This window comes from Sapajus apella, unplaced genomic scaffold (genome assembly GCF_009761245.1).
Source record: "Sapajus apella isolate SASKATOON/1434 unplaced genomic scaffold, GSC_monkey_1.0 scaffold54, whole genome shotgun sequence".
Classification (NCBI taxonomy): domain Eukaryota; kingdom Metazoa; phylum Chordata; class Mammalia; order Primates; family Cebidae; genus Sapajus; species Sapajus apella.
Genome location: NW_022436994.1, coordinates 13,275,192 through 13,347,280, shown reverse-complemented (window position 1 = coordinate 13,347,280; position 72,089 = coordinate 13,275,192). Strand labels below are relative to the sequence as shown.

General features: G+C 39.2%; 1 long non-coding RNA gene across 1 annotated transcript; it reads left to right on the top strand.

The window, feature by feature from the left end:
- The first annotated feature begins 33,320 nt into the window (after positions 1-33,320).
- LOC116527449 lies at positions 33,321-46,743 on the top strand. Its single transcript, XR_004258544.1, has 3 exons — positions 33,321-33,682; positions 36,796-36,800; positions 46,732-46,743. It is a non-coding gene; the product is annotated as an uncharacterized LOC116527449 (long non-coding RNA).
- Positions 46,744-72,089: the final 25,346 nt, after the last annotated feature.

Genomic DNA, 72,089 nt, shown 5'->3' with positions numbered 1-72,089 from the left:
TGTGTTTTAAAGGCTTTATAGATATGAAACTTGCTGGTCCCACATGGCTCAATGCTGCATTCATGAGTAGGATTCATACTCCAGATAATGGACCTAAAGAGTCTGAGAATGAAGGCCAGGTTCAGGCTGGACAGACTGTGCAGATCTTCAGCCTCTCCTCATAACTATTCACCATGGATTCTCAATTGACAAAGAAGTCGAGTAGGAAAATGCACACTCTTGCCTCCATACTCTAACTCTGGACTATTCATTTTCAAACTCGTTTCCCAAGATTAGGATAGCCTCCTTGCATTTGCTTCTGTGCATGGGAGATTTCCTGATATAGTGAGCCCTTCTAATTGATGGAATTCTTGAGGTGCAATAGGCCTAAAAAATAATTGCTCATCTTGATTATAGTATGAGTGATCTTTAGGAGGTCAGGATGTCAATCTCACTCCTCTTCCTTCTTGATCTAGTGGTACTGGTACTAGTGTATGTGTTTGATAAGGAATATGAAGAGATTCAGAAAAAAGGTACATATTTCCATTTCAGACAGCAATAAGGGAAAATAAAAAACCCACCACAGAGGCTCTTACATTGCAATCTAAAAGTTTTCTCAGGCATGGGATACAATTGAATTTCTTCTTCTTATCCCAGAATAACAATACTCGGGTTAAAAGTTTCATGAATTACTGCTTTCATAAGATGCTTAAGTCGTTGCTCTGTATAGACACACCATGCCATTTGCTGAACATGAATGGCCCTGAATGTTTCTTTCTTTTATTTATTGCATTTTAGGTTTTGGGGTACATGCGAAGAACATGCAAGATTGTTGCATAGGTACACGGATGGCAGTGTGATTTGCTGCCTTCCTCCTCATCACCTATATCTGGCATTTCTCCCCATGCTATCTCTCTCCAACTCCCCACCCCGCAAATGTTTCCTTCAGCATCTCAGTTAACTAGGCTCTGTTGCTCAGACTGGAGTACAGTGGTGTGAGCTTCACTCACTGCAACTTCTGCCTTCCAGGTTCAAATTATTCTCATGCCTCAACTTCCCAAGTAGCTGGGACTACAGGCGCACACCACCACTGCCCAGCTAAGTTTTGTATTTTTAGTAGAGACAGGGTTTCACCATGTTGACCAGGCTGGTCTTGAACTTTTGACCTCAATTGATCCACCAACCTTGGCCTCCCAAAGTGCTGGGATTGCGGAAATGAGCCATCATGCCCAGAATGACCTGAACTTTTAAACAAGGTGGACAGTATGCAGGACAGGCTTACGTGGTGGGATTAGTGGACCAGAAGCAACTCCACTAGACATGTTTCCCCCAACACCCATTCAAAAATATGTCTTCCAGTATCACTTTAGGAGGTTAAAGTATTACAGGCAAAGGAATGCAAATACTTTGCACTAATACATTTATTCCACACACTAGAGAATACAAGTACAAAAGAGGAGAGATTTGGAGGAATGGGAACTGGAATAGGCAAATTTGATCAGGAGGAAAGGGAAAGAGAGAGCACGTCCAAGAGCAGCAGATCCAAGGGCACATTGCCTTGGAAGACTCTGGAAGCCACAGGCAGGATGAACCCAGACTGACATGTTGGTGTCAAGATGGAGGGGCAGGCACTAGAAAGAGCTCAAACACTACTGAGATCACAGAATTTACTCACCTCAATTTTTCACAAGAAGCAGCTCTTTTTTCTCATTCATTACGACCTTAGGGTTAGAAGCACAGGACAGGAAAGTCGCTTCTTTGCAACGTGAACAATTTTTGCCTCCCTACTCTCCATTTTCACCTCTTTCTCCCTTTGTTCTGATTACTCCCATTCTTACCTGTCTTTTTTCCCATCTTTTGAACATCTTTCCTTCTCTCTCCTTCTCTGCGGTAAAAATCTTTTTCCTCCTCTCCTTTTATTTTCCTACCTCTCCTCCTCCTCTTTCTTCTCTCCTTTCTTCATCTCCTCATCCTTTTTTTTCTCTCTCTCTCCACACACAGACATGCACACAGAGTTATAGATTCATGTTGTACAAATGTAAATACCAAAACCTGTGTCCAACCTTCAGAAAAAAATAGGACTTGCTCAGTCATTAGGAAGATAACTATTGGTAATTCGCACCATGATTTCACCCCCACAAGCAATCTTGAATCAATCTCTAGGTGGGGCAGATCTTTAATAACTAGCTGCCACTTCTTGTCCCTTGAAACAGAGGGAAAGAAATGAAAGGGTGTTCAAATGCCACTCTGGGCTGTGGCAGAGTTCTCAAGCATATTGGCTCTATGTCACATGCCCCCAGTTCTAAGGGGGAAAACCTAAAGTAAATAAAATAGAATGCAGAGCAGAGTCTAGACTCTTCATTCCAGCCCCAGACACTTTGTTCCAGCCCCAGTCACTGGAGCTGAGCAGCAAGGGTCTTGCTGATGTGGTTACAGAGGAAGTTCCATTAGGGAAGGAGCAGGGAGAGTGTGATGGTGTGATGGGGGACTGTTCTGCTCTAGCATCAGGCTGGGTCTTGGACTTTGCTTCTTGCCCTTTCTTAGAGAAGAAAACTTACTTGACCTTCAGGTGGTGATGGATGGTTGGTCCCTGGCCATTTTAGTCCAGTGGCCTTCACAAGATAGGTGCCCTCACCTCTACCTTGTTAAATAGGGTGATTCCATTCTCATGTTCCCTTCACTTTCTTCTAACAGGCTGAAAACACTTTACCACATTTCTCCCTGTGCCTCCTCCTTTTCTCTTTCTTTGCAGATTAACCACATGACGGTCTGTTCAACTCCAATTGGCTTCTTTGGCTCCTGACCATATAGATTGGGGGAACAGTGTTTTCCTGCTTTGCATCCCATCATCCACACCCCTTCCTCCCGCCTAGAGCTTTGCACGAGTACTCACCATGAAACAGGAATCTCAGCTTGCAAAGACGAAACTGGGATATTGAACGAAAAGAAATTAATGTCAAACTGCCACAGGGGAATGCCTTTCTTTCCACCCCTCTTACTTCTTTGTGAACCCACAACAGTTAGGATCTCTACAGCATCTCTTGGTATGAGATGTGGCAACATGTGTTAACATGCATTCACCCTGACAAGCCTGGATTTATGTTCTTAGATTTTACAAAAAACTTCTGGCTGTTCCTGATAGAAGCTTTGAAATGTACTCCTGATGAACATTATTGTATTCTTTTCTTGGAGAGGGTCAAGAAAATTATAGCTTCCATTTTGGGAGGACAGTTGAAGAATCACTATCTCTAGAGGTAGAAAAATGAACTTTCTTTTCCTATCTAGGATTGCCTCTTCACGTAGCCAAATGTGCTTGCAATGGCATTGACACAGGCCACAGGGAAGGACAGAAATGCAGTGACTCACAAGTCCACATGTGCAATGGGAGAGGTCTGAGGCCGCAGCAGACTGAAGCCTCCATTCTCAGAAACACGACAGAGCCAAAGTAGCCAGTGACTTGGGCTCCCACCTCCAAGACCATGTTTCCCATACGCTGAGTGCCAAAAGTCTTATCTCATTCTCTAGCTTTACTTTCCGGAGTCCGGGAAAACCAGTGAAAGGATGTAAGCCCAGCATGCAGGCCAGAGGTGGTGCTCAAGGCTTGCTAAGTGAATCGTTAGCTGAACTCACTGACAAACCACGGAGAGATGACAACGATCCAAACTCGACGTTTTATGCAACTACTCTCACACAACCTGGGTGACATGAGGTGAAATGAGTAGCTTGGTGGGTCTCTGTGTGGGTGCATTTCTGGGGGAAGGTTTATTAGCTTGGCAAAAAAAAGCTCTCAGATCTAGAATAGGCCCAGATGGGGGGAGAATTGTCAGAGTTATTACCTTTAATTTCCTGAACAAAGTGGAAGTAGATTTACAAGACGCATCCATGTAAAATAAGAACTCTTTATCTATATATAAAATAAGATTAATTAGATAAAATAAGAACTTTCCCCATATATATATATATTTATGTTTCTCTATCACATGCCCCCATATATGTGACTCTATCTCTCTCCCTACATATATAATACATGATATATATTATAAGCTTATAGGAACATCTCTTATAAGCTTGTAAAACATTTTCAAATATTTGAGCATGTATACATACATGCTTGCTGTCTCTCTCTCTCTGTGTATATATATATATGAAAAGAGCAAGAGAGAGAGAGCATCTCTTATAAGCTTATAAACTCTGGCTTACCAAACATTCTGAAAAATGTTAGAAAATGAGTGAAACGTATTTTCAATTAAATTTCAGATTCTTGGACAAATAAGAAGCATGAGAGATGTCTAGAATTATATATATGACTCCAGTAGTAGTTTAAAAATTGTATTAGTAGGAAAACGTGCATTTACATAAAAACCTACTCTGTAAGCAAATTAAACAAAAAATGTAGTCCCACAAAATGAGAAGGTATAGTACTGAATTGAACAGATAACTTCTTTTGGTTTTTGTTTGTTGAAACATTTTCAAATATTGGAGCAGAAGCAGGAAAGAAGTACATCTTCATGTTTGTCCATTAAGCCATGATTGAAACTCTTCCCGATCAGCACAATTAGAAGTGCTCTCTGCATGTTGTTTGCTATCTTAGTCCCCTGTGCTTACCTGACCAGAACAGCTGTCACACATTGAGCTATCGTTACCGGGGTACTGGTGCTTCTCTTCTATTAAAGTAGAATGTAATTGTGGGTATTGTAGTCACTATTGTATCTGCAGTTGTTATCATAGCGCCTCCTCTATAGGAGATACATAACAAATATCTGCTGAATCAATATCCTCTCACCCACCAGATTACAAGTTCTATGAGACAGAAATTGGTCATATTTATTTTATTACTCATAGTGTGTGTAATAGCCTTCAAGGATGGTCACCATCAATTCCTCCCTCCCTATATGCACATGTTCCTCTTCCTTTCAAGAGATGCACTTTAATTCTCCTTCCCTTGACACTGAGCTAGTCTTTTTTTTTCTTTATTTATTCTAAACAAACAAACAAACAAAAACGGGATACATGTGCAGAATGTGCATGTTTGTTACTTAGGTATGATTGTGCCATGGTAGTTTGCTGTACCTATCGACCCATCCTTTAAGTTCCCTCCCCTTACCCCCCACCCATCAACAGTCCCTGGTGTGTGTTGTTCCCCTCTCTGTGTCCATGTGTTCTTATTGTTCAGCTCCCACTTATGAGTGAGAACATGGGGTGTTTGGTTTTCTGTTCCTGTGTTAGTTTTCTGAGGATGATGGCTTCCAGCTTCATCCACATCCCTGCAAAGGACATGATCTCGTTCCTTTTTATGGCTGCATAGTATTCCATGACACTGAGCTAGTCTTGTGACTTGCTTTGTTTTTGTTTGTTTGTTTTAAGAGGTGAGCTCTTTTTCTGTCATCCAGGAGTGCAGTGGCACAAACATAGCACACTGGTGTCTCAAACTCCTGGGCTTAAGCGATCTTCTACCTTGCCTTCCTGAGTAGTTGGGACTACAGGCATGCACCACCATGCAGAGCTAATTTTTATATTTTTTGTAGAAGTGGGGGTCTCACTATGTTGGCCAGCACAGCCTCAAACTCTTGGCCTCAAGTGATCCTCTCACCTCATCCTCCAAAATGCTGGGATTACAGGTGTGAGCCACTGAGCCTGGCCATGACTTGCTTTTTTTTTTAAAAAAAAACTTTTTACTTTAATTTTAGATTTACAAAAAAATGCCAAAAATGGTACATAGAATTCCCATGTACATTCATCTAGTTTCTATAACCAATGTAACATTATGTAAGCTGGAAAATTAACATTGATGTAATACTGTTAGCTAACCTATAAACACTATTCAAATTTTATCAGTTGTCTCACTTGGGTAGGCAGAATTCTAAGATGGTCCCCAAGATTCTCGGCCACTGATGTAAACACACTCTCTCCCAGTTAACCAATCAAACACTAAATAAGTGCTGCTATGGAAGGAATTTGTAGATATAATGAAGGTCCAAAATCAGTTGATCTTAATATAGAGAGACTAGGTGGGACTGAGCTAATCACATGAGTCCTTTAAGCCTGGGTCTAGAGGTCAAACTCAGTAGGCATCAGATTTGAAACACAAAGGCGATTTGACATGTGAAAAGCCCCCATGCCTGGAAGTAGTCACATGGCAAGGAATGCAGGTGGCCTCTAGGAGCTGAGAGAGGACCCAACTGACAGCCAGCAAGAAAACAGGGACCTCAGTCCTACAACCACAAGGGGCTGAATTCTGCCAACCACCTGAATGAATTTGAATGTGAATCCATTTTCAGAGCTTCAGACAAGAACACAGCCAAGCCAGCTTGATTTCAGTCTTGTGATACCCTCTGTAGAGATATACCGTGCTGAAATACTGACCTAAGGAACTGAAATCTTGTAAATGGCTGCTGTTTGAAGCCTCCAAGCTGGAAGTAATTTGCTATGCAGTGATAGAAAATGAATATATCCACTAATGTCACTTCTTTTTTCTCATCCAGGATCAATTCCAGTATCTCACATCACATTTAGTTGTAATTTTTTCCTAGTCTTCTCCAATCTGGGTCAGTCTCCAATCTTTCTTTGTTTTGTGACCTTCAGTGTATTGTGCAGTTATTTTGTAGAATGTCCATTAATATGGTTTTGTGTGAAATGCATCATTATTAGATCAAGATTATGCATTTTTGGCAAGAAATTTCAGAGGTGATTTTGGATTCTTACAGTATATCATAACAGGAGGTACAGGATGTTAAGATATTGTATATCTGGTCATTTTAACCTTGATCATATAGTAAAGGTGGCATGTTCCAAGTTCCCTTCATAAGTCCTGGGTTTGTTTTTGTTTGTTTGTTTCTGTAATTAGTAAGTATATTGTGGGGAAATATTCTGAGACTGTATTAGTCCACTTTGGCCACTGTAACAAATTAGCACACACGTAGTCATGTAAAACAATAGAACTTAATTCTCCCACAAATCTGGAGGTCAGAAGTCTTTGGATTTGATTCTGATCAATATCACTGAACGGAAAGAAAAGTGTTAGAGGGCTGTGCTCTCTGTGGAGGCTCTAGAAATGAATTCCGTTCCTCACATAGTCCAGCATCTCAAGCTGTATTCCTTGCATTCCTTGGCCCATAGCCATTTATCCACCTTCACAGACAGTGGTGTAACATCTTCTCTCTCTCACTCTGCTTTCTTCCTCCTCCTTTACATGATCTTCTGTGTGTCATCAAATCTCCTTCTGCTTGTCTCTTGTAAGGAAACTTGTGGTTCTATTCAAGGCCCACCCACACAATCCAAAATAACCCCTCCATCTCAAGATCTTTAACTTAATCACATCCATGAAGTCTTTGCCATGTAAGGTAACATTTATAGGTTTCAGGGATTAGATAGAATGTGTTATCTTTTGAGGAGGCATTTTCTAGCCTACTGTAGAAAATATGCACATATTCTCTTTTTCATTATAGTTTTGCCCACTAATTTCAGCATATGTCAGTGATTCTTGCCTTAAACAATTATTTTGGTATTCTACTTCTATTTTTTCTGTTTTTAGATTTATTAACTGTCATTCTAGTGTAAGAGTTGCCCATTCTCCATTCGATTATTTATTCAATCACTTATTTTTATCAATATGGACCAGTTGATATTCATTTTATTTTGTGGATTATAATTTATTGTAGTCATTATTTTGTTGCTTAAATTGCCACAGATCTGGCCATTGGGAGCTTCTTTAGCATGACTTGAATGTCCCTTCAACACGCTCCTACCTTTTCATGAACACTTTCTTACCTTCTGTCAATACAAGATGTTTGGGATCATGTTGTACTTTTCCTGCTATAGCTCTGGAATTAATCATTTCTCCAAAAAGCCCTTGTTCCTTTTGTTAGAAAATGGTATTTAGAAACCGAGATCTGAATGCTAGATGTGTTCATTGTTACTGGAATATCATTATGACTAGGTTTCCTTTATAGACGAAGGGGGAATTCCTACATACACACACACACACAGTCACACATTTATATTTGTTTCTGTATCTATCCTGCACATATTTTTAAAACCACATGCCAATTCTAAGCTATGTGTTTAAGAGGTCTGCCATCTTCCTTTTTTGCTCTTGGAAATCAACTAGCATTCTAGATGTCTGAACATCATCCTCTGAAGAAGCCCAAGCTAGTTATATGGAGAAAGAGGGGGCTATTTGGAGGAGCACCAGTATACCAGACATGTGAGTGAAGCTTTCTTGAATATCCAGCTCATCTCAGAAACCAAGGGAATACAACTGAATGAGTGACCCCAGCCAGTGCCACATGGAGTAGAACTGCCCAGCTGAATCTTGCCCAAATTTCTGACCCACCTAAATTGACATCGTTTTAATCCACTAAATTTTAGATAGTTTGTTATATAGCAATACATAATTAATTGTTAACTCAGAGAAGAGTTTAACTTCTTGAGTGGTTTCTGCAGTAGGCCACCTTTATGGTGCCCCCCTTCCCCCCGACAGTGAACCTTACCCCCTGGTATTCACATCTTTTAATGATCTCCACTCTTTGTCAAACCTAGTCTGGAGGAGGCATTATGAAGGGGCGGTGTTTGCTGTATGTTAACCTCTTTGGAGGAGCTCGATAGGAATTACAGCAGTAATGGTAGAGTAGGTGGTAAAGGATATGGAACACAAACACTAATGAGAAACTTCTGCAATGACCTCCCAGAATAACCTCCATGTTCTAGACCAGTGGTTCTCTGGAGACATTCTTGGTTCTCATAACTGGGGGCACCATGGAGGGGGATTGGATTGCTAGTGGCATCCAGGGAGTAGAGGCTGGGGATACTGGGTACTGATAAACATCCAGCAATGCACAGCACAGCCCCACAGCAAAAACTGAGCCTAAAATGCTAGTAATGCTGCTGCAGAGAAACACTATTCTCAAGGAAGCTAATTCTTGATGTGGGAGAGCAGGTACCTGACCATCCTGTTTAGTCATATTTTTTTTACATTATATAAGTTTAAGGGAAAATACAGGTGGGCTCATTAAAATGTGATTGATCCACAGATAAAACTTACCAAAATTGTTTTTTGATGAAAAATTCTTGTTCTGACTTCTTGTGAAATTCTTATTTTGGCTTCTTTCAGTGAGTATGTTTCAAATGTGGAGGGAGCAAAACATTCTATCTAAAGAAGTTTCCTCATTAATTGTTCTTCAAATTTGCAGTTACATTAGGGAAATGAGTCCAGTTACAGGAACGATCTTTGTTTTTAATATAATTAGAGAACTGTAAGTTGTCTAAGTGACACTGACCAGGCTGAATACCCCTTCTTGGTCACAGATTACTCTGATGAGTCAGGAGCTCTGAAGACATAATTTCTAAAATCCATATTTTGAGTTCTGCCATTCTTATTTCTTTCATACTGTGGATACACAGAGAATGGCGTAAGTGTAAAGAAAACAGATGGACAGTTTTGAACAGTGAAGCTTAAAGGAGAAAGACACTTTAAATGAAGGCTTAACTGTACCCCTTTTGGGTATCTGGTAACTCAGAACTGTAGGGAAGTTGAGTGTTTACAAATTTAAGAAATATCAAGTGAGAGAATTCATACCTTCCTTGGCACACCTTCCTAACCGTTAGATGTATACACTCTACAGATGTCTGCCCTGGAGAAAAACTGAGGTGGATTAAGGCTAAAGCATTGAGCGTGAAAGGCATCTGAGGTCAGGGCTTGCTGACTGGGTCAGAGCTGTGCAGCCACAGCAGAACCTGGCTGATCTCTTGATCAGAACATAACAGTAACCTATACTACCCCACTGAAAACCTGCAGCTCTAGAAGTCATAGGGTCTTTTTTACAACATGGAACTTTAGAGAGGGTTTTGAGGACATGAAAAAGGATAAATACATGTGCAAAATAATAATCAACATTTGCAGTTCTGTCCAATTGTTTTAACAAGGTTAGAATGAGGACCAAAAAACTCACCAACAAGCTTCCCATTGGAAAAAATTACTTTGCCAAAGGAAATGATATTTTAAAGAATTGAATGGAAAAAAATATTTAAAGGTCATAAGATAGAATTTGAGCCTACATGATGACTTTTTCTTGGCCCTAATTATCAACTCTATAGACCTAAGCAAGTTACACCTAGAAGATATGCAATGGGAAGGGCATCTGGCAACCAGACTTCTGCACTGGTTTGTTGATTTTATTGCGCTATCAGAACGTGGCCAGGTTCCCGGGCCCACCCATTTCATGTCCACATTCTTTTCTATGTCCACAGCCACCATTTTAACCTACGCCCTTCTTGCTTCCTCCTTCTCACACTTCAGTCATTCCTGCCCTTTCTTCCAAATCCAATTTTAAAAGTCAGCGGTCTAGTAAACCTTTAAAAAATTAGTTCCAGTTTATTCTGGTTGTAACTGATTACTTCTTTACTCGGCTCAATACTTTATGCCTGACTTTATACTGCCATGAACAGCATTGTTGAAGATTTTGTGTTTGTTAAGCTTTGGGTACAGAGGATTAGGCAGGTACTGAAGATCAAGGAACTTAAAACCAAGGTGGGGAGGCAAGACACATAAACTTGATGCATGATAACTCATCCTATCACCTAAGAAATGCCAGTGCTGTTGGAGTTCAGAGATGGGAATGGCTCTGTAAACTGCTGTGCTTAGGAAAATAATTTTGTAGGAAATGAGCCTTCATCTTCAAATAAAAACAAGACTCATATAAGTAGAGGCACAGAGAGTATTACATGCAGATGTGAGCGGGCTATGGAGGCAGGAACATCACTGGCATATTTGGAAATAGAAATCTTAAGTAAACAAATTTAGTCAAAGGAGCCATTTGGGTAGTGAAAGAGGGCCACTATATGGAAATAGATTGGAAGACTGAAAAGAAGCAGATTTCAGATGATAGCGGGGACCTTGAAAGTCAAGAGGGTAATTTTTCTGCAGGCACTGATAGTATTATAGGTTTTCCACCAAGAAAATGACATGTCCAAAGCTATACCATGTGAAGATGGCCCTGACAGTTGTGTATAGAGAGGACCAAAATTAAGCCAAAAGAACCAACTGTCATAATCTGTCTTTGAGACAGTAGGGGCCTAGATGAGAAGTAATAGTCTTGTATGTTCCTTTATACATTTTTTTCTATGTATCTATGTTGTGTTAAGTTAACGGATTATAAATGTATGGTAAGCCAGACCCATTTTCTTTTCAGTTTTATATCATATCTCTTCTTGCCTATACAGTGCTCTGAATTAAGTGACTGCTGGTGATTAACTATTGCTGTTATTATCACCCTGTAAATTTTTATCAGGCTTAGCTTCTCCAAATGAGTTATAGATAGGTAGAACTGATATAGGCATGTAAGAATTTGTGATGTAGAATATATTCTTTGTATAACATTTTCTCTAAGGCCAAGGGTGCAGAGCCACTTTGGTAGATCAATGCTGTTCAACTGGGAATCCTAAAAGTTGTGTTGGAAGACGGTGCAGGAGCCTGAGAAGCCACTACCACACTTAGTGCTCTAGAAACCTACCTCCTCATCAGGCCTCAAGATCCATCCTTTTCTGGAAGAATGTATATTTATATAAGGTCACAGTAGTGGTTACGGTTAGTACATGGAAGAAATGGAGCCAAATCTGAAAAACTCAGGCCATCTGTCTGCCTGCTCCATGGAAAGTATCAGTCCCTATTACAGATTTAGGCAGAGCCCGTATACCACTCTGCCAAACAGCACTGCACTTAATTATGGGATTCTCCCTGGTCAAGTTAGTCATGGCCAATTAAAATGGCGGTAGCAATTTCCTTGCGTTCTGAGTTCTAGATGGTGTTTTCCACTATTAACCCTTTACTGCTCACATGTTTTGTTTCTGAGATAGACTGGAAATGTCTTAAGGGTAGAGTTTGTGTCTTACACGTCTTCTGTATCCTGCTTAGCACCTGGCACAACACAGGAAATAAGTTAGTGCTCAGGAAATAGTCGTTGAATTGGACTGTTGAGAAAACTCATTTTCTCAGAAACCTTTTTCTCAGAAATTAATTTTTCCCAGAAATTAATTTTTCCATGGGGAAGATGTGCTTCTGGTTTTAGTCAGAAAGGCCTGTGGACATACTAGTGAAGTTTCATATTGTTTAAAGTTTAAAAGGTGGCAGAGTAAAACAGTGTAAATGAAACAGAACCCAGTTTTTCAGTCCTACCCATGGCATCAACGAGGCCATATCTTCCATTCCAGGCCAATTCCTATAACTAATCATTTTTCCTTCTCCTCCCCAGCACAGTTGGGATCCCTGAATCCTTCTTACATATCGCTTTAGACAGCCACTAGAAATCAATCTGAAGTGACACAACAAATAAAATGTGTTTGTCATTTCAAGACCTTTGCGGCAATAACCAGTTACATCTTTAGAAAAGCTTCCTGTAAATCTACAAATGCATTCATAATGTAGACTCTAATGCTAATAAAAACTAACCTTTACAGTATCTGTAAGTAATCTTCCCCTTCATCCATCTCTCCTGCAAAGATGAGCCTGTGCTAGGCTTGGTGATCCTGGTCTCCCTGTAGTGATTATTTTAGAATGAGCACAGGATGCGGGAAGTCTCCTGGAAAGCTTCTGGGAAAGTTTGCCTCACCCTTTCTTACTGAACATGAACAAGAAATAATGCTACAGGTGGTCATAATGCTGTCCATGGGCTGCCATTATGTGACCAAAATAGAGAGCAGCATTGGGATGAAAGCAATGACATGAATAGCGTAGAAGAGAGGAAAAGAACCTGGATTTTGGGGCAACCCATTGAATTGTCAATCATTTTGTGCTGAAGCCTGCTTTTCTGGATTCCAAGTTATATGAAACATACATTTATTTATTGTTTTCGCTATTTTGAATTGCAGGTTTCTCTTTTTTTTAATTGCAGGCATAAAACCTCCAGGCAGAGGAATAGCCCAACTTTGTTGAGATCATCTCAATCCTCATAAACACTCCGTAAGGTTGACACTGTCTTCATCTCTACTTCAGGTGGGCAGATTGAAAATTAGTTTGCTTAAGTAACATTCTTAAGGTCATGGAACCCATGCGTGCCGGAGCTTTCATTGAACACGTAGGTAATCAGACTCTAGAACATACACTCTTAAAACATTATTCTTAAACTCACACTCTTACAGCTGTTTGTCAATTTATTCCATGGAAATAACAGAAGTATCATTCTAGAAAATATACAGGTTGGGCATATTGATGTTCTAGAAAATTATTTAAATACTTCAAAGGAAAGAGTATCCTGTGTGTATGCCAAGTTGAAGATATAACTTAGGTGCAAATGCCACCCATGGCTTAGAAGTCTGTGCATGAGAAGTGTTTCATTTGCCTTCTTTCCTTCTAGCAGGTTGGAAAGAAAGGAAAGCTTCACCATCATAAATCAGAGGCTCTCCAAATTTGTCCTAGGTTGTCTCAGGCCCATGGAAGGTGGGGTCGGTGTGTGGGACTGGTGAAGGCCTTTGGGGTGGTTTGGTGAATAACCACACTGAATGGATTTGTATGTGTGCATCCATCTCCTGGCTGCAGCTTAGAGCCACAGGTTCCTGCTGTGAACAGACACTGGTTGTGCAGCTGCTGCTCCTGGAGCGGCCTGTGCAGCTGGGAGACTTTCCAGGACTCCCCAGCATCCGTGGTCTAATTTCCCCTGAGATTAGCCATTTTTTTTTGACAGTATCCTTTCTTAGAATTCATAAAAGCCTTTCCTTTTTAATATACACATGGATTATTTTCTTTTTCACTTAGAGCCTAGACAAAGTTCAAAATCATTTAAAGTTAATATCAACTGAACTTTGTTTTCAAGGAATCTCTTCTTTTGTATATTGATCACTTCAACTTTCTGGAGCGCCCTTCAACCAGAGCATGGGCTCAAATGAGCAATTTCTTTTGAAATATGGCCTGTAATCAAAATGTTAAATAGTCTTTAGATCAAATGTAATAAACAACTTAGCATGAGCTTTCTAAGAATACCTTTCATGTTATACCCAAATGTGTGTCTGTGTGTGTTTACCGGAAATGACATGTGATTTCAAAGTTCATTATTGGATATTTTTTCCCCAAATCATTAGCCATGGGTTCTATACACTTTGATAAGCATTTTTTTAGACTTAACCAGTGTAAAGGTAATTTTGGCATATTCTTTAGTTTTTTGATAATGTACTATAGGGAATTCATATGTACTCAATGAATGAGGAGTATGTATGAATGGAGTTTTTATCAGCACACTAACATTTTCTTTTTATAAAAATTTCAAACATTGCTTTCATATGAAAACCACTTAGTTTTAACTTTCAAAACCAAAATGATGGGAACTTCCCCAGCTAGTTTATGTCCCTGTGGGAGATTCTTAATTTGTTTTTAATCTTAAACTGTATACACCAAGAGCTATATTAAACTATAGTTAAGAGCTATCTTAAACTATATATACCAATTAATGTAGAGACTAGATTTTGAGATTCTCGGTTCTAGAAATAAAAACCTGGCCGAGTTATTAGATACTTGAGGATTTACTCCATATGCTGCTGAATCTTCTTTGGTTTTACATTTCTAGAATATGCTCATCACATTAAATTGCTTCTGCACATGTGCACGTCATATAGTCTGAAACGACATGGTGACAAAACCAGACATGATGAAAACACTGAAGATCTAAACTAAGCTCTAGAGTTCCACCATTCTGTCAGATAAATGACTATTCTATCCTTCTCTTATCCACTTCAGTTTCTTCCCACTTCTAGGTTCCCCAAATGTTTCCTTCACTTTCCCAGTGATAGAAAGTATCAGATTTCTCTTTCCTTTCTCAGAGGTACTCTATTATAATTTTTTCTTGTTTCTTCTTCTTTTTTAAAAACAGAGCAGGGGTAGGAGTTGGGATTGAATTTTAATTTCCAGCAGTCCTTTCTTTACCACTAATTTTTCCTTTTTCATAGAATTCTACTCTTGTTTTATGAACATTATCTTGTTTCAGTATCTTTGAGAATGCTAACTGAAAGATTTTCTTTTTAAAAAATACATTATCCTCTGTTTCCTAGTTATTTCTGTTTTCTCTGGTGTCACTTTTCCTGTGTTTATCTCTGTTGTGCTGCAAATTTCCCCAACTGTACAGCGACTCTTCATAGTCCGTTCACACCTAAGAATAAGGCAATATTGGTCATTTGTCAATCCTCTGTGGACAGGGCTGATTGTCTGGTGGGCTTCGCTTTAGGGTGAACACAGGAGGAGCTGATTATTGGGCTGAAAAGCCCTAGATGCTACATTTTGGAGTGCTTTTCTCTTGGGCACCAGTACCCATATTAGCTGCCCTAGTTTTCCTTAGACAGGTTTTGCTTTGTTTAAAGGAAAAGGAAGCCTGTTATTTTTCACTTGGAAAGCAAATGCATTGCCAGATATCCTTCTGTGTACAGATGGCTGGATGGGTGAATGTGGTAAAGTTGTCGACTTCATGCTGTGCTCTCCAGGGCAGATCAACACCCTCCACCATAAAAACCCCTGACACCCTCTACCACACATGCACATAATTGAGAATGAACCTTTCTCAACCTTACTTTCTAAGTTACCACTCATCCAACCACTTTATATCTTTAATTTTGTCTACTGATGACTTCCTTCATATCCTGTCATGGATATGATGATATCCATGATATCCCCAAAGTGACATTTTATAGTTTGAATTGAGGCCCAACCATGGTTTAAGGAATGTCTTCAACAGTTATATTTCTTCAGTTTTTTTTTAATTCTATATAATTCTTCCTTTTGCATATGATTTTTCCATATTACATTTACCTGCTATATTGTGGCAACAAATGACCACAAAATCTCAATAGCTGTAACACAAAGGATTAAATTTTTAAATTTCTGGACCACAGTGTACATTGTCTGCAGTTGGGCAGTACTTTGGCCTCTCCCCATGTGTCTTGTTTTTCCGGGACTCAGGCTATTTGTGACAGGATGTTCTTGTGGCAGAAATAAAAGGTCAAGAAAGCTGGTGATGGCATAGCTGACACAACTTTGCTTGGACATGGCATAGTCTCTGCTACTTACCAGTGGTCAATGCAAGTCATGAGGTCCAGCCAGCACCAACGGGACAGGAACATATTCTGGTTTTTGAGAATGGCCAGCCAAGGAGCAATACACATGAATGTATAATCCTCTCACAGGAAAAATGAGTGAATAATTGGGCAATAATCCAGCCCACTGCATATTCTTTTGATCAATTGGAGAAACTAGGACATTTGTTCTGTAGACTGTCCTACATTCTGAATTTGGCTGATTGCTTCCTCATGGTATTGTTTGATTTACTCTTTTATGACCCATAGTTCCTGGAAACTGATGCGGTTAGATTTCCTGGAAACTAAAGATTTGGGTTTATTTAGTTGTTTATTTTTTCAGGCAAAAGTACTTCATAGCTCGTGCTCTGGACTCCCTGCTGCAACTCCTCTGAAAGTACACATAGCTGATTAACCCATTTTTACTAATAATAGATATGACGACTGGGCTCTGTTGATGTCAGCCTGACCTCTGCATTGTGAAGCTCCCCATCAATTTTTCATCTTTTGATTTCAGCACCCATTCATGGTTACTGCCTAAATCCATGGCTTCATTAGGGACTGCAAAACAATGGTTTTCTTTTTCTGATTCTACTATCTATATTTATTTCCTGGGTAAAATTAATAAAAAGTTGTGATCAAAATGCCAAGTTGTATCATAGCCACTGTATTTTGTATTTTGATTAAAATTTCATTGGAAAAAACTTTTTATGAAAAACAGTTTAAAAAAATTACTGGGCCAGAGAATCTCTTGGTTACCTTCCAACTGTAATGGTTTATGATTCGGTGACCTGTGCTGAACCAATGTTTAATGACAGGAAAAAGGAGTACAGCTGATAGAAGTTCTGTTGTAAGTGTCCAAAGGTAGCCAGTTAGATTTTTCCTCTGGCCTAGAAGAGATAGGATATTGATGGAACCATGGAGGATAATCTGGGCAACAGGTTATTGTGAGGTGGAGAGAGAAGGACTCTCAAGCATTTGTCCTTGGAAGCTATGCGGAATGATTATGAGGCCCAGTTGTACAAGCATATGTACCTCACACCAATGTAGAATGTAAAACTGGGATTACAGAACATAACAGAACATAATTTCTACGTTATCCCTTTACCACCTCATTCTCCACTATGAGATTTTCAGTTTCTTATAAAGTAGCTTGCCTCTGTTCTCATGTTTTCATGGGGTAACATGTTCTCAGAAACATGGAGGCATCCATCATTAACTTCTTATGACCCGTCAACCAAAGCCTTGGCTCCTTTGAAACCATAATCTGCTACTGCTATAGAACACAACTCTTCTATGTTTTCTACATTTCCTGGTATGCTAAAGCTGCTACCATTCCCTTTGAAGTGGGAAGAATTCTTCTTTGTATTGGTGTTCCATTCATTACAAGAAAAGAAAAACAATTCTTCTGGGGACTCAATGATTTACAGGGATTTTAGTGAAACCTCTCTCTCAAGTTGAGTCCCCTCCCCCTTCTCCCTTAAAAGTCAGGTACATGTTTACAGGGCTTGGGAGGATGGGTCTTCTGAGTAACAGCCACTTTATTGCATATCAAATGCTCCTTTTATTGTTTTGGCTGGAAGATGGGGGTGGCCCCATGTTCTGATATAAAAAAGGATATTGTTTAGCCCTTTCTTAACATGATAGTTGCATGCCAAGTAAAGCAGTAGCCTGGGAAATAACCCTGATCTCTTCCAGATCTCAGGCACAGTGGCATCCTTCACCATGTGGAAGTTGACACTGGCTTCTGCAACATAGTATGGTTCTGGAGAGAGTCAAAATGAAGTCCTGTTGATAGAAGAACTGTGTTTATCCTGAAGTCCTTGCCCCCACCCCAGGGAAAGCCGATTACAGAAGGAGGAGCTCAACAAACTAAAGGGTAAACCCAGAAAATGGCATAATCTAAGGTAACATTAAGGACTACAGTAGTAAAAATGCTCATATGAAAACCATCACAAAGAAGGTCATTTGGTTTACTAAGTAAATCAACATTGGCTCTAATATTTGCGTCCCTGAGAAAGGTACCTTTTCTCATACCTTTGTTTGCTTCCTAGTTTCCTTTTAGACAAAGTCTTGGAAGTTATGAAATGTCCTTGTTATAGAGAGCAACTCACTAGATCTGTCATACACAGAAATGTCTCCCACTGTCCCCCCAAGCATCAGAAGATGATCCATTGGGCTGCAAATGATGGAGGAAAAATTCATTAATTTATGAAGGTTTTGAAATATCCAACACTAAAGTTGAAGTTCTTGAAGTCTGGCCAGTATAAACAATTACATAAAGCTCTGTTTATTTCTATTTAGAAGCAGTCAAAATGACCCAGTTGTTCTGTGGAGTATGGGGCTCTGTTGTCTATCATCCACTGGTTGGATTTCTTTATGGTCAGGTTATAAAGAGGATCATCTTAGCTACTTCCTGCTATAAAATTTTATCCTCTTTTCTCCTATGGAAGGCAGTATTGGTGATCCCTTTAGAATGCATGTTATTGGTAGCACACAACAAGGCTGTGTGTGTTGTGTCTGCGTGTGTGCTCTCAAGATCCCCACTGTCATTAACAGAAGAGGACTATCAATATACTTCCTGTTAGAATACACAATAAAGCTCTTTGATTGAGGCTCACACTAATTGCATGTGAAGTCTGCTACTTGTTGAATTCACATTAAAGCTAAAAGTAATAAAGATGTTACAGGTGTACATTGGCCTTACACACACACACACACACACAATGAAATTGCATAAATTTAATTGATGAGAAAAAACAATGAAACAAATTAATGAATATGTCATTAATTTTCCTGATTCAAGTTTGAAGTCAAGAACAGTAAAAGACAGGTAATCAGAATTGGTGTTTTATCAGGTAAAACTGGATTCATATTATTTTAGTTATTCTAGGAGCAACAATTCATCCTTGGTTATTTCTTAGAATGATTTCATATTGTTTTGAAACTCAAATACTTGAGCCCATATCCATCTGTTCCTTTGTTTAGCTTTGAAAACCTTTCTATGCTTCTAGTATATGTGGATCAGCCTGCTTTCTCCTCTTTCTTCCTAGGACTCTTTTGCTGCCTTGGTTTTTGGCTCTGACAACCTTTTGGCTTAGTTGTCCTGCCTAACTGAAAGCATGAGATTAAACCAAGGCAATAAGAACTTGGTGTTCCCAACTTAAGTTTGTGTGGTCAGTTCATCAGGACCCACTATGCTTTGTTCTTAACAATACAGCCTTCTTAATTAAGTATCTGTCCAGCTCATGAGCTGCAAGAGGTGACGACCTTTCCCATGTATATTTAGAATAAAAAACAGCTTGCTTCTGGTGGTTTAGAACCTTGGCCCCAGTAACTCAGCTGTTCTTTGTTCCTACAGCCTACCTTCATGCGTAACTTTGAGAATCTCAAGGGTTAGAGAATAGGGAACAACAATTAAATTGGGACTCTTAGAGTTTCTTTTATCTGATCCTTAGTATCAGATAAAAGCTAATAGCATGGGCCCTGGAGTTTAACAGCCTAAGGTCAGATCTTTGCTCTGACCCATATTCTGTATGAACTTAGAAAAATTTCTTTTTCTCTCTGTCAGTTTTACCTACAAGATAGGCATAATATAGCTATTTATCTCATAGAATTGTCAGGATGATTGAGTGACACAATACATGCAAAATGCTTAGTACAGATTAAAGCCTTGTTAAATGTTAGCTACTATCATTGTTGTAAATAGTGTTAAATTGGCCTTCTAGAAGTTAAGGGTGGCTCTTTTCAGGATGTACTTTACCTGTTTTAATGTTTCGGAATGCAGGTGCTTTGAATGAATTTTGTAATGTGAAACATTACAAACTTAACTTCCCATGTAATTTACTATAAGAATAAGCAGTTGATTGATTTATCCCTGTCTCGGTCCTGAAAGATCAGTCAATCTTTGTCTACCTACTTTGGGGCATATCCCACTGAACTGGCTCCCAACTGTGTGAGCAAGATATGCAACCACAGACAGAGCCCCAGTAAATTCAGTTTCCATGAGCTTAAATCACAGAAACACTTTGCAATGCCAAGTTTGTTCCAGAAAGAGAAATACTATGATCATAGCTCACAAAATCAGGCTGAATTTTCACATTCTCTCTTGTATCACTAGTGAAAAAAGAAATCTTACTGTCAAGGAATCTCCACCCTAGGCAAGATTTATGTTCCACTTTCCTGACATTGGTGCTTTTCCTGGGATCAGACTCATTCCAATATGTTTATGCTTGAAGAGTCCACTGGAAAACTTTCCAAGCCAGCAATAGGAAACTGCTACCTGGCTGATTCTCCCCTTGGCTGCTGGCATAGCAGAGAAAAGACTTCAGGAACCTTCAGCAGATTGTCTCCTTGTCCAGATTTGTATCAACATTAATGCTTTGCTCATGATTGAAAAGTATGTTCAGGCCTCCAGACTCAAATATGTTTCCTTTGCTTATAACCCTCTGGTGAGAGAACAAATGGTTTTGGATCCCTGGAGAGATGGGATGTCCCTTTATGACTGAGTTTCCCTGAACTCAGTAGGCTGCTGTGGGCTCTCTGGATGCCATTATGATGAGGTTGGATATGATCCTTGCTTGGCGTAATCCTCACATGTTAGTATTTGACCCACCTGTTCTGCAGTGATAGATATTGAGGGATGAGAGTATTTTTCTGAAATTTTTTCTTGTGTTTTTCAAGCAGAGGTCACAATGACCTGCTGAGAAGGCAAGAATGGCTATAACAATTTAGAAGAAACGTGACAATCACCTCTTGCTTGGTAGAAATAGGCAAGGGAGTGATAGCCCCAAGGGATAAGTAGAGAGACTGGTTATTCTAAAGAGTGTGATGAAGTCACCGAAAGTATGAGTGATCAGGAAAGGAGTAGTTGGGGATGAAAGGGATGAGAGACATGAAGCAGGACTTATCCTTACTTTTTGGTTTGTTGTTTGTTAATCTGAACTCTCCTTCTCTGCCCCAAAGGGACCTTTCATTTGTCATAGTGGTTAAAAGCAGAGCCTTGGTGTCAGATGCACCTGGATAAGAGCTCAGCCACTTAGAATTATGCCTTGATCAACTTTCCTGGCCTTTCTAAACCTTAGTTTTCTCATTATTAAAGAGAATAATTCCTGTTATATACATTAATGAAAAGTAAACATAGATCACCTATAATGATAGCTGCCAAATAATTCGATGACACTAAAGAGTGGCTAGTGATAGTGGTGGTGGTAGTGGGAAAAGTGGCTGAGGTTATGGTATCGGTGTTGAGGTTGGTGGTAATGGCAGTACAAGCAGAAGAGGCAGTAAGACTTGCAGGCTCCAGTGTTTTCACCATATGATTCAACAGTCCTCCAAGGGCGCCACAGCAGATGTACTGGCTTGGAGAGAAACCAGAGGTTGTTGGCCTCACTGCTCTACTGCCTCGTCAAAAGTACACTTTTTCCACCACTTCTGCCTTCTTTTAGTGGAACCAGACTTACAAATGGAAAAAAAAAAAAAAACTGGCCCATATTTCTGACACCTGCCTCACCTGTGCTCCTCAGAGACTTGGCAGTGAAGATTTCCCAAGGGCCATGGCAGAAACTCGTCTACGAGTCTTCCTCTTTGGGGACCCTTGTTTCCTTTCCTGGATCCCCAGCCAGACAGACCAGGTGGTTTTTCATGCCATCAGACTCAGTTCTTAAAGAAAAAGGTACCATTTCCTTTTACCAGTCCCTGGAGGCCCCCTCCATCCTATGATTGGCCTTCTCCCAGAATGACTCATCAACCCAGAGTTTGTCCTTGTGCTGACCCCTGACGTCTTCCTGAGATGGGTTGAGACCTGCTGGGAGGAAAGGCAATCATTAAATCATCCCAAGCTGAGGCTACATAAACACTTCCCTTCTCTAATGAATGGGCTCCAAAGGGCAGGCTGACTTGTCTTGGTGTGGCCCTCCTAGGCCAAGGGTGGGGATGAGAATTTAAGCTAATGTTGGTGTTGGGAACATTTAGATATCAATTTCCCAACTTTTTCTCATTATAACAGACTGTTAATGCTTTTGTGAAAGGACCTTTCTTTACCTCCCCCCACCCCACCCTTTTAAGAGACTTTACAGAAGCAGAATAGGAAACGATTCTATTAACAGTGTGTGGCCTGGAAAGTGTCTGTGCTTCGCATACTGTGGAGGCCTGGAATATATGAAGATGAGCCTCAAGAATATGGAGAGTCATGCTTTGAAATGAGGCAACATAGTGCAACAGCTAAGAAAATGCATGATAGAGAAGAACAAATGTGGGCTTGAATGGTGAATGTGGACATGCTGCTTCATTTTCTAGGCTTCAATTTCCTCATGGGCAAAATGGGGATATTGATGGTACCTATCTCATAGATACTATGTTAGATAAGGCTTATAAAATGCTTAGCATGGTGCCTGGTGTAGAGATGGTACTCAATCCATGGTAGGAGGTGGCAAAGCCCACTAGTGGGAGATAAGCACCATTACCTGGAGTCCCAAGGAGAGAACACTAAGCTACTCTTGGGCTGAACACTTAGATTCAGGTATTCATGAGCTGACATTCAGCCTGGGACTTGAAGAAGTGTGTTGCTTCCACAGTGGCTAAAGAAGTACCATAGGTAGAGAATGAAAACAAAGCTGTGAAAGGTAAATTCATCAAGCAATGAATGGTATGTGGGTAGAAAGATGCTTGTGTGTGGGTAGAATAGTGAATGAAGAAATAAGGTGGGCTAAAATGTTGGAAGGCTTGACTAATACACTAACAAATTCTTCTAGAATGTGATGCCTCCATATTGGTCCATTCTCTCAGGTTTGCTAGCTAACCAACTCTAAGAATTATTAACCCCAATAAGCAAGATAATTTAGAGATACCCATGTTGGTATGCAGCGAGCATCCTAGCACATGCTTTAGGATTGTTTCCACCCCTGTAATTCGGACCTACTGGCAGGTCTGAACTATTGGAAGGACAGGGCCAGAAGAGTCTATTTATATAAGAAATCAGGGTACTGCCAGGAAAAATAACTATTCCAGGAACTTGGCTCTTGGTCAAATATGTAGCTTGAGAGAGTAGGAGCAATTATAAATCCATGGGATCTCTTACTTGAGTCTCCCTCGGACCTATTCCCGAGTCCTATATTAGATAAAGATCCAATAAACCAGAAATGGCAGGGAGTCCTAAGCTCATGGAATAGAAACTTTGAGGACTTTAAGGTGGAAAAGAGGTCCAGTATAACCAGTGGCTGGAAGAGTGGCATGTAGCGAAGTTGAAGATTGAGGCAGAGTCCAGATGATAAAGAACATTCTAAATCCTGAAGGGATAGTCTGAATTTATTAATATTTCTAAGTAAAATGGGAAGTTACCAAGGGGAATTTAAGCAGCTGAGTGACATGACATACTTATGAATTAAAGACCACACTTATTTGGAGACTATGTTGGGTAGGAGGAGGTCTGGAAGCTGGAAACTAGTTAGGAAACTACTGTAGCAGTAAGAGTAAGACGTTGTGATGACCTTCATTGCTACGAGGATAGGGGAAGAAGTCATGGAGACAAGTATAGATTCAAAATATCTTTTTAACATAGAACAACAGAGCTCAATAACAGATTCGAAGAGAAGTGAAGTCAGAGAGGTTGGAGTCAAGAAAGTCTCCTAAGTTTCTGGATTCAGCAACTAGGCCAACAGTGGTGCTATTGACTGAGATGGAATACACAGGGATGAGGAAGTGCTTTGGCTGGAAGATGCAAGAGTTCTGATTTTGAGAAGTTCAAATAGGTCCTCAAGTAGGCATATTTTATCCAAGACCTTTCAATGCCCTGGGAGTGGTGTGGACTAGAGAGACAAAGGTGGGAGGGCTGAGCTTCCTGAAAGAGAGGAAAAAGACAGGGCTCTGGAACTAACCTCCAGCAACTCCAAAATTTTGTGTTTGGAAGGAGAAGGCAGAGCCAGTAAAGGATACTGAAAAGAAGTGAACAACAAATCTGGATGAAAAGCAGGGGAATGTGGTATTGGAAAGTGGGGATTGGAGAGTGCTTTCAAACAAGGGAGGGCTCAGCAGAGTCAGGTGCCACTAAAGGGCTCACTGTGGCAAGTGTGGCACTAAGCATTCTACATGTAGCAGCTTATTTTATCTCTGAAGTGGCAGAGCTGGGGTTGAAAACAAGGTACATCTGATTCCAAGGCCAATGCCTTTTCTACTACCCTATGCTCCATAGGCATCCATGCCCTCATTTTGTAGATAAGATACTGAATATCAGAGGATAAAGCAACTGTACAGACAAATAGGAACTCATGTTGGACTGAAACCTGGGGCATCTCACTCCTAAACCTATGTCTTTTCTCCTAAAGCAGGCTTCCTCTCCTACTCTGTTCCAACATGGACTTGGAAAACTCTGGGGATATATGCAAATGGTTCCCCATGAAGTAGAAAGAAAGGTACCATTTCTACCACAAAAGGTAGACATATACCCAACATCAGGTTTTCCAGCAGTGTTTTTGAAAAATTAAAATAAGCTTGATGTTCATAGGAAGTAAAAATGAATGACATTCTAAGTTTTGTGCTTTAAGGCACATTCATATGTTTAAAAAAAAAAAAACATGTCACATAATAAAGCAAGGTGCACTTTGGGTGTGGTAGACAGGAACATCCAAGCCGGGACCACAGGCATGGGTTGGGAGCACCTGCACATTTGGGAGGATTTATGGCAGACCACAGATAGGTACTGCTCACTGCATCAGTCAGGGCCATGGAATTCCAGGTGGAAGACAGGTGTCAAGGAGGAAGTCTGAGAAGAACCCAGGTCCTCTACTCCTGAGTATGCTTTGGAAAGGTTACTCAGATGCACCTGGGTGTGGTAGTATCCACTTCTGTTTCTGGAACCAGAGCCATGGCTGTTGCACAGCTAGGCTGGCTTTACTGCTCTCCTCCCTGAGCTGTCAGAGTCAGTTAGGCTGAGACAAAAATCCTGTGTCCTGTTACTACTGCATGGATTGTATTTTATTTGACTGATTTTATTTTGGCACAAAAGTGGGAAGAAAATGCAAATGCACTGCAGCTTGACTGTGATGAATGGGGCAGGAGGGTGGCAGGGAGAGGGCTGGTCCAGGAGTTAAGCTGTGCCTTGAGGCAGTTGACGGGCTGGGCAGGCAATGGTGGATCACAGCTGATAAAAGCATGGATCCTGGTGGGTAGGCCAGCCAGGCTTCCATGGCTCTCGAGGGATATCTGGAAAGAACAGGGGATCAGTCTGTGGCTTTTAGCTAGACTTGATGGTCTTGAAACACGTGGGCTGAAGTATTTCCTTGAAGGACTGCTAGTTGCAATCCTTGAGGGTTATGTGCTCTGCGGATCCAGCTTACTGGAGGAGAGGGTGTCTCAGAGTAGTGTTAAGTTTGGAGTAGGCCTTAAGACAGGATTTTGGAAACCTTTTGCCTTATCCCAAGCACCCAAATACCATCAAGAGTGGTTCTCAGGGGCCTTTTTAAGGGTCTGATCATGAACCTTAGCTGTTTTCAGAATCAGAAACAGAGTACATACTCAGGCCCTCATAATTCACTACCAGAGGGCCTGAGAGTATATTCTTATCCCCCAGACTGAGATCTCTTTCTGTGGAATCCCACATGGACACGTAACAAATTCTTCATCACCAATATCTTGCCTAACAAACTCCCCTCAAATTCCCTTTGACTTATTAATATAGGTCGAGTAGGTTATTGCCTACTGACCACAGTTCTCACATTTCTATTCCACTGGAACTTTTCCAAGCAAAACTTCAGCAAAAGACTAACCCTGTTATTCACCAAGTTCAAACTCCTCCTGTCTGAAATTGCCAATGGGCAGGAGTGAGAAAAGGTGTTCAGTGAAGAGATCTTTCCTACTTTTTCCTCTTGGGAAATAGTAGTTCCTTCCACTCCGTGGAAATGTATAGTATGATAAATGCATAGCCCCCAATCTAGAATGCTAGTTCCTCAGATTCTGCATGGCTTTTAGGTCTCTATCCAAACTTACCTGCCCAAGAAGTCTAAGTCTCATGCACTATACAAAATAGCCCCACAACTCAGGTTCTACCCTTCTACTCCCCTTGTTTTCTGCATGATACCTGATGACCATGTTATTTGGATGTTTGTGTTTATTGTCCTATAGAATGCAGGTTCCATGAGGTCAGTCATTGCATCTTTCATTCAGCAGTGACAGCATACCTGGCATATAATAGTTGTTCAATGAATACTGATTCAATCATTGAGTGAATAAAGGGTCTGGTCTGTGTTGCTGCCATACGGGGCATGATGAGGAGACAGGTGAGCAACTGGAGAGGTAAACCTAAGCATGTGTAAGCTACTGAGTGTTGTGTTAATATATTTAGGCTTTCAGCCCTGTGGACTCAGGCTCTAGGGGTGCCTCCCATGTCCAGGCCACTTCCCTGTCACATGCTTTTGGCTCACCCTCATTCACCCAGGCTTCTGTCCCATCTGAGGACTCGGTCATCAGGCTCATTCCAGTGGACCCTAGCACCAGGCCAGCCCCTTTGGGCTTATGCTCCAGGCCTGCTCACCTGCTGACTCAGGCATCAGGCCATCATGCCTGAAGACTCCAGCAGCAAGCCTGCCCACAAGACCCACCAGTTAGCCTACCCAGAATCCCTCCACAGGCTGACTGGTAAAAGGCTTTTCCTGGTGAAGATGGTCTACAAAGATTAGAGGAGGTACTTACTTCTTCAGATGCATACAAGGCCACAAAAAACATGAGTAATCAGAAAAACGTAACACCAACAAAAGAACGAAATGAAGCACCAGTAACCTAAAACAATGGATATCTATGAACCTTTTGACAAAGAATTCAAACTAATATTCTTAAAGAAGTTCAGTGAGATACAAGTGAATACTGATAGAAAACTAAATAAAACTAAGAAAACAATACAGAACATAATTAGAAATTCAACAAAGAGAGACAACCCATAAAAAAGAACAAAACATTTCTAGAATTTAAGAGCATAATGCTTAAACTGAAAAATTGCATAAAGAGCTCAACAGCAGACTCAATCAAGCAAAAGGGAGAATTAGAAAGCTCAAAGGCAGGTAGGTCATTTGGAATTTCCCAAGCAAAGGAATTAAAAAAAAGGAGTCAAGAAAGTCTGTGGAACTTATGAGACACCATCAAGGGAACACTTTATAAGCATTATGGGAGTTCTGATGGAGCAGAGAAAGAGAAAGGGACACAAAGTATATTTTAAAAAGTAATGACAGAAAACATCTCACATCTGGAATGGGAAATAAATATCCAGATCTACTAAGTCCAAAAAACCCCAAATAGGTTAACCATAAGGAGATATTTACTGAGACACATTGTAATTACATTTTCAAAAGTCAAAGTCAAAGAAAAAAATTATCAAAGCAGCACAAGAGAAGCAACTTATCACATAAAAGGGAACCCTCCTCAGACTATCTACAGATTTCTCAGCAGAAACCTTGCAAGCCAGGAGAAAGTGAGATGATATATAAAGTACTGGAAAAAAAAAGGAACAAAAACTGCCAACCAGGAATATTATCCCCAGCAAAGCCATTCTCCAAAAATTAAGGAGAGATAAAGACTTTCTCAGACAAACAAAACCTGAGGGAGTTCATTACTGCTAGATCTACTTTACAAGAAGCACTGAAGAGAGTTCAAGTTGAAAAAAATGAGGCTAACTAACCTTAAAACATATGAAAACATAAAATTCACTGTAAGGGTAAAAATATAGTCAAACTCAGAATAATACTGTCAAGGTGGTGAATAAGTCACTTTTAAATCCAGTATAAAGCTAAAAGATAAATGTATTAATAATAACTATAGCTATAATAATTTGTTAATGGATACAGAACATATAAAAGATGTAAATTTTGACATCAATAGCAAAGTGTGGAGGGATAAGAAGTTAAAGTGTAGAGTTTTTATATGTGGTGATATGTTATTATCAATTGAAATTGGCTTTTATAACTATAAGATGTTTAATGTAACCACATGGTGCATGAAATTGGATTTTATAACTATAAGATATTTAATGTAACCAACTCATGGTAACCACAAAAAAAAACAAAGAACTATAGTACATACACAAAACATAAAGTGACAGAAATCAAATTATACTACTATAAAAATTTATCAAATCATGAAAGAAGACAGGAAGAGGGAAAATGAATAAAGGAACTGTAATACTATCAGAAAACAATAAACAAAATGTCAACATTATGTTCTTACTGCTCAGTATTACTTATTTTGTAATTAAAATTAAAGCTTTTTTAGAGAGAAGATCTTGCTTTGTCACCCAGGCTATAGTGCAATGCTGTGATCATAGCTCACTGCAGTCTCAAACTCCTGGGTTCAAGCAATCCTCCTCAGCCTCTCAAGTAGCTAAGACTGCAGGTACGTACCACCACACTTGACTAATTAAAAAAGTGTGTGTGTGTGTGTGTGTGTGTGTGTGTGTGTGTGTGTGTGTCTTGCTCTGTTGCCCAGGCTGCTCTCAAACTCCTGTCCTCAAATGATCTTCTCATCCTGACCTCTCCAACTGCTGGGATTGCAGTCATGAGCCACTGTGCCCAGACTTGGTAATTACTTTTAAATGTAAATTGACAGAGTGGATGAATAGATTTTGAAAAATAAGATCTAACTATATGTTGCCTACAAGAGACTCACTTTAGCTTTAAGGAGGCACACAGGCGGAAAGAGAAGGAGTAGGAAAAAATATTTTGTGCAAATGGTAACCAAAAGGGAGCAGAAGTGGTTATATTTATATCTGACAAAATCGACTTCAAGTCAAAACTGTCCCAAGAGAAAAAGATCATCATAAAATGATAAAGGGCTCAATTCATCAAGAAGATATATCAATTATAAATATATATACATCAAATATCAGGGCCCTCAATATATAAAGCTGATAGTAACAGAAGAAAAAATAAGTAGACGTTTATATGGTAACAGTAGGGGATTTCAATACCCCACTCTCAACAATGATTAGATTATCTGGACAGAAAACCAGTAAGGAAACAGTGGATTTGAGCAATACTGTTCAAATGTTATAGATCAAATAGATCAAACAGATATAAAAATAATATTCTGTCCATCAAAAGCAGAATACACATTCTTTTCAAATGCACATGGAACATTCTTCTGGATAAATCAAAGGTTAGGTAGGCCACAAAGTAAGTTGTAACAAATTCAAGAAGACTAAAGCCATATCCAGTATCTTGTCTGACCATAATTATATAAAACTAATAATAGAAAACAATATCATGAGGAAAATTGGTAAATTAACCAATATATGGACACTAAACAACATACCAGTGAACAACAAATGAGTCAAAAAAAATCAAAAAAGAAAGAAGTTATTAAAAAATATTCACAGAATTAGGAAAAAAAAACTGTTTTAAAATTCGTATGGAACCAAAAAAGAGCCTGAATAGGCAAGGCAATCCTAAGCAAAAAGAACAAACCTGGCTGCATTAATTTACCTGACTTCAAACTATACTACAAGGGGCTGGGCATGGTGGCTCACACCTGTAATCCCAGCACTTTGGGAGGCCTAGATGGGCAGATCACCTAAGGTCACGAGTTCAAAACCAACCTAGCAAACATGGCAAAACTCCATCTCTACTAAAAATGCAAAAATTAGCCAGGCATGGTGGCAGGTGCCTGTAATCCCAGCTACTCAGGAGACTGAGGCATGAGAATCACTTGAACCTGGGAGGCAGAGGTTGCAGTGAACCAAGATCACGCCACTGCACTCCAGTCCAGGTGACAGAGAGAGACTCTGTCTCAAGAAAACAACAACAACAAAAGCAAACAAAAACAAAAACAAAAAACTATATTACAAGGTTGAGATTATAGAAATCAAAACATCATGGTACTGACACAAGAACAGGCACATAGACCAATGAAACAGCATGAAGTCCAGAAATAATCCTGCACACCTATAGCCATCCAATTGTCAGCAAAGCTGACAAAAATAAGCATTACAGAAAGGGATCCCTATCCAAATAAAATAGTGCTGGCATATCTGACTCGCCATATGCAGAAGATTGAAACTGAACCCTTTCCTTACACCATATACAAAAATCAACTCAAGATGAATTAAAGACTTAAATGGAAGATTTAAGATTGTAAAAATCCTGAAAGAAAATCTAGGAAATACCATTCTGGACATAGGACCTGGCAAACATTTCATGATGAAGATGCTAAAAGCAATTGCAACAAAAACAAAAAGTGACAAATGGGACCTAATTAAATTGAAGAACTTCTGCACAAAAAAGAAAATATCAACAAAGTAAACAGACAACCTACAGAATGTGAGAAAATATATGCAAAGTGTGCATCCAACAAAGGTCTAATATCCAGAATCTATAATAATCTTAAATCAACAAGCAAAAAACCACCTCACTAAAAAGTAGACAAAGAACATGAACAGACACTTTTCAAAAGAAGATATACATGTGACCAAGAAGCATATCAACATCACTAATCATTAGAGAAATGCAAATCAAAACTACATTGAGATACCATCGTATACCCAGCCAGAATGGCTAATATTAAAAGATCAGAAAATAACAGATGCTGGTGAGGTTTCAGAGAAAAGAGAACACTTATATATACACTGCTGTTGGGAATATAAATTAGTTTCACCATGTGGAAAGCAGCGTAGAAACTCCTTAAAGAACTTAAAACAGAAATACAATTTTAACCCAGCAATCCCATTATTGAGTATATAACCAAAATAATATAAATTGTTCTATCATAAATACACATGAATGTGTATGTTCATTGCAGTACTACTCACAATAACAAAGACATGGAATCAACCTAGATGCCTGCCTGCAGTAGAGTGGATAAAGAAAATGTACATATTCACCATGGAATAGTACACAGCCATAAAAAGGAATGAAATCATGCACGACCTTTGCAGCAACATAGATAGAACTAGAGACCATTATCCTAAGCAAACTAACACAGGAACAGAAAAGCAAATATCACGTGTGTCTCACTTATAAGTGGTAGACAATGAGGATACATGGACACCAAGAGGAGAAAATACACACTGAGGCCTACTTGAGGGTGGAGGGTGAAACAAGGGAGAGGATCGGAAAAAATACCTATTGGGTACTATTTTTATTGCTGGGTGACAAAATAATCTGTACATCAAACCTCACTGACATTCAATTTAACTATATATTAATAACAAACCTGCACACATATCCTGAACCTAAAATAAAATTTAAAAAAAGATTCACACATTATGATCAAGTAGAATTTATCCATGGGATACAAGGATAGTTCAACATATGCAAATAGGTAAATGTGATACACCATATTAACAGAATGAAATGCAAATTATTGATTATCTAAATAGATATAGAAAAACATTTGAAAAACTTTAACATCTTTTTATAATAAAAACCCTCAACAAATTAGACATAAAAGAAAATAGGAAAAAAAAAAAGCCTAAAATGTGTATGAAATTACAAAGTCCTCAAGTAGCAAAAACAATCTTGAACAAAAAGAACAAAACTGGAGGGATCACACAATCTGATTTCAAGATATAGTACAAAGCTATTGTAATCAACACAGTATGGTACTATGGGCCTCAACGTAATATAAGCCACATAATAAAATCTAACAGCTAATATCATTTTCAATGCCCAAAAGCTGAAAACTTTTCTTTTAGGGTCAGAAGTAAGATATGGCTGTCTACTCTTTTTTTTTTTTTTTTTTTTTGAGACGGAGTTTTGCTCTTGTTACCCAGGCTGGAGTGCAATGGCGCGATCTCGGCTCATCGCAACCTCCGCCTCCTGGGTTCAGGCAATTCTCCTGCCTCAGCCTCCTGAGTAGCTGGGATTACAGGCACGCGCCACCATGCCCAGCTAATTTTTTGTATTTTTAGTAGAGACGGGGTTTCACCATGTTGACCAGGATGGTCTCGATCTCTTGACCTCGTGATCCACCCGCCTCGGCCTCCCAAAGTGCTGGAATTACAGGCGTGAGCCACTGCGCCCGGCCTCTACTCTTATCTCTTGTATTCAAGATAGCACTGGAAGCCCTAGCCAGAGAAATTAGATTTTTAAAAAATTCAAGTGATCCAAATTTGGAAGAAAGAAGTAAAATTGTTCCTCTTTGCAAATGACATGTTTATATATAGAAAAATTCTACAGATTCCACCAAAAAAACCTGATTCAAACAAATAAATTCAGTAAAGTTTCAGATTACAAACTCAATATGCAAAAATCAGTTGTGTTTCTATATACTAACAATTACTTATTTGAAAAAAAATAAGAAAAACAATCCCATTTATGATAACATTAAAAAATTTTAAAACCTTAAGAATAAATTTAACCCAGGAATTGAAAGATCTATATTCTTAAAGTACAAAACACTGATGAAAGAAACTGATGCAAAGATATCCAATGTTTATGGATAGGAAGAATTAATATTGGTAAAATATTCATACTACCTGATATGGTTTGGCTGTGTCCCCACTCAAATATCATCTTGAATTTCAGTTCCCTTAATCCCCACATCTTGTGGGAGGGAATTGATGGGAGATATTTGACTCATGGGGTGGTTTCCCCCAGGCTGCTGTTCTCATGATAGTGAGTGAGTTCTCATGAGATCTGATGGGCCTTTATCAGGGCTTTTATATAAAGGGCTTTTCCCCTTTTGGTCGGCACTTTTCCTTTTGCCACTATGTGAAGACGGATGTATTTGCTTCCCTTTCTGCCATGATTATAAGTTTCCTGAGGCCTCCCCAGCCTAGTGGAACTGTGAGTTAATTAAACCACTTTCCTTTATAAATTACCCAGTCTCAGGTATGTCTTTATTAGCAGTGTGAGAATGGACTAATACACTACTTAAAGCAATCTGTAGATTTAATGCAATCCCAATGAAAATTCCAATGTCATTTTTCACAGAAATAGAAAAAGCAATCCTAAAATTTAGATGAAACCACAAAAGTCCTCAAATAGCCAAAGCAATCTTGAACAAAAAGAAGAAAGCTGGAAGTATCACAAACCTGATTTCAAGATACACTACAAACCTACTGTAATCAAAACAGTATAGTACTATGTAAAAACAGACATATAAACCAGGGAACAGACTAGAGAGCCCAGAATAAATCCATACCTTTATGCTGATTTGATTTTTGGCAAAGGTACCAAGAACACAGTGGGGAAAAGATAGTCTCTTCAAGAAATGTTTTTCGAAAAACTAGACATCCACATGTCGAAGAATGAAACTGAACGCTTATCCCACACCACATACAAAAATCAACTCAAAATGAATTAAAGACTTAAATGTAAGTCCTGGAATTGTAAAACTACTAGAATAAAATATAAGGAAAAAGCTTCTTGACACTGTTTGGTCAATGACTTTTTTGGATACAATCCCCAAAGTGCAGGAAACAAAAATAGAATTAAACTAGTGAGATTTCATCAAAAATCATGTCGTACACTTTAAATATATATAATTTTTATTTGTCAATTATACCTCAATAAAACTACACACAGACACACACACACACACACACACACACACACACACTTGGTATAGTTGGGGTTTACCTTCCAGCACATGAAGAAGCCACAGAAGGGCTTTAACCAGTTCAGGGATAGGATCCAAGTTGTGTTGTAGAGTGACACTCTGGTGGCTGGGAAGAGTGAGTTGTGTTACACTCAGAAGCAGAAAGATCCAATTGTGTGGTCATTGCAGAACCTTCAGTGGGGGCTGCTGACTCCAGCTGAGCCTGAAGGATTTCCAAGGGCAGAAAGGGGGTGGGGTGGCAGAGAACAACACTCAGTGAGGCCTCAGGGGGCCATGAGATGGTCATGGGATCAGAGAGAACAGTTCCCAGATCATGGAGAGTCAAAACTTCCTAGCTAATGAAGAAGCTATCTTTCAAACAAAATCTCACTTGGAACTTTCACATGTAAGTAGAGGAAAGGGCAGTGGCTTTCCTTGGGGCTGGAGAAGGGGTCTACAGCCACGTCTGGCTCTCAGGCATTGTTATTTCTTTTCCTCTTTCCCCAGATGTGGCCTCCAAGCCACCCTTGTAGAACCCCCCATGGCTCTGAAGGGCCCAGTGGGAGAACCTCTGATGAGTGGGAAGGAGTGTGAGCGACCTGCTGTGCCCTTCCTCTCACCTTGCTTTCTTAATGTGTGCTGTGCACAACTCTTGATCTTCCTGAGAACAGACTGGCATCTCTGGCTGCCCTCCCTCCCTCCCTCCTTCCACACCAACCCTGACCAGCAGAGGTTCTCTGCGTAGCTGACTCAGTGAGCCACCTTCCTTAAGGCAGGGCCCTTTATTTCCCCTCCGCCTCCCACTTTGGCACCTCGGCGGCTATAAATACGCCCTATGAATGCAATTACGTGATGGAACACAGGCTGTGCCAAAGCCTCCTTGCTCCAGGCTATGGTGTCAGCCATCTACCTCTGTGAAGCATATAAAAAGACACGCGACTCAGGAGGCAATGCACGCGCTGAGACAGAAAGCAAGAGCACAACGAAAAATACAACAACAAACAAAACTCATAAGACGGCGTTATGAGCATTCCCAGGAGAACAAAAAGGCTCCAAAATGGTAACTCCCGTCTCTTGAGCACACAATGTGGTTTTTATAAACTTCCAGGACTCTTTTCTACTTTTTGTTTTGCTTTGTTTTTACCGTTTCACCCCCACAACCACTTTTTTCTTAAGGAAATTAAACACAAAACACCTACTGTATATTTAATTTAAAGAGGAAAAAAAAACTCCTCAAACCTTTCAATGTTGAAATATCATTAAGGAGGGTGACGCAAAGCTGGAGAGGCCAGGAAATTGAGTCTTTAACCTGCCACTCCTTCCCAAGCATATGACCATATATGCCATTACACACCACTCTGCTTCAGAGTATAAATTAACCTTCATTATAAAGATAAAGAAGGCAGCCCTGGCCTGGAGCTTCAGCCAGATCTGGCTACAGCGAGCTGGTGGGGAGTGGGTACACCTTGGCCCTCTCTGGTCTAGAGGTCACAGTAGTAGGACAAGGACCCCCACCTCCATCTTGCGGGGCTGCTGCGAGGCCCTCTCAGTGAAGCATTGGCCGGGCCCTGGGAAGAACCCGTGATGGACAGGCTGTGCTTCCCAGATTTGGAAACTTGGCTCATACTTTCCCTTAAGCAGCCTCTCCCTTCTCTGCGTTTCTCAAATCCTCCTGTCAGTCAAGGCCCAGAGCAAACACCAAGGTCTTGCTGAAGCCATCTCCAACTGCCCAGCTATTTCTTTCCCTCTGGCCCCTCCTGCATAACCAAAATTTTGAATTGTGAAGTCAATTACCTGAGTTCCAGCAACGTTCTTTCATGTTGAACAGGGGACTAAACCTCTTTATGCTTTTATTTCCTTGTCTACAAGATGAACTAGTTGTGCAGATTAAGTGAGATCGTACCCATAAAACACATAGTCATTTAACAACTCTTACTGAAACTGTATTGAGAGCATAGCAGATGTGAAAGAAACTATCTTTAGTCCCTTTTGAGTTCCAAAGTTCATTCCACAGATCAGGCTGGCTCAAACAGTAGTACTTGTTTGTCTGAGGCATCGTGCGTGCCTGGGTCTGGGCTGGGGAGTGACAATAGCTAGTGAGGAAAGAGCCGAGGAACTCTGAAGGTCCTTGCCAATGAAGAGCACATCATATTTCCAGGATACTGTCTGTGCTCTGCAAAAACCATAAGGCAGCCTAGAAGCTGCATTTCCACAAGGAAGCTAAAGGAACTCAGGACAAGGGACTGCTGGGCTGCAGTGAAAGGGGAACTCTTGCAAGAAAAATGGCACATCATTTATTTTTCACTTACAAAGTGATTAACCTATGTATTATTTTTCCCCAAAGGATTTTAGGTGGTTTTTAAAAGCACGTGCAATTCAAAATGTAAGATAAATGAGGAAAAATATATATAATTGTCAGTTCAGGGATTAGTTTTGACCCTTGGAGCTTAAGAGAAAAAAATGGTTGGATGGATGTGTATGTGTGTATATGTCGTGGGGTTGGGGGAGGGGCGGGAGGAGGAGTGAGGAAGTGTTTCCCATCTGTAAGCTGATTATTTTAGGTTTTCATCTTGTGATTCATACTATATTTGGCTTTGAGAAGCTTAAGTCCACTATAGAGAAGATATTTCAGGTGACTTACAGCTCTTACATGGACTTTAAGCAGAACTTGGTTACAAAGGATTGGGAAAGTGGCTCAGGGATCTTGGTGACCAATATCTGGGGACATAACTAATGAAGAAGTGACCCAGGCTAGCAGGGAAGAAAACAATAACTCTCTTGGCTGGCCCTAAACCTCTTGTTTTCTCACTAAGATCCTTTGGTCACCTCCTTGGCCAGACAAACCTGTCCTTACTGTTTGTTTCAACACCTGGAGAATCTCCTGGGAACCTGGCCCTATTTCTCCATCTCATGAGAATAATCTTTAATGCTACAAATCTTCACAAGATGTGTGTATACAACCAGCACCTTAGGGTACTGGACAGTGCAGTTGGTGTGAATCCAATAAGAAGGTCATCCTCAAGGCGTTCTGGAAGCTCAGGTCTCGCAGAATGGTGTTTCCAAACTGCCTTGATGACTGGTGATTTCAAACAGGGGTCACAGAGCACTCTTCAGGTCCGCATTAACCTCGTTGCTTTCTTGGCACATGTATCCCAAAGCAAAGGATGCCAGGCAATAAATCAGAACTAGAATTGAGAAATAAGCACAAAGAGAATCAAGGGAAGTGCAGAATACATTTGGTTTCTGCTGGGGGATAAGCGTATGTTATAGGGAGTGGGGAATGACAGTTGACGGTCTTAAAGAGCTTTGAAATTGTGCAGAATAGTTATGGTCTTAAAAAGCTTTGAAATAGTGCAGACATGCTAAACATGAAAAGAGGTGTTGGATTTTTTTTTAAATTCTAGAAACTCAGAACCAGTCTCATGACATAAGAGGGATTCACTGGTCATTTTGTACAGTAGTGCTAGAAATAAGGAGCATGGCGGTACACATCCAGCCAAACCCAGGCAAGTGGGGATGGAGAGCAAAGAGATCTTGGGTTAAAACACAGTTATCATTTTCGTGCCCCACCAGAACTTACTGAAGTCCTTCCATGGGCTCAGAATTCAAGCACATGATCTCACCTTCAACTTTAACAGCTTGCATTCACTGTCCCTGAGTGGTTCTGCAAAGAATAAGAACCTGTGTTTTCCTTCCAAGTTACAGAGACCATGAGATGAGTGTCAGGCTGGTTTTCCTGCAAATCCAGCATCATAGAAAAACTTGTGACTACATGTAAAACAAAACATTCTGTGGATAGAATGATATGTTTATGTTTAATATACTTTGCAATTAAAAAAAATCAAAGCCACAAAGAATTAATGAGAGCAGGCTGTCTATAAACCTATCTCCTTGTATTTCTTTTAGAATCATTTAATAATGTTAAAATCTTAATGTAAATGAAATCATATTTTCAACATAATTTTCAGGATCTGTACGTTTCTTTCTAAGTCTAAGCCAGGACCTTGACTGCAGAAAAGCATTGCTGCATCCAGTTCCGTTCTGGCCTTGTCTGTCTGAGAGGGTAGGGAAACAGGTTCCAAGAGAGATCCTGTAGCTGAAAAAATCAAAACTGTTAAAGCTAGAAAACACCCTAGGCAATGGGTTTAATCCTATCCTATTACAGAGAAGGGCCCAAACTTTGAAAGATAAAGAAATTATTTCCCTAAGTTCAGATCTCCTGACTCAAAATCAAATTACTTTCTATTGTCCTGGGGCCTGGAGTGCTGGTAAAGTTAAGGGGGGTCAACAACTTATCTAGCCAAACCATCCACCTCTGGAGGGCTGTGCAGCTGGATGGGGGTGAGAGGGAGCTCTAAATGGGCTCTAGGCAGAACAGGTGTCACTCGAGGGACAGTTCCCAGTGCAGGGAGCCCCCATTTCCACATCAATGCCTGGACAGCAAATTATGGAAAGTAAGTTGGGACAGAGTTCAGAAACGGGAAGAAGAGGGCCAGGGGAGAAGGAGAGAAGCGTGCCGCTCAGGAAGACCACAGCCTTTGCTAGGATGTCAGTCTATTGAGCCAGAGGTCCAATATGAGAATTTCCTTGGCCCTCTTTGGAAGACCCCACACAGACCTACTGGTGCCAAGTCACTTCTGGCTCTGAAGGGCCTGCCTTTTGGTCATATTCTCCCAGAAAGTACATCAGGATGAACAACAACAACAAAAGCTTTTTTTTACTAAGATAAACCCTCCACTAGCAATCCCTGCAGAAACAAGAAGAGTTCTTTTATCACACACAAGGCAAGGGATGGCACCCTGGACTTTCAATGGGATTTGTTTTCAGCAGGAAACAGTCATTCTCTCCAGCCTTCATTTCCAAATGTTACATCCTCCTGCTTACATCTCCGATCAAAAAGAAAGATTGCTACTTTCTTTTTGGGAAAGGGACCCAAGGAGCTTGAAGGGCACCTCTGTATCCCCAGTAGGGCTAAGATTGACAACTGACCTTGTGTTTTCTGCTTAGTAGCCATGAACCCAACAGCACTTGGTATATTTGGGATTAGAGGACCATAGAAAGACGAACCTCTCAGAAGCCAGTACCGGACGGCCGCTGCCCAAGCTTGGCGCAGCTTACATCGTGCATACCGTCTTTCCTAACCGGCCAACCATCCTCGGCCTCTGGCAAGGTTCTCGCCAGCAATCATTACGACTTTATTATAGCCCCTTTCAGCAACTCATGAGTTTTTACAGCCAAATTACAAGTCTGTTTACAGTTAAGTAGCAGCGAGTACTTTTAAAGCAAGTACTGTAGATATTTTTATGACTGAGTTTGCACCATCAGAAACATACTGAGTATATGGCAGGGCCCAGAACGCCAGGAAGGCTGTTTGGAGTTCATATAAATAGGGCAAATAAAGGGGCTTTGTGTTTGCCTCATGGAGGCAGGTCCCCACCAGGCCAAAGCTTGGATTTTACACCACAAGGTCTTTGTATATATACCAGTGTGGGGTTTATCTGTTAGTTTAAGGGACAAATTTGCTTCATTAACTGTATCAAAAATTAGGATAATTAGGTTACAATTTTAAAAGTTATTGTCATGTAATAGAAGAGTCACATTCATAGGGACAGAAAGTAGCCATTGTCAAGGATTGCAGGATGGAAGAAATCGGGAGTTAGTGTTTAATGGAGACAGAGTTTCATTGTGAGAATATGAAGAACTTCTGGAGACAGATGGTGATGATGTTTGCACAGCAATGTGGATGTACTTAATGACACAGAACTGTCCACTGAAAATGGTTAAAATGATAAATTTAATGTATATTTTATCAGAATAAAAATTATTTAGAAACTGAAAACCTATTATTGCCTTCAGGTAGAGGATGGAGATTTAGGATTAGGAAGGTAAGTATACATTTGTGTGTATGTGTATGTGTATAAAACGGTCCCTTAACTCAAACACTGCATGTTCTCACTCATAGGCGGGTGTTGAACAATGAGAACACATGGACACAGGGAGGGGAGCATCACACACTGGGGTCTGTTGGAGGGCTAGGGAAGGGACAGTGCGGGGGGGTGGCGAGGTTGGGGAGGGATAACATGGGGAGAAATGACAGATATAGGTGACGGGGGGATGGAGACAGCAAACCACCTTATCATATAAGTACCTATTCAACAACCCTGCATGATCTGCACATGTACCCCAGAACATAAAGTACAATAAAAAAAAAGAAAGGGAAAATAAAACAATCCCTTTATTGAAACACATATTTGAGTTTCTACTCTTTAACTTTCTACGTTGATAACACCAATATCCAGGTTTAGTACAAGATGACTAAAGCATTCTAGTTTTATCATATGAGCCAAGTTTGCCTGAAAACAAGTGGCTGATGGTATTTTTAGTGTGGTAAATCGTTTCATTACGTTCAAGTAAAATCTCTATAACATGATTAATTCATGGAGTGAGGTGTTCTATTCTGAAGAAACCTGTAACAGGATAACAATTTTCAAGTATTTTCCATGATGGAATCATTCACTGATGTTTGAGAACATTGATAAGTATGCCCAACAAATAAATAAACTATTCATATAGAGTAAATATTTTTACTTGAATCATTTGGGTCAGAAAGATGACTTACCATTTCCAAGCAGCAAGAAACCCTTGGTTGTGAGAAGACAATTCTTAACAGTTTGTGTATAAGAAGGGTGATTTTCTCATTGATTTAAAACATTCTCTCTTTTGATTACAACCTGAAGAATTCATGTTTTCTCACAAAAAAGCAGAAGGGCAAGCAAATGTTAATGAAAAGAGATGAAGGAAGGAAATAGAGCAAACATAGCTAATATTGATTATGACATTTATAGATTTTTTTGGTTTAAAACACAGAAATGTATTTCCTCTCAGTTCAAGTTCTTTATCGTTACTCTGCACTATGTCTCGTTCATATAATGCTGTTTATTTTCTGCATTTCCCTCTGAACAGTAAATTTCACAATTGCCAAATATCTGTCTCTCTCATTCACTATTGTGCACCCAGGGTCTAGAGCATTTTCTGGCATCTAATAGGTGCCTTGAAAAAAATTATTGTGGTAGGATATACATGACAACAAATTTACCACTTTAGATACTTGTCACTCAGGCTGGAGGAGCACAGAGGTGTGATCATAGTTCATTGCAGCCTCAAGCTCAAGTGATCTCCCCACCTCAGCCTCCCCAGTAGTTGGGACCCCAGGCACACCCCACCACAGTGGCTAATTTTTAACTTTTTTTTTTGTAGAGATGGGGTCTCACTGTGTTGCCCACACTGGTCTCAAACTTATGGCCTCAAGTGATCTTTCCACCTTGGCCTCCCAAAGTGCTGGGATTACAGGCATGAGCCACTGCATCCTGCCTTCATTTTAACCATTTTAAAGTGTGCAATTCAGTGGCATTAACTGCATTCATACTGTTGTGCAACCATCCATTTCCAGAGCTTTTTGCAACAAACTTCTCGACAGTAAAGCAAAGACCATAGTGGAGAACATTTTAAGAAACTCAAGGATTTGATCTAAGGAGTGTATGCACCAATGATATCTCTCAGCAGATTTGAGGCTGCAAAACTCGGGCAATCCTGTACTCTGAGCTTTTCTTTCCACAGTACTATTCAAGGAGAAAAACTTCATCCACATCAGAGAGAACTGGGGAAACGTTGGCCGAAGGACTAATAGTGGGTCTTGAATATATTTAATTATAGAGCCCAAACTAAAATAAATGTAGGATCAATGGTAGAAAAATAATGTGTAATTTTTTATTGTCCTGACAAGTATATGGTTGCTCCTTATCTGTGGATTCCACATCTTCAGATTAAAACAACCACAGATAAAAAATATATTTTAAAAATGCAACAATAAAAAATACAAATAAAGAACAATAGAGTGTAATGACTGTTTACACAGCATTTACATTGCATTAGGTATTATAAGTAGTCTAGAGATGATTTAAAGTATGTGAGAGGATGTGCATAGGTTATATGCAAACACTAAGTCATTTTTATAAGCGACTTGAACATCCTTGGAATTTGATATGGGAGGTGTTGTCCTGGAACTGATATTCCACGGATAACATGACTATTCAGTAATACAACTTTAAAAACTGGAAGAAGAGAGGAGAAGGAGAATAAGCACAATTATTGCTGCATAAGAATTAGATGGGAATTACAATTTTTAAGAATGCTATATAACTTATAATTGACAAGTGAAGTAACAAATCTTCCCAGAGAGTGAGTATTCCTCCAAGCATTGCTGGCCTCCCAGAGACGAGCAAGGCAGTTTTTGTTTACCATGAAAATGCTGTTGTCAAGAACCATAAGCTTACCTGGTGCTTCTTTGTCTCCATAATAGGATGGGGCTTCTATTCAGGGTAGGAAGATGGAAGTAAGATATACATATTAGGAGAAATATTTGTTCTATTTGTGTGTGTGTGTGTGTGTGTGTGTGTGTGAGAGAGAGAGAGAGAGAGAGACAGAGAGAGAGAGATTGTTTGAGTGGGGACTTGGGTTTCTGCTTTGGAATCATGAACTTCACTGGCTTCTCAACTCTTTCTTAGCTCAGAAATACAGTATCAATGTCCTGACTGAGCTTACCCACTACTGTTATATGTCATATTCCCAGAAGGAAATCAACATCCCTGGAACTAAATTCTATAAGGGGTGGTGCTTAATCTAGTTTTTACCTTCCTAGGCTTTGAATTCCTGATTCTAATTGCAGGACAAGGCCCATAAATAACAGGTATAATAATACTGGTTTAATATAGCCAACACTTACTGAGTTATCACTCTGTCAGGCACTAGGCTTGTAAAGTGGTGCCTAAATGCAGTTAACATTTAACTTTTACTGGTTTTATATGCATTGCCTCATCTAACGCTCACAAAAGACCCTATGAAGTAGGTGTTATTACTCTTCCCATTTCACAGCTGAAAAAACTGAAACTGAGGTTAAATATATTGCCTAATATCACATGGTTAGCAGGTTACAGAAAGGACTTGAATCCAGATTTGTTTAACATCACAGCCCATTCGCTTAACAACTCCGTTAATTCTGGAGGGACCTTTAACTCAGAATTGCATAAAGATGAGGCAAGGATGTTGACAGTGCCTGAGACACACTGCATTATACAGCTGTAATCTAAGATAAGTTTGACATCATCCTCACCAAAATTGAGATATTGGAACAGGAAAAATTTGTTAATTTATTTATCTTATGGAGGGAGTCGATACTCACCTTTTAATTATAAAATCTAGTAACTAAGAATCTAGTTACATTACTTTATAATGTTACAGCGTTTAAAAGTAACTATCTAGTTAATTTTTTTGTAAGATGTATATGCAAATTGGTAAGAAAAAGACTCACATCCAACCTCAATCTAATAGAAAAATTGGAAAGGCATCATCTGGACAGCCATTTAAAAATATGGACCACAAGTAGATGAAGTTTACTAGAAATCAAAGAAATACAAATTAAAACTTAATAATATACCACTTTATTCTATCAAATCAAAATATTTTTAAAATTAGTAATGCACAATGTTTTAAAAGGTATGGAAAAGAAAGGCATCATTAGATATAATTCGAAGAGCAACTTAGCCAATTATACCATAAGCTTTAAAATCTGCATACTCTTTGATACAGCATTTTCTTTCCTTCATCTAGGAATTTTTAATACCACATAATGTAAAAATATAAAAATATTTAACAGCAGAATATCTAGCAACCAGATACTTCATAGTAATATCGAATAAGGAAATTGGAAGATTCTTACAATTTAATACCATGTGCCTATTAAATTTGAAAGATTCTTACAATTTAATACCATGTGGCTATTAAACACAGTGGAATATCTGTAGCCATAGGAAAACACAATGATTTAATAAAGAAAATAGTACTTACAAAGTAATATGGATTTGATTGAGTTCTACATGTGTGCATGCACTTTTCTGTATGTATGTTATATCTAAATTTTTTAAATGACCATGGCTGGTATGGTTTCATTTTTGAAAAGTATGCATGGATATATCATATGCAGGAGAAAATCTTCAGAGTGGAATACCCTAAAATACCCACAAGACTATCTCTGGATGGTCATTTATGTTTTTTTCCTACTTTTTGTGATGTGCTTTTTCTACAGTGTGTGTATTCTACAAGCTTAATAATAAAATTTTATTAAGTAAAAGAGAGCAGAGATCCAATCTGTTGTGGCAGAAATACAGCCTCAGCCATTTCCAAAATCAACAGTTCTTTCTCGGGTCACCTGGACCGGAGCTCTGCCGAGGACAGGCCAAGGTCTGGAAAACAGTAGATCACTTGGTGATCCTGGCAGAACCTGGGAACCATGCTGCTGGACACTCAGTGTTTGGTTTCTGAGAGTGACTGTTCCAAACAGTGCATGCCTCCACCTGTCTCTTTGACTTACTGCTCTGAAGCACGGCCGCATGTCACGCCGGGGTTCGCTTAGCTCCTGCTCATGGGCTGTGGGCCAGTGTTAGTTACTGAAGGCGTTGTATTTTATGACAGTCGAAATTGGTTGCTAGATGCAGTGAAACGTGAAGACAACTGAGGTGTAGGCTGCAGATCTTCCTTTGATGTCGCAGGGAGGAGAGAACTACAGGGGAGCCTATTCTTAAACATTGGAATTCTCCTTTAATAACGATGGCCTTTGCTTGGCTCTTCTTTCTGTGTAACTTCATCTGGAATTCCATTTTCTCATTATTACCTGTTTCCAGATATTTCATGAGAGATTTCAACTAGTCCACTTGTCTGATTATTCTGGCCCCTTCCAGACAGACTGGCTCCAAGGTTATGAGGTAGTTTGGACTCATCTCATGGCTTTATCAGGAAGGTTTGCAGAAGAGTGAATTCGTCTGTATGAAATTCTTACCAAGTGGCGGCTTTTAGAGCCAATGTGTCTGAATCTAAAAACAGCAAGTTGGTTAGACAGGGCCTCACCCAAGCGCATCTTCCAGGAAAGTGCTCACATTACCTGCTGACTTCTTGAGTTGGGGTTCAACAGGCTAATTCACTTTTCATTTTCCTTGTTGGAAGTTGGAAGCTGGTGGCAACAGGGAGAACATCCGGAGCTGGAAAATTGCAATCCAATCCAGCTGCTTTTGCCTTGACCTAGACGTAGGATTTAGTTTCTTTCCTTTTTTTTACCCCTTGGTTTTCAACATGGAAAATGTTTTCCTAAGGCCTACCAGCCACAAAGAAGGATTCTCTAAAGGACCCATGGAATAGATGAAGAGTTGGAGACAAGGAGCAATCACAGGCTTAACTAGCAATGCACATCAAGCTGGAGACAGAAGACTAAGATGAAGGATGACAGATGTTAGGTCAAAATAGAAGAAAGATGGCAAAACGCCCAGTCTGAGAAGATTAAATTTTAATGGAGGGTAGCAAGAATTATAAACATAGGTTGGTGCTTGCTATCTACAGGAAATAGTTAACTTATCATGTGCTGGGTTTAAGAGATATTGCAATGCCTGCCTGCAAAAATAGGGCACATTTTTATAATGACATAAGCTTCAAAGCTGATCCATGCTTACAAAGTGTGCTGTAACGCAAACAAAGAGGGGCCATAATGGCAGTTAGAAGGGAAGTAAGAATTCCAGTAAGAATGCCTGTCTATGTGCCTAGCACTGATCTAGGATTCTAGTGACCTCTCTGACACTGTTGTTTGGGCGACTTTGGAAGATCCAGTCAGCCTTTGCCCTGTTTGGTTCCTCTACACTTGCATCCATTGATCAGTGCTAATAATTATGGTCACCCCATGTTTCCCTTTATAGAAAGCAGGAGACACACTTCCTTTACCTCTCCATGACCAATACCCAGCATAGCCCATGGCACACAACAGATCCAAAATATATTCACTAATTCAGCATGTATTTAATGATTTCCTTTTACATATAGAAATGATGTTAGGCCCCAGGAAAAGTCAAAATGGCTTTACAGAGAAATTTTTGGTTAGTTTGTTTGTTAGTAATAAAGACCATCCTGGCACTGGATTGTGTTTTCAGGAAGGAAATATAACTCAGAGAAGGAAAAGATTCTGATAGTAAGTGCTAAAAATAAATCTGGGTCTTATTAATAGAAATCTTTGTGCCACCTCCCACCTTTATCCCCCTTCCCTTCACCGTGGCTGGCAGGCATAACTTTCTATTCTTTCTGAATACTTACTCCAAAGTAGCCATGGGTGACTTTTCTGATATTGCTTCAGGGGTGAGATAAGATCAGAAGAAATAAAAAGATAAAAAACAAAGCAAAACAATACAAAATACGCAAATAAACAGTACAGCCCACCAAAAATTGTAGTGAAGGTCTAGGTTATTAAGACATTGTACTTGCATTTTTGAAAATACTTTTCCGAACTTCGAGTACAGTTCAAAGTCAATGACATTACGTTAAAATCTTCTATGTGAGAGTTGCTACAAGAACGATTGTACAGTGATTATTAATGATACTGAAGCCCTTTAATTGCTTCTAATATAATAAGTTAAGTACAACAAGCTATTAGTAATATAATTAATAACTAGTAAACAATAAAATATTAGCTGACCTGTGCCTACCAATTTCTGGAAGCAAGGAAATGAAAGAAGTGCAAGTTCACTAAAATCAAGCAAACTTTGAGCCTAACACAACCCATTCCCTTATTTCCCCCTCTTCTTTTTTTTTCTTATCCTGTCTTCCTCTTTTCATTCATTTATTCATTTTTTAAACAAATATTCCTTAAGCCACCACTTAATGTACCGGGCACTGGGCTAAGATCAGGATGGTGAACAAAATATTCAAGTTTCCTGCTTTCTTTGGAGGTTAACTGTGATATGGATACTAATGAGTGGTACTTTCTGTTGAATAATAAGGTAGATTATCAAGAATTATCCAAGTAAGCTGAATGGCTGAATCCCCATCTTTTTTCTACAATACAAACCTTTGTGTAATGCCAGCACTTTGGGAGTTCATGGTCAGAAGATCACTTTAAGTCAGGAATTTGAGACCAGCCATAGGCAACATAGAGAGACCCCATCTCTACAAAAATAAAAATTAAATAAAATGTAGTTGGATGCGGTGGCACACACCTGTCATCCCAGTAATTGAGGAGGCTGAGGTAGGAGGGTCAACTGAGCCCAGGAGGTCAAGGCTACAATAAGTTATGATTGCACCACTGCACTCTAGCCTGGGTGACAGAGTGAGACTCTGTCTCAAAAAAAAAAAAAAAAAAAGTATCTCAACTTTGGCACTTTGGGGCCAGATAATTCTTTACTGTGGGACTGTCTGTGCATTGTAGGATGTTTAGCAGCATCACTGACCTTTACACACTAGATGCCAGTATCATCCCCCAATTAGTGACAACCAAACATGTCCCAAACATTGTCAAATGTCAGGCAAAATCATGCTTAGTTAAGAACCATCAGTATAAAGGAACCATGAAAAGCAGTTTTCTTGGTCTTGTTTCTTACATCCCTATGTTCACATACTGAAGGATTGCAGTAACTATGAACTGATGCAGGAGGGAGGGCATAGTGTGTGTGTCGGTGTATGAGTGTGTGTGCACAGGTGTCAACTAATTATACATGAAGGTTGATGGAAATGCTGCAAATTTAAATTTAAGGTCTGTTAGTATTTTGTCCTAAGCATTCTTCCTCACGGTCTGGCATTTCAAGAAACTATTGGCTTTTATATGACAAATTTACTACCCTGAAATTTATTGAGGAATAAAGGATGCATCACTTAAACTTACTGTGACAGCTTGCTTTTCTTTTCTTGAAGAACTAGGCCTTACACATTATCCTACAAAAGTTTTAATTCAATGTTTACAACAGCTATCTTTCTATTAATTTAGATTGGTCAAATTTATGATAAATTAGGCCTGCATTTTATGTGCTATTTAAAAAATTCTTGCCCATTTTATGGTACTGGGGTCAAAATTTTACTAATTCAGATGATTTTAAAGGTTTATGGTTGTTGTATCTCGCTTGTATGACATTTTGTTGGTTATATCTATGATTTATCTGTTGCTGAGTCCTTGGTCAGGAACACAACTCCCAATTATCCAACCAATTATAACATTGTTCCGTGGGAAAACTTTAGCAGCTGAAACTGTTGACTCAGTATAATAAAAAAAGAGCAGCTTAATATCAGATAAACTAAACTAAAATTTTGTTTTGGTCAACAATTGCCAACATTCACAAGGCAAGTCCTGAGGAACTCCATCTATCGTTGACTTATACTGTGTAGTTTCCTGTGCTAGATGGGCCTGTGCTGATACCATTTTTGTAGTCAAGATGTGTCCGTCTTTGTAAGAATTGTTCTTAACTTCCAAATGAAAAACAATTGCTTCGTGATATGATGCTACATGATACAGTAGTCTGTGTTCTGAAAGACTACATATTCAGGCAATTAAACAATTCCAAAAAAAAAACAAAATACAAAACTGACTTTACTATAATGCAATGTGAAGTTCACTGTTTAGTTTTCATAATAGAGTGGTGCTTTGCTTTCAGTTAACTTGTATTCCATCAATATTTAACGGTGCTATTTAGATACCTGATACACGTGTCAGAGAATACACCCCGATCTGACTGCCCCAGGCCTACCATCTCCTACTATCCTTTATCATCCTTCCTGACTACTGAATTGCTGGACACAACCTTTGATGGACACGCTGTAAACTAAGAACATCACATTATCTCCCAAATCTCCATTAGTCCACCCAAAGTAAATATACAATTTAAATAAAAACAGTATCCTTGCTATGAAAATTCAATTTCAAGAGCAGGCGCGGTGGCTCACACCTGTAATCCCAGCACTTTGGGAGGCCAAGGTGGGCAGATCGAGAGGTCAGAGTTCGAAACAAGCCTGGCCAACACTGTGAAACTGTCTCTACTAAAAAAAATACAAAAATTAGTCAGGTATGGTGGCACATGCCTGTAGACCCAGCTTCTTGGGAGGCTGAGGCAGAAGAATCATTTGAACCCAGGAGGCAGAGATTGCAGTGAGCTGAGACCATGCCATTGCACTCCAGCCTGGGTGACAGAGTGAGACACTGTCTTAAAAAGAAAAGAAAAGAAAATTCAATTTCCAAATAATTTTTCTTGTCTCATATTCCAACTATGTTTTTTGCTTTTAGAAAGAAATTCTGGAGCATCTACTGCAAGGATGTCTTAATGAGATTTTGCCAAAATAATGCTGCCTGACAAATAATATCAAAGCTTAGTAGCCGACAGCACAAGCATTTGTTCTTCCATTCACTATTTTGCAGGCCGACCTGCAGTTCAGCTGGTCTTGAATAGTCTCATCTAGTTGTCTTTGCTTCAGGCTGTGGGCTGGCTGGATTCAGATATTCTATAAGTGTGTTTATTCTGGGGCCCAGGGTAAAGGGAAAGCTCTATCTGCAGTGTGCTCCTCTCATGGTGATTACCAAAGCACAAGAGCCAAGTTGAAATGCACAAGCTCATGGCAGACCTCTTCATGTCATGGCCACTAACATTCCATTTGCTGTAGAATTTCATATGGCCAGGTCTGGCATTAATGATTCAGGAAAAAAAATTTCACCCACACAAGAAAGGGAAAGGGAAATAAATAAATATTTGCTGAACAATAATTCTATCATAAAAATATGACATTTGACAATCAGACTAAACATGCTATTGAGTTTTTTTTTTTTTTTTCAAATTTTTTTAGCTTTCTCTTGAGTTAACTCAGGCAACACCATTTCTACATATCTAATTTTTGTCTGGGGACTCTCCCTTCCCCCTCTTTCAGCTTCTAATGTCTGGATAGTGTTCCATGCTTGTCCTAAGAGTGACACACATCACTCAAAGTCAGATTACATTTCCTTTGTCACAGTGCTCAATGCATCTTAGGACAAGACTGCTGAGACCTTCTTTCCAGCCCTCTACAAAGCCAGGTCTCCTCCTGGACTTTTCAGTTTTGTCACCCAGTTAATGGCTATGCTTGATACCTCATATTTAGAAAGTTTATCATGGATAAGATCTTTACTCACACAGAAATCATTGTCAGGAATAGAGAATAATAAGTATTAGATCTTAAAATATGAAAATGCTAAGCCGAGGAAGTAGAGTGAAAGACACTGAGAACCCGTATTCACAACTTAGAAGTTGGTGATTCATGTTGTTTGGTAGTGTAGCCATATCTCAAACTGTTATATCCCAGACCTCAAACCATAGGCATATAGACATTGCTGCATTATGGAATTTGGAGGAGAAATTCAGGATATTGGAACATATGCCTGCCTTTTGTGGCCTTTTTAAAGGCATAGTAATGTCCCATCAGAATTATACAAGCCTATGTTGAACCTTGCATATCTGAAACCAGAGAGGAAGGAAAGTACAACCTGGCTAAGAGATGCCCTTCCGCATGAACCCTGTAGAATAAGGAAGATAAGAATTGGGTGATTTGGAATTTTGCAGAGTTGGAAAAGTTTATTCTTATCACAATCATAAATTAGTGCAAACCCCATCAGGAAGGTAGGGATCATATCAGAAAATACCATTAGGATGTGGGGCTAACTTCTTTTTAGATCACTGCTGAGCACATCTTGTTCTCTATGTGACAAACAGGGTAATTATTTATGTTCTTAAGGTGCGACTGGTTGCTGCCTGAGTGCCAGATGAGTTTTCTTACCTCAACTATTGTTTCAAATTGCTCTGGGCAGCACAAAGTAGAAGGTCACTAAGGGGAAGACATCAGGGATGGACAGAGCCCTAGTCTTATCACTGAGAAACAGAAATTCTCAGGCTGGAATCCAATTTCAAGGATCATGACTCAATAAGATATCTGGAGACTGGCCTATGGAGGTCAGTATTTGAAACTAGTAAGACCTCAAATGTTCCTAAGGGAGCCAGACAATTTGTAGGAGGAATTGTTTATGAATATTTAGTCTCTAAGAAAACCCTGAGGTCTAAGAAATGTTGTCAACAACAACAGCAATAACAACAAAAACAGGCTAATAATGGAGACACTTTTGGCAATGCCATGCTAAGATATGGGAACAGAAAACAAAAGATCAGAGGATTCTACCAAAAGCAGAAAAGGTGGCCATAAGGCAGAGGACAGCAGCCATTCTCTTAGAGGGAAGAGCAAGCACAAGTTGACAAGCTGGTAAAGGAACTCATTCTCCTGCTGGGACAATCAGCCTTTCCCATTCTTGTGCAGCTGTGTGTGCATTCATTATTTCAGCAAATACTATTGTACCTACTATGTTCCAGACAATGTAGAAATACATAGGTAAATAAAATAGAATTTGATATGTGCATTGAAGCAATGATAACCAATGTTTCCCATCCAACTCTGGTTTTTTTTGTTCTCTCTCCGCCATTGTGTATTGGGCATGTTGGGTACCTTATGAGGACTGTACATCACCCATTAACCTTAAATTTGAAGTAGGGTGAAACCATCAAATATTTCACTTTTTCTTTCTGGAGACTGAGTGAGTATATCATATATGTCATGTATGGATGTGGACTGTGGACTCTCTTTGTATATATATGTATATACACACATGGATATATATATATATATATATGTATATATATATATATATGTATACACACACACACACACACACACACAGGTATACATATTAGCACTAAAATTGTATGTGAATGTTAGGCAGCCAAGAGGTTAATTGCAGTAGGTGGTTGTCATTTGTTTCTCCATCATCTGTTTTTCCTTCTTTCAATACCAGACCTAATATTTTGTTTGGACTCTACTTCTTCTCAGTCCACATGGTCTAGATACGGGTCCACTCACAGCCCTAGAAATGAAGTGCATGACCTAGGCCTAAGTCTATCAGTGCATTGCGTTCTGAGTGCGGTGGCTGACTGAGGCAAGTCCAGTGCAGTGGTTGATTGAAGGGAGCAAGTCCAGTTAAAGCAAATCCCAGGATTTTGACTATGTTAGGAAAGACTCTCAATAGTTACTACTGGATTTTAACCTGACATTAGGTAGCTCATGAGCTTCTAACATCTTGTGAGGATGAGGGAGGAGTCTTTTTGAGAATGTAGCCAATACAGATGAAAAGAGATGAACTGAATCCTGATAACATCATGTGGGTCATAGCATCCTATCATAACTGAATCTAAGTCTATTTTCAAATAGTTTTATTTCTGAATCAATACGCTGCCATTTTCATTACATTCTACTATCGGTGTTTGATTTTTCAATTACTTAACAAAAACAACTTTACATGTGTGCTTGTGTTTGTGCGCATGTATGCAGAAAAGACAAAGACATGCTACTGGCACTTTTTGAGTGTCAGACTGTGTAGGCTTTAACATTTATTATTCATTTGTTTCTTTATATACACAGATATTATACTTTAAAACTGTCCATATATGAGCTATTGACAAAGCCATATGGAGTCTGGAATAGTTACAGAATTAGAAACACATGATTGATTGATCCTAACTAAGAGTGCAAAATGTCGGAAGCTATTGGTTCAAGTAAATAAGGAGTCATAAAAAACACTGTAGATAAAAGAAGGCCCCAGGGACTGAATTTATTAAGTAATCTTCTTGTCTGAGAAAGTAGCCTGGGAATATCCAACACAGCAATAAGCTATTATTCAGCAGACCCAGAGAGGGACATCAAGAGTTCCACAATCATACAATGTAGATTTCTTTTCCTCTGGGTTGAGAAATATTAGTTACCCATAGGGGAAGACTTTGGACAAACATTCATGGTTATCAACTCCAGCAAACTTTCTTTGTATCTTTAACTCTTCTAATCATTATAAAATGACCTTACAATGTTTGCTATAATTTAAAAATACTATGTAATTCCCTTTAGAAGAAGGAGCAGTTCTTGGTTTTATTCCCCATCTTACTCACAGTTTCTACCATACAGAAGTTAGGATAGGTAGGTTACTCTTATAAAAATATTGTCTTAAATTTGGAGGTTCAAAGAACAAGAAGTTAATTTTTCTCTAGAAGTTCAAGATGAGAGATCAAAGTTGCTGAGATGTATGCAGCCACCCAGATTCCTTTCCTTTTGTCACCACATCATCCTTGAGGGCCTCACCATTATCTGTATGGTGGAGGCTGAGTTACAGCCCTGCCCAGGCTCTAGCCTGCAGGAGGGTGGAAGAAGCCAGTGGTCTCAGTTAGTTCAGGCTGCGGTAACAACAGCAAAAAACTTGGTGGGTTATAAACAACAAATCTGTGTTCTTCAAAGTATTGGGGGCTGAGACATCCAAGAACAAGGGACTGGCAGATTTGGCATCTGGCAGGGGCCTTCTTCATGGTTAGCAGATGGCCACCTTCTTGCTGAGTCCTCATATGGTAGAGAGAAGAAACTCTGGCATCCCTTTCTCCTCTCATAAAGGCACTAATCTTATAATGAGGCTCTGCTCTCATGACCTCATCTAATCCTAACTATCTCTCAAAGGCTCCATCTCTTAATACCATCACATTGCGGATAAGAACTTCACCATATACATTTTGGCTGGATACAATCATTCAGTCCATAATACCTGTCTACATCCTGAAGGTCTATACATAGAAGGGGCAAGCACTTTCCACTGGAGAACACCCAGTCAGAGGATCACTGTATTGGGAGGTGGGAAATGTTTCCTAGCCATGAGCCTAGAGGCAGGAGAATAAAACTGGGCAGAAAATAAGTCTCTTCATCTCCTCATACCCCCCTGACAAGGGTCTTTAGTAAAAAGGGGAAAATATGGAAACTCTGTCTGTCTATTACAGCTCCAAAGCTACGATTATAAGAGGAGAGTCATGTTAGCATGGGAATAATCTACTTGTTTTAGAGACATCACCCTCTATCAGACCTTATAACCATTCTCCAGGTTGACATGCAATGGAACCTGCTGAGCGAGACTCTAATTCTGGAATAAAAGGATGGAACAAGGAGGTGGGGGAGAACAAATGTATTCCTTGGTGCCCATCCTGGCTTCAGGAATCTTTGTTTATGCCTGAAATTCCATTCTTAGTGGTTCATTTCTTTGGCATTCAAATACCCAAACAGCCAGAGTCCCTCAGAGTCTAAATTCCACAAGACAGAGTAATACTTTTAACCTCTTATATCACTGTTTGATACAAATATGCTTATGTCATTGTCAGAAGGATCTGGCATCTGTGGGACTCTGAATAGATGAAAAGTTCCTTCACAAGTGGTGATGAGAGAAAAGTTACCTGACACACTCTGGTTTATTTCACAAGCATGGAGAGCCATCCACTTAACTGTTGGGGTTTTCCTGAGTTTTATCTTTTCTCTCTCCTCATTCTAAGTGTTCTTTCTGGATGAGCTCACTGAATCACATGCCTTTACCCACCTGCTAGCTACAGATAACTCACACATTTATTTCTGTAGCCCTGACCTCTCCTCAGGCTTCCACTCATTTGCTCAGTGCCCACCAGACGTCTCTACCTGCATGTCCCACGGACACGTCAAACTCACCCTGTCTAACACTCTACTCATCTTTCCCTAAAAGTAAGCTTCCTCCTGTATTGTCTGTTATTTGTTGGTGCCAGCACCCACCCAACCAGACACTGGGAAGTTACCTTTGAATCAATCATTTCCACCATTTTCTGTTTAATCACTTAGAGAGTCCTATTCATTTTACCATCTAAATAACCCCAAACTGGGGGTTCCTAATTTATCATTTATAATCCTGCATACAGAAGTGTTATAATGACTGATTGACAGGTCGCCTCATCCTGGCTTTGCCTTTTCCTCATTGACCCCACTCCAATACATCTCGGATTGTTGCTAATAGGATATATAGAATCCCAAGCCGAGGTTTCTTAATTTGTCTTTTATGATCCCATATACAGAAGTGTTAGAATAACTGACAGGTCTCCTTGTTCTAGTTTGCTTCTTCCCCACTGCCCCCACCCCAATATGTTTTCAGATTGTTGCTAGAAGGACCTACCTGACCATCTAACTTCCTTGTGTAAAACCTTTCCACGACTGCCACCTACCACAACTCCTTACCTGACAAAGTCCTGCACCTTCAGAATGCATCCAGGCCTTTCACAGCCTGGCTCCTCCTGATTCTTCACACGCATCTCCCTGAGCTCCTGTAGCAGCCCCTCTGCACCTTCCCTTCTAGCATAAGCTCCAATTTCCTAAACACATCTTGCTGATCCAGTGTGTGGCTCATGCTTCTTTCTTCCTCTGTAGTTTTTCTCATAGTGTTGCCTCCTTTTCCTCTATAACTCAGCCTGGGAGCAGCTTCTCAGAGGAATCTTTCCTGACTACCTTTTCCACCTCCTCTACTTGGTTAAAGGCATCTCTGTGTATACCCACAGTCCCCTGTGCATTCCAGAAGTTCTCCAGTTAGGACCTTGTGTTGAAGTCATTTGTATTTACTTATTTTGAGATGGAGTCTCTCTCTGTTTCCCAGCCTGGAGTGCAGTGGTGTGATGTTGGCTCACTGCAACCTCCACCTCCCTGGTTCAAGCAATTCCTCTGCCTCAGCCTCCCAAGTAGCTGGGATTACAGGTGCACATCATCAAGCCTGGCTAATTTTTTTGCATTTTTTAGTAAAGACGGGGTTTCACCATGATGGCCAGACTGGTCTTGAACTGCTGACCTCAGGCAGTCCACCCGCCTTGGCCTCCCAAAGAGGATTACAGGTATGAGCCACTGGGCCCGACCTGAAGTCATTTATATTTCTAGTTCACTATCTAGATTGTAATTTTCTCAGGGAAGGAACCATGTCTTGTTCTTTTTGTTTTCCTAAATGCCTAGATATGGCATATATGATGCCCATGATAAATATTTCTCCCTTCGAGTTGGCTTCTTCTGTGAGGAAAGTATGCCCTATGCAGGACAAATGGCAATTGCAAGTGAGATTAACAAGTGTATCATCAGAAGCCCTGGAAAGTTCAATATCTGCTATCACCTGACCCGTACCTGCTGATATTGCCGAAAAGAAAGGGCCAAGGGGAGGGTGGGACTTCTCCAGAAATGACTAAAAAATGCACCCTCCAACTCAGCCCATTTGGAAGTGAGGTAGTCCAGCTACTTCCTGTTGGCATATGGCCATGTAAGAGCCTCAGGCATGAATTGGGCTTCAGTTTTATAGTTGTTAGTTGGTTGGTTGGTTATATTTCTTCTTTCTCTTCCATGATTCTTGGTCTAACATGGTAAGAAAATTATCCTCCCAAATTGTTGATTGGCAGATCTTCTGTTTGTCACTGTGTCTCTAGATCCCCAGATGAAAGAGAAAGGATGGACTACCTTTAGATATTATCAGAGAGAGAAGGAGAAATAGTATGAGAGAATGTGGCCAAGAGAGAAATAAAAATAACATGAAAGATAAGCAAGTTTAAGGTTTGAATACTTAATACCTTGTTTTCTGAAAGCCTCAGAAGGAAAGGAAGAAAAACAAAATGCCAAGCATGTTCATTTGGGTGGTAATTAAACTGCAGTCCCATTGCTGTGATTAGTATTCCTGTGTCACGCTTAGGAAGTGGACAGGTTGGTGTTGGCCCTGAGGGTAATTGTTTCTGGGTCGGGTACTGTTAGCTCCACCCTCTGTGCCCATATCTACCATCGCAGGTTGGATGTTATTGGCACCCTCCTGTGCTTGCCAGTGCTCTAAGAACATAGATGGAAATGTGTCAATATAAATCGAAAATAGGTTATAAGAATCACTTTAGTAGGTGCTTGCAGGGTGAAAATTCTGTTTTTGAATTACATTTTATTTTTTTAACAAAAGAATATATTATTTGGAAGAGTGGTGGATAAATTTGTACATGGACTATAGGAACCTTCTAAAAAGAAGAAGCACAGGCCCCTGAACCTCTTGTTTTCAAAATCCAAAGTTGCTGCACTCTGCCAGAGTGGAAAGGTCCTAGTGAGAGGGAATAGCAAGGTCTCTGAAATAGAACCTCTGTGGAGTTAGAGAGAGGCTGGGGGCCAGGTGCTCCCTTGTACTGAGGCAGGTCATCAAGGTGCTCAGATCTTGCCGAGGTGACAGCAGGCAGCACTGGGAGACCAGGCTTAGTACAAGCTGAGACACTCTTCAACTCGAAGATCTGCTGGAGCTATTTCAGAACTCTACACTTTCTCCATGGCAAAGAAGAGCCCAGTAAACAAGAACAGCACAGTCAGATGCCTTGGCATTTCTCAGCGGTCATCTGCTGCAGAGGCCTTTGCCTGCTTTCAAAGCTACCAACCTCCGGTGGTGGTGGCTGTAACCTCCTGCTTCTTGGGGGCCTCAGCTGGAAAATGAGGTTGCCCACTGCACTTCGAGAGGTTTGTGTGGGTGCGCGCGTGTATGCGCATGCAAGGAAAGGCTCTAGACTGGAGATGAGGACAATCTTACAAGAGGGAGGTGGCAGTTCCATCCATTTATTTAGAACATTAAAATTAAATATTGCCATCTTTTTCACTCTACCCTCGAGAAGTTGCATATATCCATAACATGAATATAAATCGTCAGTTAACTTGCAGATTCAAAAGAGACACCAGTGTTCTTATATTAACTCAGATATGTTAGAAAGGAAAAAAAAATGTGTCTTCTCATATTTGTCACCCCTCAGATTGTTTCCATGGTTATCCATACCCATGAGGGGAGATACTTGGTTTCTACTCCAGGATTTAGAGGGATGAGGGGTTGCTTAATGATAAAGTTTAGCATTCTTCCAAATTGGACTGTGTCTTCTAGTGACCACTTTTGGGCTTAGTGAAATATTTGTCCCACATCCCAGAGATTCTATAACATTGATCAGGAAAGAGGCAACGTTGTTTCACCTGGCCTCCCTGGTGGTAGGAACACCAGCACTCCAAGCCCTCATTTCAGGAAACTGGCTCTTTGCCTGTGCTTTTTAAGACCTGGGTGCTTCTGAAGAGAACACCTTCCTTCTTCATCAGGTGGCGCTTGCAATCTACCTCAGATTCACACCTCAGTAGTCAGAGAGCCTGATTCATGGGGCAGTGTTCTTAGTCTTTGCCAAGGAGACAGAGACAGCAGCCTCAGGCAAAACTGACATCACATGCATACTTTAAAAGGAAGCAAAAAACACAATGTTTCTTTACTGAGAGTGCATAAATCAACAATGAGTATAGTTTCTCCTGAAAGAATCCACTGGTATATTTCACTTCATCCAAAACACAGCAAGATTCAAGGAGAGGCTTCAAGAGCTTTGGGTTAATAAATTGAAAGATGCCCTTGACAGTTGCCTCGAGTTGGAGTTAGCAACTTTTTCATAATGATGAATGGAGTTTACTTTGCCATAAGTGCCACAGTAGCTGGCTTGCCTTCAGACATGTTTCTTTGTAAGCCTCTACCTTTCCCCTCTATGCCCCAGTGGTATTTCCTTCAGACATGTTTCTTTGTAAGCCTCTATCTTTCCCCTTTATGCCCTTTGGCTATTTTACACAGGCTTGGGCAACACCAAATAATTCCTAATAGGAGATTTGCCCTATGAGCTATCTTAAAAGTGCCCAGCTCTTTGCTACTGGACAGATCCTTTGGTACAAGGCCATTTCCTATGTGTTTCTGGGAAGATTAGAAAGCTGAGATGGGTGGAGAGGTAGACATCAAGGCCAACACTTTCAAGATTCAGTTGGAGCTTCTATAAAATAGAAATTGAGGGAGACTCCTTCGCCTGTAAGGGTGAAGAAAGAGGAGAAAATGATAAGCAGTGTTATGTCCTGGGTGTGCACCCTGTGGAAATTTTGTATAGGAACTTAGGCCCATTGGTTTCCTGCCTGGTTTTAAAAACATTGTAGTTACTTGACAAGTGACTATCAGAGAACATCATAGAATTGTCTGCTATTTATGTTGAAGGTATTACATGCAAGAAATATTTATTCTAAAGAAGGTCTTTTGAAAATCAGAAAAAACAAGGGCATTTAGCAGTTTTGAAGATAATTCTAACTCTCATAGTGATTTTGGCTTGGTCATTGATAATCATTGACCATGCTTCTGCACCATTTATCCATTCAGAGCACAAAGCTCTTAGTCAGAGAGCTATCAGTCAATAATCAACGTTGAAAATGAAACATTACTTTAATAATCCAAGGAGACAGAAAATAGTTTTCAGAATTTCTGGCTTGAGAAAAATTCCACAAGCCCCTAAATCTTCCCTTCTCTAAGGAAAAAGCACTTACTGGTCAAGGTTTTTCTTGGGGACCACCAAATTCCCCAGGCCTGCAATTTTCTCTAGCCCATCAATACTCCCTATATCCTTGGCAAAAATATGGTATTTGGTGTTTCAGATCCCATTCTAAGTTATCTTCTCTACTTCTCTAAATGAATCCTTCTCACTCTTCTAGTCTTTACTTCTTCAGTGTCAGTTGAGTCATCCTGGAGGCCATGGATCTTGATCTCCAAGAACTGTAAATGGAAACATTTTCCTGCTGATGATAAACTTCCTCATTTGATGCTGTGGTCTGAATGTGTCCCCCACAAATTCGTGTATCAAGAGGCAGGAACTTCGTAAGGTGATTTGATCATGAGGACAGAGCTCTCATGAATGGGATTAGTGCCCTTATAAACGGGGTGTGAGGGAGATTATTTGCATTTGAGGTCACATAGAATGCACTATCTGTGAAGAACTGGCCCTCACCAGCCACCAAATCTGGCAGTGCCTTGAATTTGGACTTCCCAGACTCCAGCACTATGAGCAATAAATTTCTATTGTTTATATATTATCCAGTCTTAAATGTTTGTTAAAGCACCCCAAACTGACTAAGATATTTCACCTTCAGTCAAGGTGGCCTAGATCTTTCAATTACATACATGTATATGTAATTAAATATTATATATAATATTAACCAATATTAATACATACATAATATATGTATTATATATAACATACTATATAATATACAATTATATATGCTATATATGTGTGTTACATGTATATGTAATACACACACACACACACACACACACAAACATATCTATATATAAAATTTTGTTTTTGAGACAGGGTCTCACTCTGTCACCCAGGCTAGAGTGCAATGGCACAATATCAGCTTACTGTAACATCTGCCTCTCATACTCAAGTGATTCCTCCACCTCAGCTCCCAAGTACCTGGGACCACAGGCATGTACTACTATGCCCAGCTAATTTTTGTATTTTTAGTAGAGATGTGGCTTTGCCAGGTTGCTCCATCCAGCTGGTCTCAAACTCATGAGCTCAAGAGAATTGCCTGCCTTGGCCTCTGAAAGTGCTGGGATTACAGGCATGAGCCACTATGTCCAGCCTCAATTTTCTATATTAGACCCTGCAGGAAGATGCTCCAGGACCGGCTTGGATGATTAGCCCATCAGTCATCAGCATGGATCCAAGGACCTCAGATCTCTCCTTCAACTATGTACCCATTACAAAGCATACTTCCACATGGAGGACTATCTCGGAAGCTCAAATGCACAGTGTGCATAACATACAGATCAAGAAACTCATAATTTAATGTTCAGATGGAGTAAACAAAGGAAGGAAACATAGGCAGTGCTTGTTAGTTATTAATTCTGTATTATCAGTACTTTAGTAAAGTCAAGGTGAACTTTCTTCACTCACAGATTCTAAGATGCTTTCATGTCATTATGTGTAACTATGGCATATTTATTTTTATACAATATAATATTCTATCACAAATATGATGTGCTTATTCTCCAGTCATATGGATATTGTGTTGCTATGAAGATTCTTGTACATGACTCTCAGTGTACCACATGTAAGTTTCTCTAAGTCTAGTGTATACGTCTAAAACTTTTTGCAGTCTCTGTTTTTAGATGGAGGAGAACTGTAGCAGGCCACAGCTTGCAGCGCTTAACTAATGATGTCTCTGGGTTATAATAGCAAGCCCCTGACTATACCTTGGAATAAAATTAACTTTTCTTAAGCAAATCCTGACTTTATAATTTTATGAGAATTTTCTTTATTTTCTGACAGTAGCCAAAGCCGACATTCACATTGAAGATGGTTTCTTATCTTACAGGATGAACCCACATGGTATTCCCCCATATAAAGACTGGTTTCTGCATGACTCTTTCAATTTGAATTGCTTCAGTGAAAGGAATGAGTCTTGTCTGACTTGCTCTTTAATATGCCTAATAGAGTACAGTCACAATGAATTCATCCCTCTCAGTTGTCCACATGTATATTATCTTCTCAGAGATAACTATTGTGACAAACCCTGGCATTCTTTCAACTTTTTGTGATATTAGCTCTATTTAATTTAAGTGTTATTATTCCCTATTCTGCAGAGCCTCTCAGATAGAGCTAAATAGATGTTCTCTTCATCACAGAACAACTCTTCTGGGCTTGGTTTACATGAGTTTGGAAAGGCACCAATTGAGAGCAGGGAGGAGAAAGTAGTTGAACCAGACACCAAAATAAGAAAATTCGACCAGCTTCCATTCCCCTCCAAAATGGCGTGTTCACAATGCAACTCTGGTGCTTTGCTTATTGCACAGAATTTATGGAACCTCAGCAGAGTCACAAATCATACTCAAGCCAAAAGCATTGGTTAAAGTGTCATTTAAAATTTCTAGCCAGGCATGATGACTCACCTGTAATCCCAACCCTTTGGGAGGCTGAGGTGGGAGGATTGCTTGAGTCCAGGAGTTTGAGACCAGCCTGGGCAACATGGCGAAATTCCATCTTTACAAAAAATCCAAGAATTTTCTGGGCATGGTGGTACGTGCCTTTAATCCTAGCTACTTGGGAGGCCAAGGTGGGAGGAATGCTTGAGCTCAGGATGTTGAAGCTGCAGTGAACCATGATCCCATGATCCCATGATCACGCCACTGCCTTCCAGCCTGGGTGATAGAGAAAGTTCCTGTTTAAAAAAAAAAAAAAAAAATCCCACACCACTGCTCATTCTGCTAATTGAGAGCTAACTACTGATGCTGAGTAAATACTATCCAGTACAGCTTGAGTCTTCCCAAACAGGACCAGCCATGTTACTCAATATTTCAATAGCAGTAATCAAGCCTTATTCTTCCTAGCTTATAATGGAAATCATAGAAAGTAACTCTTGAGAATTAGGTAAGATTGTCTTCGTCTTGGACTCTTTGTTTGGCATTGTTCAGCTAACCATCCACAAAACTTCTTCCTTAACAGAGAAATGCCACTAAACTCATATATCCTAGATCAGAGGATTTCCTAAAACTGCTGCTGGAAACCAGAAGATTGTTAAAGCACAAAGGTAAAAACTTAGAATAAAGTAGTAAGAGAGTTTCTAGATTCAAGTAGTTTGCTTTATGTAATGGACCAAATGTTTGTATCACCCCAAAATTTATATATTGAAGCCCTAATCTCCAGTGTAATGGTATTTGGAGATGGGGTCATGAAGGTCCGTCCCTCATTATGAGATTAGTGTCTTTATAATAAGAGACACCAGAGAACTTTCTAGTTTTGTCTCTACCATGTGAAGAAACAGTGAGAAAACAGCCAGCCACAGCCAGGAAGGGAACCCTAACCAGGAACCGAATCAGCGGACACCCTGATCTTGGATTTCCCAGCCTCCAGAGCTGTGCGAAACACATTTCCATTCTTTAAGTCACCGAGTCTATGGTAATTTGTTATGGCAGCCCAACCAGACAAATACACTTTAGTTTGTTTTTCAGTCTTTCCATCAAGGCCAAATATTAGTTTGAGCTAAATTCCAAGTTGTGAAGACTTATTCATTCAATAGAACTACCAGGGCTCTTGTAAACCTGAATGTTCCTGCCAGTATAATTGTTTAGACACTGCCCATGAGGAGATCATGTTCAAAGTCTCCATGTGGGAAAATAGTGTCTCAAAGACTATAAAAGGTAGTATTTAAGAACTTGTATATGTAGCATGGCAAGCTAACCAATCTCACACAGTCTAAGATGTGTGAAGGAAAATGTAGCTACTTAGCATTCCCTAAGGTATCTAATCTCATTTATGAGTGCTACCCACTCAATCATGGGAAAATATGAAATAAATTGATTTAAATTATTATTCTGTGATGTCTTAATCTTTTGGTAAAAACATAGTCATATGGGTTTCCTTTCTCTTGTCTTGCCCTACTTCTGTGTGATATAGGGATATAGGTAGCACTGAGTGGTGGGAAAAGGGGAGTCAGAACCTTACAGTATCCTCTGTATGCTTGCTGAGGTCTTTTCTGGGGAAGACCCAATTCTTGTATTGATGGCTGCTGTGGTAACCAACCGACAAGAACCAAGCTTGTTCTCGTCTTAGCATTAAAAACTTTGTATACCAGGAAATACCCGAGACCTGGGAAAACTTAGTTGGTCGCCTAAATTGACTGTTGAGGGTCATATCTAACCTTTTGGGACAACATACAAGACCACTGAATTAAGTCCTGGCTATTTGCTTCTAACTATGATGTCCCTGCATACTTGAGCCTTTTGGTCCTGAGCTCAGGCCTCTTTAAGTCCAGTGACTTTTTTGGAACCTCCATGTAACACCACTGAAATGGGATATGGAAACATCTGCATTTCCTGCATGTCATTCATAATTTGTGAGAAGTTAGAATCACTGCCTGAGCTCATACTTTTGTAGTAAATTTATGTAGTTTTCGTATGTCTTTATATACCTTTATGTCCTTACTCATACATGACAGTTTAGATATAAAATTCTAATTCGATAATTATTTTTCTTTGGCATTTAAAAAGATATAATTTCATTTTCTTCTAGAATCTGTTGTTATTAATGAATCTCTGGTGGTAGTCAAATTGTTCCTTGGAGAGTAATCTCTCTTTCCTTTATCTTATTTATTTTTTCCTGAATTTTCCCAAAGTTATGCCTAGTTACGGGTTTAATTAAATTAATTATTTTTATTTTTTCTCTGCCACTTCCCCTTAATTTTATTTAATTTGCTCCATATTCAGAGTACATTTTTCCTAAAAAAACCTATACCTTTCTTCAAATATTTCTTTTTCAACATCCACTCCATTTTTTTTTACAAGAACTTCTATTAGGCATATGTTGGAACCTCTCAATTTATTTAGCTTATCTCTTCACTACTATTTCAGTTTTTAAAACATCTTTTCTTCTTTTTGCTTTATTTTTGGCAAATTGCTGAGTACTATCTTTCACCAAATTAATTTTCACTTTGATTCCATCATGTCTGGAGGTGGTTTTTCTATTAAGTTTCTTTTTATTTCAATAAATGTATTTTTCCATTTATAATATCTTTAAATCTTCTTTATTTATAATTATTTTGTCCTTTCAGTTCTTGTTTCAGATTTTTAATGTAAGGTATTCCAGCATTTATTTCTCTGTGAATAGTCAAACTCTGATTTTAAAGTCTTTCTCTGACTGATAAATGAATAGAAGATAATATAGAAAACATGATTTATTTCATCTGGAATAAATTTATGCTCAAATTATCTATTTGTTGACTCTGCTCACTAGCTTCAGGTATCTTCATGTTTTTTATAATTTTGATGGTCTAATTTTTTAAAATTTAGATTTTTTTATTCATATACCATAAAAATCACCCTTTGATAATATACAGTTCAGTGGTTTTTAGTGTATTTACAAAGTTGTGCAATCATCACTCTCATTAAATTCAAGAACATTTTTATCATTACCCCAAAAAACTCCATACCATTAGTTGTCACTCCAATTCCTTCCTGACCTCAGCCCTGGCAATGACTAACCTAATTTTTATGTTTAGATTTGCCTATTCTGGTTATTTCATATAAATAGAACTGTATAGTATGTGGCCTTTTTGTCTGGCTGTTTTACTTAGCATAATGCTTTCAAGGTTCTTTAATACTGAAGCATGAATACATACTTTATTTATTTTTATGGCTGAATAATATTTCATTGAATGGATATACCACCTTTTGTTAATCACTTGACAAAAATATTGGTCTCAATAATTAACGATTATGAATAAAGTTGCTATTTGAAGTCATGTAACAAGTTTTTGCATGAACATTGTTTTCAGTTGTCTTGAGATATAGCTAAGAGTTGAATTGTTAGGCCATATGGTAACTCTGTATTTAACTTTGTGAGTAATAATAAAGCTAGTTTCCAAATAGTCTATACCATTTTATAATCTCACCAGCAGTTTATATGGGCTCCAACTTTTCTAGATCCTTACCAACATTTATTATTATCTTCTTTAAAACAGCGTTCCTAGTAGGACTAGTCAAGTAATATTTTCTGTGGTTTTGACGTCCATTTCACTGATTGAAAAATGTGCTTATTAATTATTTGATGAAAAATTTTCTATTCAAATCATTTGCCTATTTTTAAATTGTGCTGCAAAAAAAATTATTTTTGAGTTGTAAGAGTTATTTATATATTCTGGATTTTTTTCCAAATAATTGTGATATATTTGGAATTAATTATTTCAATGATTGGTAAAATTACCACTGAAGCCATTTGGGCCTGGGTTTTTCCTTGTGAAAAGTTGTTTGTTATTATTATTACTAATTTAACCTTCTTTTTGTAAGAAGGTTAAATTACTAATTTAACCTTCTTACTTCTTACTTTTATTCAACTTCTCCTTCACTAAGTTTTGGCAGTTTGTGTCTTTCTAGAAATTTGTTTATTCAGATAGGTAATCTAAAATATTGGTATATTATTGTTCATAGTGGTCCCTTAAAATTCTTCTTAATTTTTTATTATTAGTACTAATGTTCCCTCTTTCACTCCTGATTTTAGTAATTTGAGTCTTCTGTCTTTTATTATTGGTCAGTCTGGCTAAAGGCTTATTAAATTTGTTGAAAGTTTCAAATAATCAACTTTTAGTTTTGCTGGCTTTCTAAATTATTAATATTTTCTATTATTTATTTAGGTTCTAATATTTATTATTTTTTTACTCTTTCTTGTTTTGTGTTTAGTTAGCTTTTTTTTCTAGTTTCTTATCATGGAAAGGTAAGTTGTTGATGTGAAATTGTCTTCTTTTTTCATATAAGTTTTTAGAACTATAAATTTCTCTCTAAGTACTTCTTTAGCTACATCTTAACATATTTTGATATGTTGCATTTGCCTTCATCTCAAGGTGTTTTTAAGTTTTTCTTATGATTTCTTTTTTGATCCATTGGTTGTTTAAGGATGTGTTGTTTTATTTCCACATATTTAAAAATTTCACAAATTTCCTTCTATTGATTTCTATTTTCATTTCATTTTGTGCCATGTCAATCTTTTGTATGATTTCTTTTAAATTTTTGAGACTTCTTCAAAGTCAGAGGTTGACTTCTGCAACTTCTGCCTCCCAGGCTCAAGTGATCCCCCCACCTCAGCTCCCAAGTAGCTGGGACCATAGGCATGACATAGAATGTTCTGTCCTGTAGAATGTCTGCATGCATATAAGAATAACATGTATTCTGCTGTTGTTTGGTGGACGATATAGATGTCTGTTAGGTGTAGTTTATAGTGATGTTGAGCATTTTTTTATATGCTTCTTGGCCATTTGTATATCTTCTTTTGAGAAGTGTCTGTTCATGTCATTTGCCCACTTTTTGATGGGATTGTATTTTTCTTGCTGACTTGAGTTCCTTGAAGTTTATGGATATTAGTCCTTTTTCAGATACAGGTAGTTTGCAAATATTTTATCCCATTCTGTTAGTTTTCTGCTTACTCTGATAATTATCTCTTTTGTGGTGCAGAAGCTTTTTAGTTTAATTAGGTTTCATTTATTTCTTTTTTTTCTTTTTTTATTTTTGAGATGGAGTCTTGCTCTGTCACCAGGCTGGAGCACTGCAACATCTGCCTCCTGGGTTCAAGCGCTTCTTCTGCCTCAGCCTCCCAAGTAGGTGGGACTACAGGCGTATGCCAGACGCCCTGCTGATTTTTGTATTTTTAGAAGAGATGGGGTTTCACCATGTTGGCCAGGATGGTCTCAATCTCTTGCCCTCGTGATCCACCCACCTCAGCCTCCCAAAGTGTGGGGATTACAGACGTGAGCCACTGCACTCGGCCTTTATTTTTGTTCTTGTTGTATTTGCTTTTGGGTTCTTAGTTATAAATTTGTTGCCTAGCCAATGTTCAAAAGAGTTTCCCCTAGGTTTTCTCCTAGAGTCTTTATGGCTACAGGTCTTTGATTTAAGACTTTAATCCATTTTTTGTTGAATTTTCTATGTGGGCAGATCCAGTTTCATTCTTTTACACGTGGCTACCCAGTTTTCCCAGTAGCGTTTATTGAACAGGATGTCCTTTCCCCAATTTATATTTTGTATGCTTTGTTGAAGATTAGTTGGTTGTAAATATTTGGCTTTATTTCTGAGCTCTATATTCTGTTCCATTAGTCTATGTATCTACTTTTCTAACAGGACCATGCTGTTTTGGTTACCATAGCCTTGTAATATAATTTGAAGTTGGGCAATTTGATACCTCCAGATTTGTTCTTTTTTGGTTCCATATGAATTTTAGAATTGTTTTTTCTAATTCTGTGAAAAACGATGTTGCTATTTTGATAGGAATTGTGTGAAATCTGTAAATTGCTTTGGTCAGTATGGTTATTTTCATGTTATTGATTCTTCCAAACCATGAATATGGGATGCCTTTCCATTTGTTTTTGTTATCTATGATTTCTCTCAGCAGTGTTTTATGGTTCTTGTGGAGATCTTTTACCTTTTTGGTTAAGTATATTTTGAGATATTTTAATTTTTTGCAGCTATTGTAAAAAAGGATTGAGTTCTTGATTTCATTGTCAGATTGGTCATTGTTTTTGTATAGCCATCTACTGGTTTGTATACATTGATTTTGTAACCTGAGACTTTATTGAATTCATTTATCAAATCTAGGGTCTTTTGGAGGAATCTTTAGGGTTTCCTAGACAATCTTGAGAGTTTTCTAGGAAGTTGGGCATCCTTTTTCCCAATTTGGATGTCTTTTATTTCTTTCTCTCACCTGATTGCTCTAACTAGCATTTCCAGTTCTGTGTTGAATAGAAATGGTGAAAGTGGCCATCCTTTTCTTATTCCAGTTCTTAGGGAAAATGCCTTTCACTTTTCCCTATTTGGTATGATATTGGTTGTGGGTTGGTCACATATTGCTCTTAATACTTTTGGGTATGTTCTTTCTACGCTTATTTTGCTGAGGGTTTTTATCTTAATGGGATGCTGGATCTAATTGAATGCTTTTTGTGAATTTATTGAGGCGATCATATGTTTTTTGCTTTTAATTCTGTTTATGTAGTGAATTAAATTAAAGGTCACATTTTTTACCTTTCAGACTTTTTGAATTAGGCATTTCCTGCTATAAATGTTCCTTTTAACACACTTTGCTGTATCCCAGGTGTCTTGGTAACTTATGTTGCTATTTTTCATTTTGAATAATTTTAAATTTTCATCTTGATTTCATTGTTAACCCCAAAATCACTCAGGGGCAGATTATTTAATTTCTATTGATTTGCATAGTTTTGAGTATCCCTTTTTGAGTTGAATTTTAGTTTTATTCCACTGTGGTCTGAGAAGATATAATGTTGATTTTAAAAATATTTACTAAGACTTGTTTTGTGGTTTCTCATATAATCTATCTTGGAGAATATTCAGTGTTCTGGTGAGAAGACTGTATATTCTGCAGTTCTTGGGTAGAATGTTCTGTAAACATCTGTTAGGTCCATTTGTGCTAGAGTTCAATTTAGCCCAGTATTTCTCTTTGTTGACTTTCTGCCTTGAGAGTCTGTCTGTGCTGTCAATGCAGTGTTGAAGTCCTTCATTATGATTGTGTTGCTGCCTATCAGTTTGCTTAGGTCTAGTAATAAATGTTTTATAAATCTGGGAGCTCCAGAGTTAGGTGCAGATATATTTAGGATTGCAATATCTTGTTGTTAAATTGATCCTTTAATTGTTATATAATGATCTTCTTTTTCTTATATTTACTGTTGTTGTCTTAAAGTCTGTTTTATTTGATATTATAATAGCTACTCCTGCTCACTTTTGGTTTCCATTTTCATGTAACATATTTTCCACCCCTTTACCTTGAATCTGTAAGAATCTTTAGATGTTAGTGAATCTCTTGAAGACAGAAGATATTTTATTTGTGAGTTTTTATCCATTCTGCCAATCTATATCTTTTAAGTGTAGCATTTAGACCACATTTAACATTAATATTGAGATATTAAGTACTATTTCAGCCATTATGTTGATTGTTACGTAGATACTTTGTTTTCTTCACTATGTTATTGTTTCATAGGCCTATGCATTTTATGCTTTCTAGGGGTTCTATTTTAATTCATATCAACCTTTTGTTTCTAAAAGATTTAGAATTCCTTTTAGCGGTTCTTGTGGGGCCAATCTGGTACAGACAAATTCCCTTAACATTTGCTTGTCTGAAAGATACTTTATTTCTTCATCATTTATGAATCTTAGTTTTGCTGGATACAAAATTATTGACTGATTGTTATTCCATTTGAGGAGGCTAAATATAGTACCCAAGTCCCTTCTGGCTTGTATGGTTTTGCTGATTATGCTGCTAGCCTGACAGGTTTTCCTTTATAGGTTACATGATAGTTTTGTTTCAATACTTACAATTCTTTCCTTTCCTTTGAGTTTAGATAGCCTGATGACATATGCCTTGGTGATATTCTTTTTGCAATAAATCTCCTAGGAGTTCTTTGCACTTCTTGTATTTTGATGTCTAAATCTCCAGCAAGACCAGGGAGGCTTTCCTCAATTACTCCCTCAAATACGTTCCACACTTTTTGTTTCATTCTTCTCCCTCAGAAACACCAATAATTCTTTGGTTTGGCTGATTTATGTAACCCCATATTTCTTGGAGGTATTGTCTCTTTTATTTTTTTTTTGTCTGATTGGATTGATTTGAAAGCATTGTCTTCAATTTCTGAAATTCTTTCTTCTACTTAATCTAGTCTATTGTTAAAACTTTCCACTGCATTCTGTAATTCCCTAAATGCATCTTTTATTTCCAAAAGTTCTGGTTAATTTTTTAAAAGTATTTATCTCTTTAGAAAGTTTTTTATTCATATGCTGATTTTTTTTTTTTTTTTTTACATTTTTTTATGTTGGTTTTCACCTTTCTCTTGTATCTCCTTGAGTAACTTAATAATCAACCTTTTGAATTTATTATCTGATATTTCAAAGATTTCATCTTGGTCTGTATGCATTGTTAGAGAGCTAGTGTGATCTTAGTGGTGTTACAGAACCCTGCTTTGTCATATCACCAGAATTATTTTTCTGGTTCCTTTTGATTTGGGTTCTTTTAATTATTTTGAAATTTTTGACTGTGTTTTTTCTTTTCCTCCCTTGAAGATGTGACTTTAATGATTATAATTTATTAAAACTTAATTCAACTCTTTGTGCTTTCAGGGGTGAAGACTCTGTATAATTTCCTTAGTTATAGAGAGTCTTTGTAAAATGGCTTTTTCAGATGCCGATTGTAGTAGCAATGTGTTCAATGTGTGAGCAGGCTCACTATCTTCTGTGGGGTTGGAATGGGAGAGGTCTCCTGAGGCTTATGTCATTCCCTAGTGCTGTGCACTTATTTATTCATTAATTTCCCTCAGTATTTTATTTACTGGATTGCATAGTTCAGACTTCAGACAGTAGAGGAGGTATCTATGGGTAAAAGCCAGCTGTGACTAAAAAAGGTGGGTAAATGCAATACCCAATGGTGGGCAGAGGTCCCAGTTTTGACAGAGGCACAGGGGTCAGGGACCCATTGAGGAGGCAGTCTGTCTCTTATCAGGGCTTGAGTGCTGTGCTGGGAGGGCTGCTGCTCTCTTCAGAACTGGCAGGCAGGTATGTTTAAGTCTGCTGAAGCTGTGCCCACAGCTGCCCATACCCCTACATGCTCTGTCCCAGGGAGATGGGAATTTTATCTATAAGCCCCTAACTGGGGCTGCTGCCTTTCTTTCAGAGATGCCCTGCCCACAGAGGAGGAATCTAGAGAGATAGTCTAGCTACAGTGGCTTTGCTGAGCTGCGGTGGGCTCTGCCCAGTTCAAACTTCTGCGGTTTTGTTTACACTGTGAGGGGAAAACCGCATACTCAAGCCACAGTAATGGTGGACACCCCTCCTCCCACTGAGCTCGAGTCCCAGGTGGACATCAGACTGCTGTGCTGGCAGCAAGAGTTTCAAGCCAGTGGATATTAGCTTGCTGGGCTCCGTCGGGTAGGATCTGCTGAGCAAGGCCACTCAGGTCCCTGGCTTCAGCCCCCTTTCCAGGAGAGTGAACAGTCTGTCTTGCTGTCATTCCAGGCATCACTGGGGTATGAAAAAAAAAAAAAAAAAAACTCCTGCAGCTAGCTCAGTGTCTGCCCAAATGGCTGCCCAGCTTTGTGCTTGAAACACAGAGCCTTGGTGATGTAGGCACCCAAGGGAATCTCCTGGTGTGCGGGTTGTGAAGACATGGGAAAGCATAGTATCTGGGCCAGAGTGCACCATTTCTCACGGCACAGTCCCTCACGGCTTCCCTTGGCTAGGGGAGGGAGTTCCCCAACCCCTGGCACTTCCTGGGTGAGTCGACACCCCACCCTGCTTCAGTTCACCTTCTGTGGGCTGCACCCACTGTCTAAGCAGTCCCAGTGAGATGAATCAGGTACCTCAGTTGGAAATGCAGAAATCACCTGCCTTCTGCATTGGTATTGCTGGGAGCTGCAGACCAGAGTTGTTCCTATTTATCCATCTTGCTTGGGAATCCTGCAGAAACCTTTGATGCCACATTGCCCAATTGCTTGCATAATCAGTAGATTTTGGGCCCTTTGTGAAGTCAATAAACAACTACCCACAAAAGGTCATAGCATCATATTTGCACACTCTCCTTCAAAAACCATTTCTCATAGTGAACAATGAGAGTTGTTTCTCTGTGATTTCTTTGGAAGTTGTGACTTGAAATATGTAGATCTGTGCTCATGCCAATGTTTTGTTTCCCCACAAGTTTATTCTTAAATCAGTCATGGTACATAAATGACATCAGTATTTATGGGAAGAGTCCCATTAGTACCATTAAAAGTATTCTCCATTTTGCTCCCAGGTCCAAACAATAAGTTTGAAACCAGATAAAATCCTGGACAATACATAAGCATTTCAGATACCATAAATACTTTCAAATGCCCCATAGATCTAAAAGATGTTGGAGATTCAGAAACATGTACTTTAGTATCACTAGAAAGATATTTTTCAAGAGAAAAATTATAAATATATATTACATCAGCTTGGAGACATTTGGTTAACTTTTTCAATTTGTTGTTTTTTCTAATGATTCTCATGCTTATCTCACAGAAAATGAGAAATATCTCGTATGTATTTCCTCCATTTTCATACTGTCTTCAGCATTACATCACATTTATGTTTCTTTTGATGTATCTTAGCATACCAGCATGTTGCTTCTCTCCCAAAACATTAACACATTAGTTCACAAATGTGTATACGTGTGCCAGTGCATATTTGACAGCAGTCACACACTTATATCACTGGTCGTGTGACGACTCACTTGAGCAGGAAAGTCTGAAAAGCATTTACTTACCACAAGGATTTTTGAAGTTGAATGTTTATTCTTCAAAGATTGGTAGACTCCCTTAAGAAGGGAACTGAATACTGTGCACATACACATAGATATGACATCAGAAAACAATACTGTCATGGTTTACTGTAACTGATGTGCCCCCTCCCTTGCCCTCAGCGTCCA